The sequence below is a fragment of the Xiphias gladius genome, chromosome 18 (assembly GCF_016859285.1).
Source record: "Xiphias gladius isolate SHS-SW01 ecotype Sanya breed wild chromosome 18, ASM1685928v1, whole genome shotgun sequence".
Lineage (NCBI taxonomy): Eukaryota > Metazoa > Chordata > Actinopteri > Istiophoriformes > Xiphiidae > Xiphias > Xiphias gladius.
In genome coordinates, this window is record NC_053417.1 from 1,549,334 (window position 1) to 1,617,188 (window position 67,855).

Below are 67,855 nucleotides of genomic sequence, written 5' to 3' on the forward strand. Positions count from 1 at the left end.
GAGATTGATTTGAAGCGTATTCCTTATAAATATGAAGATAGGACAGAATACCCCCTCCTCCCCTGCATTCCTTGAGCCCCCTCAGTCAAAGAACACAGGCAGAAAGATGATTGGCCAAAGATGGTGATGTAGTCATTTATGAGTGAAAATGAACTTTGACAGTGTTGGAAAGCGGACATATTGGGAAGAAATAGCAAAAATACAGGAATAAAGACAGAAAAGATCTTCACTGAACTTTACCTAAAGTTTCATTTTGGGGAAGACCCTGTCTTGTTTCAACTTGAGAGCAAACCCATCCACAAAGCCAGGACCATAAAGAAATACTTTTCTCAGTTTGATATGGAAGATCTCAACCCCATCCAACACCTTTGGAATGAACTGGTATACCAACAGCAACTATGTTCTTTTAGCTGAATGGGAGCAAATCCCTGCAGTCAGATTCCAAAATCTGGTGGAAGGTGTAAAACAAGAGGAGTGGAGGGTGTTAGAACAGCATGGTTTTGGAATGTGATGTTCAGTAGAGACATAATGTAAGGGTGCAGCTAGAACAGCAATAGAACTCTCCACCCACATAGAATTTATCACATAGAATTTTAGGTAAAATGGTTGCTGTCTTTCCTTCTCTTGGTCCCTGCTCTCTGAGAGGAAACAGTGTTTTATACCTGTGAAAAAGAGGAATTTGTGCTCTCCTCATAAAGACCGTGCATTTGGAGTTTTGTGACCATTAAGGCTTTTATTAGCTCTTTGGTATAGTCAGAAGTCTCTTCAGGAATACCAGAAAAAGTTGTCTCTTTTTAGTCAGACAGTGCCTGGAATTCTTTGTAAATCTCCTCAACAAGAGATATTCTAGCATCTAGCGTAAAGGTTAGAATGTTTACATAATCCCTCTGAGTAGGAAGATGTAATTGATACGTTGTGTGGCCTTTTGCTGTCAGGTGTTGAAATTTTTTTTCTGAAGTTTATTGTTGACTTTAATGATGTTCGTGGTGCAGAACTGAACAAAGCACTCTTCTAGTTCATTAAGATAGGGACTTTGTAAAGTCTGGGTGTGACAAAAGAATGATTTTTGCAGGGATAAGTGGTGTTTTTTTGTTTTAATGAATAGCCACTAATTAAACTCTGCTACTATGAATGGATATTCTTAGTGTTTATCGTTACCGATATTCATACTACTAATCATATTATACATATAGGTACTCTTAATGAATACTCCTCTTTATATTTATGGGGATTAAAATCCATAATGTAACTAGGCTTACCAAAGTTCAATGTGTCCTTTTTTTTCTTTATTTATATATTATATTTATTGTTGTTCCCTGAGAAGGAGATAGTATTAGGTTGCTTTCATACCTAACCTGCTTGATTCAGTTAAAGTGAACTCTGGTGAGTTTTCCTAGTTAGCTCTGTTCGTTTGTTTTGGTTTGAACTGGACCAAGACGTCTTGGAAAGGAGGGTCTTCATCTACTTTTGATAGCAGATATGTGATTTTAGCACAAATTTAGCACAAAGTTCAACTACAAATAAATTAATCTGCTGATTGTGAACTGTTCAGGAAGCGATCTTATGATAGGCAATCTGTAAAAGAAATGTATTCAATTATGCAAATCATTTTGGTAACCATGGTAAAATGTATGCACGTCAGAGTGTGAGAATTTTCACCAGAGAATCTACAGTCCAGACCGTAAGTATATGGACAGTTAGAGATTTTTTTTTTTTTTTGTTCTTCAGGTTCTGTGCTTCAGCACATTCAATTTGAAATAAAATAATGGATGCTTCGTTAAAGTGCCAAGTCTCAGCTTTAATCTGAGTAGGTTTACAACTTTAAACACATAGTACCCAAAGTGTAGGGGTTAAAAAGTATTTAGACAGATACACATGAAGTCAAACAAAATCATAATATTTATTTTGCAGTCAATGGCTGCCTGAAGTCTTTGATGCATAGACATCAGCAGACACTTGGTATCTTCCCTGGTGATGCGCTTCCAGACCTTAACTTCAGCCACCTTCAGCACTTGCTTGCTGTGGAGTCTCTTTGCCTTTAGTCTGGGCTTCAGCAAGTGGAGTAATAATGACAGGGTACTACTGATTACTGAGTACTCATGGGTTGGAATGAGGGGACTTGCGGCTGGTGTGATCCCATCACAAGATGGTCTCTAGTTTTATTTGAAATTGAAATTGCTGAAGCACAGAGCCTGAAGAACAAAAAAACGTGTAACTGTCAAGTACGTAAAGTCTGGAGTCTAATTAAACACTAAAGTGCAGCATGACCTGCTGTCAGTGAGCAGAATTAGGTTTCCCAACATGGGTCTTGATGATGCGCCGATTATGCAGGATGATATAACCAAAACTGTCCAATCAACGACTTACCTGTCAGTTTTTTTCACTTTGGGGCAAAAAAATTGAACTACAGGTATGAAAGTATCCTTAGTGTGTGCAATGCAGACCGGTGACTTGCTATCTAGTTTACGCATGGTTGATACAGGATTAACTAGAGACCATCTTGCAATGGGATCACACCAGCTGTGACACCTGTCGACATATTGATGTTCCAACCCAGTAGTCAGTACTCAGGGGTCAGACCACACCCATCTTTATACTCGGCCTTCATTTTGATCTCAACTACACACCTGTAGAGTTTTGTGACTGTATATTGCAGGGTTGTGATGCTATCGTGGTGACAAAATCTGTCCACAGACAGACAGACAGACAGACATAAACACCTGCCAAAGTCCTCAAAACCGCCTCTGTGGTAGTTCCTGCTACAGTAGGTGACTCCAGGACCACATTTTGCCATGAACACACACCGACATACACACACATACACACACAAAAAAGGTGCAAACAGAATAATACCTGTTAGCTGTAACGGCTGGTAATAAGTAGCATTCTCTTCATCTAAATGGGGGCTCGTGTCGAGTTCAGTAGCTCAGTATACAGTATGTGCATATGTGCCTTCATATGACATATTGTCACAAACTCCTATAAACATACACATAGCATTAGTTATGTTTTTTATTTTATGTTTTTGCTCTGCTTAACCTTTCTGCTATACAGGGCATAAGGTTAAATTAACAGTAGGCATACTGAAAATGATGTATAAATGATGTTCAAATACCAACAGAAAAATTCAGGCTACTGGTGCTTCGCAGTATTACGGTCCAGGAACCTGTATCAATTTAAGATCTGTCCCATCTCTAGCTGCGATCACAGCATCATTCTTCCTTCAGCTTTCACATATGGCTGTAATGTTCGGGTCTCCACGCACTTCCTTCAGGGGTCCACATTTTGTCCATATAGTGTACAACTAATGCTATCACTGCGTGAGACAAACCTTATACTTTTTATCCCTGAATCTTTTAATTTTTCTCATTGTTATCATTGCTGCCACCATATCCTGTAGGTCAGGTTATAAACCTACTCTTAACATCACATAGTATCACAGTGAGTTTACTCATTTGCTCCTCCCTGTGAAAAACTTTTCTTCCTCTTCCTTTCTTAGGAGTTTGAGGGCCAGCACATTTTGTGTCTCTTTTATACACTATGGTGTAGATGATAAAGTCTCAATGATAGTGTGACATACATATAATTCAGTATGTTCTTGTCAGGTTAATTTTCTTACATTACATCTGTTGGCAGAACAAAGGAACTTATGCAAATCCGCAGCTGTGTTGCAACAGTTAAGAGGGTGTGTGTGCGTGTATGGGCATGTGCTACACAGTTTATACATTGCACATCTCAAACGGTCTGAAATATGTGCAAAATTGGATATGTTTACAGCATGTTCGGAGACAATGGAAAACACTGACCTTGCTCAAGTTGGACAGAACGTGTTGAGAAGCTTTCAGAAGAGTGTAGAGCTGTAGTCTGTGGCAGGAACAGTCAGTGATGTTGTTCCTCCTTAGCAGGTTTGACTATCAGTTGCGTTGTTTGATATCAGAGCTTTGCAAACTAGAGCAGAGATTATGCAGATTAAAGAAACAAACATATTTTTTTCCAAGAATTTCTAAATGTCATGAATTATATAATTAATTAAACCAATTTAGGCAATTATGTAGTTTTGCCAAATCACCGCTGTACATCTGTTTCTATTGATTCTGTCCAAGAAAGTCTAAATCACTGGCAAATTAGGCAACTGCATCAGAATCCCAGACCCCCATCCCCCACAGTGACTGGTAACACATTTTTGTTCATGTGATTAAAAGTAAATTGTACAGCAGCATATTACCTCCACCACCATAATGGTGCAGAATTCCTTTTTATAGTTGATCCTTCTCAGTGCTCACTCTCTTTTTAAAATTAGACAATATTCTTTTCACATTATACTAAACTGTACATTAGTCAGATAATGCAAATCTCTGTGTACAAGATGGAAGTAGAAAACGCTGTTCATCTAAAGTGATACTGATACTTTTGCAGTTAAGATGGTGATTTAATTTAAGTATCCTGGGTTAGGACCATGTTCACACTGTACTTCTTTGACACTGCGTCAGGATCTGTATTCATTTTCTTGGAATTTCCTGTTTTATTTTGAAGTCTTGGTTCTGTTGTGTTACTGTTTGTTTTACTTCCTGGTTTTTCCCGCCTGTTTTGATTACTGTCTCCACCTTAATGTCTTTCACCTGTGTCTTGTTTCCTGTGTATTTAAACCCCGCCTCATTTCTCATACCTTGCCAGATTGTCTTTGTTACCCTTGTGTTCAAGCTCTCTCGGATTAAAGAGTTGGATTCTGGACATTGCACTTGGATCCACACACACCTGCCCTTACAGTACAATCTGGCCATGTCGGACCCAGCGGAGGGAGAGAATTTTTGTCGTGCTCTGGGAGCTCAAGGGAAGCGTCTCACCGATTTGGAGTGGGCAGTTTCCAGCCTGGGACCGGGAGTTTAGTCATTGTCTGAGCAGCTACAAGCCCTGGCTGCCCAGATTCGCCAAGTGGTTACTCGTCTGGATTCCATGTCTTCTGCTACAACAGGCCCAGCTGTTCCTGCTCCACCTCCAATACCCAGGGATCCTCCAGTTCATTTTTCAGAACCCAGAGCACCCCCCATCGAAAGGTATGATGGCACTCCTGAAACGTGCCGCTCATTTTTGACTCTTTGCTCGCTAACTTTTGAACTGCAGCCTCTTACCTTTGCCACTGAGCGTTCTAAAGTAGCCTTTATGATCACTAATCTCACGGGGCGAGCACGTGAGTGGGCCACGGCTGAGTGGCAGAGACATTCATCTACCTGTGACTCTGTAGCTACTTTTTCTGCTGCTTTGGGTCGTGTTTTTGGTCAACCTGTCTCGGGCCGTGAGGCAGCCCGTGCACTTGGTAATCTCAAGCAAGGCAGAAGCCGTGTATTTGATCATGCCATCAGATTTCGCACTCTGGCAGCGGAGAGTCAGTGGAACGACGAAGCACTTGCAGACACTTTTTTTTCCTGAGTCTCTCTGAAGATATAAAGGACAGACTTACCATGGTTGATCTTCCTACAAGTTTTGAGGGTCTTGTGGAACTTGCTATTAAGATTGACAACCGGATGCAGGAACGAGAGCGGCTCAGAGGAGCTACAGGCCCTGGATCTGCGCCTTTTAGTCCCAAGGAGGAACATATGCAGCTTGATCGTACCCGTTTGAGCCAACAGGAACGCCAGCGCATCCAACGTGAAGGACTGTGCCTCTACTGTGGGGAAATGGGGCACTTCCTGGCTCAGTGCCCGGTAAAAGGCCTGGCTCACCAGTAACTGGAGGCCTACTGGTGAGCCACACCGTGACTGCCTCTACACCAGCACGCTCCTTGACCCCTGTTCAGGTCACCACTTCTCCCAAGAATTCCCTGGCCCGTACAGCCCTTCTACGCACCAATATTGGATACGAGAGGTCCGCTAATCGTCATCGCACACCGACTCCTCGCTACCACGTGGGCCAGAAAGTATGGCTCTCCATTCGAGACCTGCCAGTTCGGGCGGAGTGTCATAAGCTGGGTCCAAGGTTTGTGGGCCCTTTCTCGATCTTGGCGATCACCAACCCTGCTGCTGTCCGCCTTCGTCTTCCTTGGACCATGAGGGTCCATCCCACCTTCCATGTTTCCCGAATCAAGCCTGTCAAGACCAGTCCTTTGGTTCCTCCCTCTGACCCACCCCCTCCGCCCAGGTTCATTGATGGTGTTCCTGTCTATTCGGTAAAGAAACTGTTGGCTGTTCGTCGTAGGGGCCAGGGCCGTCAGTACCTCATTGATTGGGAGGGGTACGGTCTAGAGGAAAGGTCTTGGGTTCCTGCTCGGGACATTCTTGATAAAACAAGGGGGGGGGGGGGCTGTCAGGATCTGTATTTATTTTCTTGGCATTTCCTGTTTTTTATTTTGCACTTCTCACTCACTCACTCACTCACTCACTCACTCACTCACTCACTCACTCACTCACTCACACTTGGATCCACACACCTGCCCTTACAGTTTTGTGTTTATTAGCGACCGTATTGACCTTGTATGTTCGGCCAGTTAGCAGCTAAGCTAGGTTTACGCCTGCCACTGTTGTAGTCAGAGCGTGGGGTGGTAGCCCAGACAAAGAGCCCCCATGTGAGACAGCCCCCATCACTCATATTAGTATTTTGTATGAATTTTAATGAAGAAAAATCATGTTTTGATGAGCAAAGATTATTTCTATGTACATGAATGAGACACATTACTCTCTAAAGAGTTTGAGAGTTGTTTATTGTGAGCAAGTTGGATAATGAGAATCTCTGTGTACAAGATGGAAGCATAAAACACTTTTTAGCTATTAACCTAAACTGATATTCTTGCATTTTGCAGAAAAATAATTCATTAAAAAATAATTATCATAATAACATGATACACTGGTACTTTATTCCAGATGTTGCTGTAACAAGGAAAAAAATCATGCCAGTACCTGAAGCGAAGACAGCATGGCCTACATCAGCTAGAAACACTGACAATGATCTTATTTAATGAGGCATGGAAAAAGTATTATCTTCATTCAGAAAACAAAACTGTAAACAGACTAACTATATTCTGATAATATGGACACTGAACTATTGTTGTTTATTGCCCACAAAAACAGTTTTACAAGTAGTTTTTTAAATTAAACGTATGATTTAGGTCACAGCCCAAAGGATGGAGGGGCAATGACTGGAGGCACTATAATTAGCAGAATGGAAAGCACCCTATGGTGTTCCATCCAACATTTTCATATTATTGGTTGGAATGAAAATTTCAATCACTAGGAGTCTATCAGGGGATAAATTCATATTTTCTTCAAAATACCTCTGTTTGGGGAGACTGTATAGAATGTTAAAAATACTGAGGATATAAAAATAGAATAAGTTGTGAAAGAGAGCCATATGGTGATCGAAGAGTAAAAATCCAAATATAATTATGTAAGTGTCTTATCTCTTCAGATGGATGTGTTCTTGCCTGTCACTCATCCTGTGCTGTCAGATGTGATAATGGATATGCTGGATCAGGACGTCACTCAGAGCCACACAGTCTGGACATGTTAGAGAAATGGGTCACAGACAAGGACTAATCACAAAGTCCTTGTCCCACAAGTTAGTATTTCATCATGTCTCCAGTCCAAAAGCAAGACATTCAGCACATCTGAGATATATCTATTACATTATGCATGCTGAAGTTCAAACATCAGATCCCATCAGACATCAGAGTTTGACTCAAAAACAGCTCCTGTGTATGCAGTTTTGCTCTTTTGCTGCTCTGATATCTCTTTACATCACTGCAGATTGACTGAATTTTCTGTGTGTCATATAATAATCATAAGAATAATCATTTTAATAACTGTTTTCAGTAAAAGTCCTCCAAGTCAAACAACAAAGCATGTAGTTTGTAACAGAACTTTAGAATGACACCTAGAACTGATCTGTTTTCTGATCTGATGCCGCTATAAGCAGTTTGACATCATTTGTGCCTTCAAAACTGTTACAAATCACTGTTGGAAAATCAATCCGCTTTATGATGAGAAAAAACATTGGTTAAGGTTTGGTTAGGTTTAAGCACAAAAAAGACTTGGTTATGTTTGGGGAAAGATCATAGTCTGGGTTAAAAATAGGTATTTTGTCAAGGTTAGGGAAATATTTTGGTTTGGGTTAAAATTTCTTTGTTAAAGTAAGGAGACCATAGGTATCATAGTTACAATAATAATCCTGTTGTTAAGGTTATGGAATTATATTAGTCGTGGTTTCAATTAAACCATTTGTTAACATCTGATTTTTCTTTTTTTTTTTCTTTTTTTGTCGACCCATCCATCCACCTTGACCATTAATGTATCAATATATTCTCAACACTCACTTGCTGCCAATTTGTCCCAGTGTTCACTTGCAGAAAAACGGAAAATCCCCAATAGCCCAAAAAATACTTTCCCCATAGACCTCCATTTTAAAAGCAGCATCTGTTAAACTTGACAAGACACCTAAAAGTGCAAACAAGGTCAGTTATAAATTTTTTTTTTTTTTTTAATAGGTTTTACATTTGTAAAAGAGAGATTATAAAAGCGACTTATATATATTTGTGTGATGTCATCCCAGTGGGCCCAAGCGGAACGTGTGGGCAGAGCCAGCAGGACAGACTATTGCACATGTACATCAACATGAAAGTAAACCCGATGCTAGAAAATGTTTTGACTTGACACATGTTGAATTTTTATTCAAGTGAGTGGATGCAATTTTGGACTCTGGTATCTTGTTCCTCTAATACCTGAATGACCCTGACCTCCTTTCTGTAGTCTGTCTGGCTCTATAACTACACCACTTAAACTCCTCTTTTGTCCCCGACATAATTCCTTTACCACTTGAAACAGATGTTGTTTTTGGGACATTTGCGGAAACAACTGATTCTGTTGCTCCTCTGGAGGACAGTAGTTCAGTAAATAATGGCAAGCAACTATAAGGGTAGACCAAGAAGGTCTACAATTTGTCACACAGAGAGCGTTTCAGCAGTGTTTTTCAGTTGCTCCTATTTTAATCAGTCAAGCTGATTAACACAGGGCACGTTACAGCTTGTATTTCATCTATATGCCCATAAGAGCGGCCTGAATAGTATTATGCGCATCACTACATTGACTGTGAATTGGGTTCTGAGTACTTCTGAAATATGGGTGACCTACAACTCAATTTTGTGACGTGATTTGTGATGTGATTTTTGAGATTTAAAGATTTTTAACTTTTGTGTAAAATTAAGAATTTTAGTTACATTATATTTTACAGAAAAGTTATGAAAGCAACAGATAAAAACTGCTGACTAAAGAATGTTTAAAAATATGATCCACACTCTGCTGGTCACACTCGGTAATCTTCTGTGTTTGCATCCTTACTAATCTTAACAGTGTACCCAAACACTTGTCACAATCAACTGTAAACTTGCTTTATTGTCATATTCACTCCTACACTAAGCAAAACAACAAAAGGAGATCAGGAGATACCGAACAGCTTGATAAATAAAGCTTATTGGAGGTGCTTGCTTAACTGAATTTTACTAGGTTAACATGGCATTTACTGACATGGTGAGGTAAGCGTCTGTGTGACTGTTAGCGAGTTTTGCTGCTCCTCCACTACCCAGAACATTTTGCTATTTTCTTCATTACAGCAGCTAATTACCCGCTGTACATTTCAAGCTAGATTAGCACTCCCAGCTCTCTTTCTGTTAGCGATTTTCTCGCTACTTCACAGTTGGTTACACACTTTTCTGATCGGCCAGTTACCTTAGCTTAGCAGTTAGCGATGGCCTCTCTCTCTCTCTCTCTCCCTCTCACTCTCCTGCTCTCTCATGCTCAGTGTTTCTCATGTTTAGTTTACTCCTCTGCCTCCTTTAGCGATAATGTTACATGTAATGAATGTAGTTTATTTGCAGTGATGGAGGCGAGGCTCAGTCAATTGGAAACACAGCTCCACACCATGGAAACCAAATCATTAGCCGTGGGTAGTTACCCAGCCCCCAGTAGCCGATGCGAGCCGACCCAGCATTGCTCCCACTCTCTCCCTGGCAGCTCCCGAGAAGCCGGGAAGCCAGGGCAGCTGGGTGACTGTCTGTAACAAGAAGCGTAGCCCTAAGCAGAAGCCTATGGTTCACCACCGACCAGTTCATGTTTCAAACAAATAATCCCCACTCAGCAACACACCCGCTTAGAAACCAAGTCTGGTTATTGGCAGCTTCTATCCTGAGAAACGTGAAGTTAGCGACATTGGTGACCATGGTCAAATGTATTCCTGGGGCCCGAGCGGGTAACGTTGAGTCCTATTTAAACTACTGGCTAAGGATAAACGTAAATATAGTAAGATTGTTATTCACGCCAATCGGAGGTTACAAAAATTAATCTTGAGTCAGTGTGTACTTATGCAAAGACAATGTCGGACTCTGTAGTTTTCTCTGGGCCCCTGCCTCATCTGACCAGCGATGACATCTATAGCCGCATGTCATTATTCAACCACTGGCTGTCGAGGTGGTTTCCAGCAAACAACGTGGGCTTTGTAGATAACTGGCGGACTTTTTGGGGAAGATCTGGTCTGAGCAGGAGACACGGCATACATCCCGCTTTGGATTGAGCAGCTCTCATATCTAGAAATCTGACTGAGTTTATTAGTAGACCAAAACCATGCGTCCAGATTTGAGACCATGAGGCAGAGTTGTAGTCTTATATGCTTCTCTCTGCTTCCAGTACAGCAGTCACCCACCCAGACCCCCTTAGAGACTGTGTCTGCCCCCCGACCACCTAAATGAATTAACTCAAAAATAAGCAGAAGCGGGGTTGTACACAGAAACCTAATAAAAAATTAAGACCACCACTGCAGAAGTACAATAAAATAGGATTACATGAATTACATTAGATCGCTCCCATCCAAAGCCGTATTTGTAAATGATCTAATATCAGATCATCGTATTGATATAATTAGTCTCAATGAAACCTGGCTGTGTCATGATGAATATGTTAGCCTAAATGAATCCACTCCACGCAGTCATATTAACACTCACATTCCTTGAGGCACCAGCTGAGGAGGTGGAGTTGCAGCCATTTTTAACTCAACCCTAATACTCAACCCTAATCCTAAACTCAATTATAACTCATTCGAAAGCCTGGTTCTCCATCATGGAAAACTTTAAAGTCTATTCTATATGTTCCAGTGTACCGCGCTCCTGGCCCATACTCTGAATTTTTATCTGAATTCTCAGTGTTTTATCAAGTTTAGTCCTTAGTACAGACAAAGTAATTATAGTAGGTGTTTTCAATATTCATATGGGTGTTGATGATAATAGCTTTAGAACTGCGTTCATCTCATTATTAAACTCAATTGGCTTTGCTCAGGATGTAAATAAACCTACTCACTGTTTTAAGCGCACCCTGAACCTCATTCTGACTTATGGCACCGAAATTGAACATTTAATAATTTTACCACAGAATCCTCTTATGTCAGACCATTATTTAATAACTTTTGAATTCCTATTACTGGACTACACACTATTAGGGAAAAATATTTTTTCTAAATGTCTACCTGATACTGCTGTAGCTAATTTTAAGGAAGTAATTCCATCAGCACTAAATTCACTGCCATGTTTCAATATAACAGAGGACTCCTATGCTAACTTTAGTCTCTCTCAAATTGACCATCTTGTTGATAGTGCTGCAGGCTCAATGAGAATGACACTCGACTCTATTGCCCCTGTAAAAAAAGAAGATAATAAAACAAAGGAGGTTAGCTCCATGGTTTAACTCCCAAACCCGCATTTTAAAGCAGATTACATGAAAAATTGAAAGGATATGACGTTTTACCAAACTGGAAGAATCCCGCTTAGCCTGGCATGATAGTCTTAAAACATATAGGAAGGCCCTCTGTAATGCCAAAGCAGCCTATCACTCATCTCTAATAGAGGAAAATAAAAACGAGAGATTTCTTTTCAGTACTGTAGCCAGGTTGACAGAGAGTCATAGCTTTATTGATCCATGTATTCCTATAGCTCTAAGTAGTGATGATTTCACAAGCTTCTTTAATGATAAAATTTGAACTATTAGAGACAAAATTCATCACCTCCTGCCCTCAACTGGCACCGATTTATCTTCAAACACAGGCACCTTAGAAACAGCTGTGCAAACTTGGACAGTTTCTCTCCCATAAAACCTTCGCCAACTAACTTCTACAACGTCTTCATCTAAACCATCAACTTGTCTCTTAGACCTCATCCTAACTAGGCTGATTGTGGAAGTTTTACCCTTAGTTAGCACCTCTTTACTATATATAATCAACCTGTCTTTATTAACAGGCTATGTACCACAGTCCTTTAAAATAACCGTAATTAAACCTCTTTTACTCTTGAGCCATGTGTTTTAGCCCACTATAAACCCATATCTAACCTTCCCTTTCTCTCTAAGATCCTTGCGAAAGCTGTTGCCAACCAGTTGTGTGACGTTTTACATGATTCTAGTTTATTTGAGGATATTCAGTCAGGATTTAGAGTATATCGCAGCAGAGAGACATCACTGGTGAAAGTTACAAATAACCGTCTTACTGCACTGGACAAAGGACTTGTCTTTGTACTTGTCTTGTTAGATCTTAGTGCTGCATTTGATACCATTGACGATCATATCCTATTACAGAGACTGGAACATTTAATTGGCATTAAAGGAACCGCTCTAAGGTGCTTTAGGTCCTATTTATCAGAACGATTTCAGTTTGTGCACGTTAACGATAAATCCTCCATATACTCAAAAGTTACTCCCGGAGTTCAACAGGGTTCTGTGCTTGGACCTGTTCTATTCACCTTATATATATGCTTCCTTTAGGCAATATTATTAGGAAAAACTCCATAAATCACCATTGCTATGCTGATGATACCCAATTGTATTTGTCAATGAAGCCTGGTGAAACCAATCAGTTAGCTAAACCTCAAGCACGCCTTAAAGACGTAAAGACCTGGATAATCAGCAACTTTCTGCTATTAAACTTAGACAAAACTTAAGTTATTGTGCTTGGCCCCCAACACCTCAGAAACACATTATCTATTGATATAATTACTCTAGATGGCACTGCCCTGGCCTCCAGCACCACTGCTAGGAATCTCTGAGTTATCTTTGATCAGGAAATGTCCTTTAACTCTCACATTAAACAAACTTCAAGGACTGCCTTTTTTCGCCTACATAACATTGCAAAAATAAGGCACATCCTTTCTTAAAAAGATGCAGAAAAACTAGTCCATGCTTTTGTTACCTTCAGGCTGGATTATTGTAATTTGTTATTATCAGGCTGTCCCAACAAATCTTTAAATACTCTCCAGCTGATCCAGAATGCTGCAGCGTGAGTACTGACAGGAACAAGGAAAAGAGATCACATTTCTCCTGTGTTAGCTTCTCTGCATTGGCTCCCTGAAAAATTTAGAGGAGAATTTAAAATCCTCCTCCTCACCTACAAAGCCCAAAGGTTTTTGCTTTTCTTTCTCCTCTCTCTCCCTGTCGCTTTCTGTAGGTATTTTTGCCCCTGCTGCTAGAGAGTCTGGATCTGTGACAGCAAACCACCTACTGCCCCCATGATCCTGCTCAACATCCAATGCTTCAAATATTACGATTATTAACTATTATTATATTTAGTTTCATTAGTATTATTATTCCTGTTATTATAATTATTTGTTTTAATATTAGTCTCATTATTGTTACACATCTTTATGTTATACGTCTACTGTGCTATTTCCCCCCACCATGAGCCGGGTTCTGTTCAAAGTTTCTACCTGTTAAAACTGAGTTTTTCCTTGCCGTTGTCGCCAAGTGCTTGCTCATGGGGGAATGTTGGGTCTCTGTAAATATAGCTATAAAGAGAGATAACCTTTGTTATGAGTTGGCACTATATTAATAAAATGTAATTGAATTGAATTGAACTTTAAACAGAGGATAATGTGACAACTTGGTAGAGATTAGTCCCTGTGTCATGGGCCTATTAAAATGCTTCTATTTTAACAGGAAACCTATCTAAATGGATTCAGTCAGTGGATATGTATGCAAACAAGTGTGGGTCAGCTGTGGGAAGGGTTTCTCTTGATTTGTATTGATGTATCTATCATTCTAATGCCATTAGCTATATTCCCATCCAAGTATATTGGAAATGAGAGGAGGGTGCAACAAGATGACATAATTGTGTGTATCCTTGAAGTCTAAGAAACGCGTTGCGTGCATTTCCTTCCCATTAAAGCATTTACAAAGCCAATTTCTGAAGTATTATGAATCCTGCATTGTTTACATCCACGTTTGCTCGCATGCAGTCTGCAGCATATCTTGGTGTGTTATGCTGTGTTAATGTCATATTGTTTAAAAAGTAATTACAAGCAGCTGAGGGGGAAATCTGATACGCCCGCCTCCACCTTGTAATTTGAGTCGACTACAAAATAAGTATAGAAAAGTCAAGAAACTGTTGGCAGAATGGCTGCAAATCCACTACTGCTGGCAGTTACGTCCAAATCAAATCCAATCTTAACACTAATTTAATCCATACAGGTAATTTTATAGGAGCTTAACTCTGGTTGTATATGGTTTCAATTGGTACCAAAGTGTTTCAAATATCTAACATAACATAAGAAGCTAATTTAGGCTGTTTATCTGGTGAGTCTACGAGGTTAGCACGACAGCTAACCGCCTTGGTATAATGTATGAACACTTCCAAGTAAAATTTGAGTTTTTTCCCCCCGTTCTTCCTATCCTGCCGACATTGTGTGAATGCAGTATTTCCATCACCTGTTGATCAGTGGAAGAGTGTGACACCATTGATAGGAAGGTGTATTTCATCACCTACACGTGCATGTGTGTCCTCATGCACAAGATTAACAAAACTGGAACACACACACAGAAAAACCTCTATGCCTCTGAACTCTGCAACTCTACAGCGAAGAGTTGCAGACTTTCGGAAAGTGTGCTCAAAGTCTTCGACAGAGCCCTCAAGCACTTTGCTGATTTCACAGTGGGACAGCACTGAGCCCCCATGGACTTAGTGGGAGTGCGCGCCAAAGTCTGTGAGTGCTTAAGGGGGTACATTGGAACTGGATCCAAGACTTCAGGGCATAATGAGAAACACCTGGCTGTCCCTTAATCTAAAAGCTGATTAGCTTTTAGAACAGGATATGAACATATGTTTGACGTAAAATGTCACGTTTTGTAGAATGTCCTCATTTTCCATTAAGCTGTAAAGATTTCAATTTTATTAGTCTTGTTTTGTGCAATTACATTTCATATTGTTAAATAAATATTGTGTTTGATGACAACTTTTGTAAACCAGAGAAGTATAGTATTTTTATTTCAAAAAATTCTAGATAAAATAACAGAACCTTAAATTCTTGTAACTATTAAGTAACAAGAGCAATGTGAGGATTATGAGAACATCTTATCATCTGAGTCTAATTATGTCTGATATGTCAATTAATGAAACTTCTGTCTCAAATTTTTTATAGACTTGTAGACTTAGTCAGTAAATATGAGGTTTAAAGAATAGAGGCTGATTATTACAAAATGTGATGACAAATGGCAATTTAATACCCTCTGGCCTTTAGTATCACACATCATATACCAACAATAACTGGTGACTGAGGAAAAGTTGGATAAATTACTTACTTATCTCATTTAACATCACGCAATAATGTCAATAATCTTTTATGCTAGATAATAATAACGCATGTATGTGAAACTTTCATGGACCCCAAGAGCAATCTCTTCTCATCACCTTAATTATAACTGTGACATCTTTAAACAAATAAAGTTATGAAAGTCAAAACAAAGGTATGTAAAAAGTAATTAAAAGCAAGAAAAAGTGAGTAAAAGTAAGAAAACCTAATTACTTATGACATTACTATACAGTATTTCCAGATGACAAGTTTGCAGTATAGATACTAGGGCAAGTGAGAGCTGTTGGACACAGTTAATGAGCTCTCTCTTTTTATTATGCCAAATATTATGTATAAAGACCCCTTTTGCCATTTCTGGCCTTCTTGGTGACCTCTGCAGTGAATCCAAAAATGACAAATGGCAGTACAGCAGGCCTTCACCCCATATCTCAGTGTTGTCACCCAGCTTCCTGTCCTACCCACTTCTTAACCTGCCACACTCATTTTCTAAGCTTCACATCCATTCCCCAGTCAGTAACCACACTCTGAAAAGCATCTCATCTTAGACAGATTGGTTTCTTCATTTCCATCCCACCAGCCAGAGCATCCAGTGACAGATCTCCAACTTGAGTTGGCCAGCACACATGTCACGACAGCCTTAGTTATGCTCATTTTGCCCATTCTGCCTCGGTCTTCAGCCACAGTAGGTATGTTTCCATCTGTGTTATGCACATTTTCAATATCTGGAAACACTGAAAATTTGAAAACTATCAAAATATTGCAAAAAAGTTTTTACACTTGGCAGAGGTGGAAAAGTTGGTGTATCGATTAAAAACAAAATCTGACAGTGAAATGAAAACAGACTTAGAGAATAAGTCAATATATACATGAAGCAAGTCGAAAACATCAGGGGCCAGATGCATAAAACTCTGTGTAGATTAACAACTAAAATTGTGTGTACAGATAAAGACAGACATATGTGTTCTTTTTGTCAGATTTAGGAAGGAGTGTTTAACCTTGGTTGTGTTTTATAAATCTCAGTCATTGTGGAGGTGCACACATTCTCAGCAGTTTAAATACCAGTTTATGTGTGGGGAAATGGTGTAAGCATGGTTTTTGTGCAAACGCATTGATTATGCATCTAGCCCCAGATCTGTGTGGAGCAAAAAGGACACTGAAACATGAAACAAACATAAATGCCATATTTCTGTCATGTTCTCTACATTGTTTTTCACCTTTTGAGCTTTGACTGGAGCTCATTTAACTACGTCATCTTGTTGTTGTGCCATCCCCTTCACAATGGTTTAATTACATATGACTGCTTTTTATGTTGAAGAACCAACTCGATATATTCACATAATGGTAGTGGATGGAAATGCACATTAATTAATATTTTGTTTTGATGATTTTCTCAATTCAGATTCAAAATCTGCACTACATTTGGATAGACACCCGGCTATTCTCACTTCCCCAGGCCCCTGCATTTTTCTGGAACCTTCCAGTTCCTGTTATTCATCATCTGACCACCAGATGCCCTCAAACTTTACAACTGGCCCTAATATCCAGACCCCCACAACCACCTGCTCACCTGTTCCTCATTCCCCACAGCATTTATACTAGCCATGTCCACCTACTCCCAGTCAGATTTTTTTATGTTGCCTAAACTCTATGTAACCAGCCATTTGTACCTGTTCCTGTGTTTTGAACTGTTCTCTGTGCCGGACCTGGTCAGTAGTTGTGCCCTTTTGGATTTATTTACTTGTTGGGAAATTCCTTCCTGGTGTGGAATTGCAAGCCTGGTTATCAGTAACAATTTAATTAAAATCTTTTATTCAACCTGCCCTGCCTCACTGTCTGTATTTGGCTCCTCTATCCTGTTTCCCATACACACATCCATGACACATAAACACCTCTATAATAAAATGGCCCTCTAAAAATATTTAAGTAAGCTTCCACAACCAAAGGATAGCTGCAGGTAAAGACAAATGTCAGGCAACAGGAGAGGGCAAAATTACTTGGGAATATTAGAAATCTTCTCTCTGTAATGAGCCATGTCTTGGTTGCTGGCCTAAATAAATGCTGGGGATAATGTAACATGTTGGGACTGTTGCACTGATATTTTTTATGTCTCTGATGTTCAGACACTTGAGTCTTCTGAGCTTGGATTTCAGGACGTGCCTTTCCTGGTGGTTAGGTGCCCATTAGCTGTCACAAGGGTAAGGGCAAGCTGAATTGTCTATTCCGTTCTGGTCTAGGGCCGGGAGATCTTCTAGCCGTGCGACATTTAGTTAAGTCAGCCTTTGAAAGAACTCATAAGGCTTGGAGGCAGATGTAGCTGAAATTATTATATTTTAATATCGTGGCTGACAAATGAAAATGATGAATCTTCAAAATGTCAGATTAATATGAATTATTAATAATATAACCTTGTTTTAAGTTTAGTGAAAATATATTTTTTAAGATTACATACGTTGTTTTTGGCCTATGATGGAAAATGAGAAGTGTCTGAACCAATTAAGTTTACTTGAAAACCATTAAATATGGAGATACATGGTTTTTACTGGACAGCGACAATACAGTTTATTGTCAGCTTTTGGCTTTCCCCTCCATCTCTTTTGTTCACACAATCTGTGGAACAGTAGTCCTCATCTTCACCCTCTTTGTAGCCCTTTTAAGAGCTCCCTCTTTTCTTGTTCGCTTTGACTGAATACTGCTTTCCTCCCATCTCAGACTAGTCTCCAAGGTGGCCCAACTATAAGCACATCTTGTTTTTAGCTACAAAGAGCTCCCTCCTACAGTCATTGCTCCCTCACTCCTGCTGTATTTTTTAAATATGGTGGGAAAGAGGCTTCTGGCAGAGTTTTGGGATGTAGTTTCCGTTTAACAGCGGACTTAACTCTTCCCCTGGCTTGCTCTTGTGCACTTTCCAGGAAAAGTGCAGTTTTTCTTGAAAAAGTCTAGTGTTTGATAGAATGTGAGGGTCTGTTCCAATACTTATGCTTGCAGCAAGATGCAGGACACTTACAGGCCGTGAAAACCTGCCTAGCCCACAACTTTACTGTACTGATTTTGACTCACTGCTCTCATAACATTGTTTTCAGCTGCAGCAGGCAGCCGTTTACTGATAAAAAGTAGTTTTTCCGCTGCTCCCACTTGGCCAAAAACAAAAATCAGTTATTGCAGGCTTAATGTTTAACAATGATTAAATTATACTCAGTCATAATAGGACACATTATAAAATTATAGCAGAAATTCCACAGATGGTATCTCTTAATATCAAAAATCTGTTCTTCTTTGGTTCTCCTTCTGGCTTGCCACCTTGTTTTGTTTCACCCTGACACAGAAGTGGAAGTGTAGTGTAGTCACTTCCAGTCTGTGAACATAGTGTGAGCAAAGATGCCCTCTAGGGAGTTGAACTTTGGCGTTTGGACATCCTCGGAAATGTCTATTCCTTTGGACAGTAACTCCTCCTGAACTAGTGACTACTATCGATACACAGTGTGTGTCTGGCAGCCTGCATCAGAGGTCCAGTGTCAGCAGCCAGACAGACACTGGCCCGTGTTGACGGCAGCAACGCTGAGCAGGGGGTTGGTGATTGGAAGCCAGTTTGTCCTACTGGCTGAATCAAACATGAACACTGCAGATAGGGAATTTCAGTCCACTACAGACAGGAGAGAGGGGGGTGACAAACACTGTCGGCTCACTGTGTGGAACAAAAAGTGAAACCAGTTTAAGAAGGCTTAAGCGCCTTCTCGGCCACTGCATTCCTCCAAGGAATGTTGTCTGGCATTGCCATCCCAACAACAGGGGCACTTGTGCTTGTGCACAGGACAGGGCAAAGAAGAAGAGAAGAGGGTAGATGGGGGAAAGGTGGCAGTGGGAGCGAGAGACAGTAAATCTGGGCCATGCAGATAGTGCCAATTTAGGGATTACCAGGTGATTGAGAAAGAGCACTCTACCCTTCTGTTGCCACCATACCGTGTGAAGTCTTGAATGGGATTGATTGGGACCAGCGGCGACCTGAAGGCCATTGCAGGGAAGAAAAGTACCAGCAGCAGCGGCGTATACGCCACAGTATAATTGCAAGAAGGAGAGATGGCTGAGTTAAAGCCAAAGAGGGGAAGGTCACAAGAACAAACAACTGAAAAAGAAGTCCTATGATAAGGCAAGAGCTGTGTTAACATATGTGAGGTTTTCCTACCAAGAGTTGAAAGGTATGAAAACAGATGTGGAGGTTGCTCTGTTTCTGCTTGAAAGGTTTTCTAAAATATTAGTTTTCCTATTTTTCACAGAGCCAAAAGGTTAGGATTGTTTGTCCCATTTGCTAATGTTTATGATAGCTGATCCCAACTGGTTAGTTAACTAGCAGGTACCTGTGTCATATTTGTGTGTCTGGTAGTGATAAATTACTTGCCCACGGACTCTCTGCTTACTTTCTAGTTTGTAAAGATATGCTGTTGGTTTAATGTTAGCTATAGTAACAGGGGAGTTGTGAGTATCACTCTCTGCAGCTTGTGTGCTGGCTGTGGGAAACTGTCTCATCCTCTCTGCATGTTAGCTAGCAGCAGCAACTGTAGCCAAAGTTTACTCTCTCGTTGTTTGCTCTATATCATGGTATTTGTCACTAAACGTGCAAAGGGTTTTATAGGCACAAAGACCTAAAAACAGAAGTTTGTTAGCACAGTGGGGTTATTTGGATTGATGCATAATTCGAAATGCTATGCCAGGTAACACAAACCTAATCTTTCAAAACCCTTTTTAATTAGACTTCAACACAGAGTTTCAATCTTTTGAAGCTATTTCTTCTGTTTCAAAATATGACTTTACATTCATCCCATAGTCTAAGCTCTTCTACAAAACCCGATTATATTTTCTTTGGCTATAATTAGTATTACAGTATTATTATTTAATGAAATACTTCTCACTAGTTGAACATTATTCACTGGTGATGATATCATTTGAATTATGGTAGTAATGAAATCTATGCAATCCCATGCATGTGTGTGTTACTATGGCTACATGTTCTGTGTCCTTTTCAGGTAATACATAAAACAATGACAAACAACATGATAATGGCTTACAATCCAAACACAGAAAGGAGAAGTTAAAATGATGAAAAAGATAAGTTATGAAATTTGTGTTACACAAAAATTGTCAGCTGGTTCAGCTGTTCAGGCACAGTGAGGTAGTTTATCTGGAGCTCAGGGAGAAGAGCTGAAAAATCTCAACTCTGTTAATCATAAACCTTATGTGTAGGTCCTGGACAGTTCAGGTGCCAGTTTTGCACTCTACAGGATCAGGTCTTACTTGGTGGCAGAAGCTGTCAGCCCTTTTATTGATGCATTCACGAGATGTGGTATTGGTCCAGATTGAGTATTGGCTCGTAGCTGGGCAGCTCGTCATTGTGTTTGCAGCAGCTCTGCTGTAGATGCGACCCCGCTGATACAGCAGCAGGAAAAGGAGCCTCCAGACCCTTCAGCAGCCTTGACAGAGAGATAGGACAGCCTCACTTTACTCCTGTAGTCAGACGCAGGTGGACTTGTTGACAGTCTATGGAAATGTTTTCTCCACGAAAAAAGCCGCCTGGTATTTTGTGCCCATTTTGTGCATGCACTGCAATAGGTGTCACTGAAATATCAATTTTACATTTCTAAAGGTTACTTACATTGGTAAGTAACATCAAAATACAACGTGGTGCTAGTGCTGAACTAAGTATGACAAGAGACCTTGGGTTTAGCCCCTATTGACCCCCACCCTACCACCTACCTACAGCACTCTGTGCATTCTGTACCTGTCACCCCCAAGTTCCCAGGAACTGCATAAAATGAGCACACAGCCACAAAATAAGAAAATAAGGCAGGACAGGGATTAGCCCAAATTGTAAATTTTTTATCTACCAAATTTGAAATTAAACAAATAAAAATACCACCTGACTTGCAGAGAACCTGTCTGCTTTGCCCAGTTGGAAATCCAACCTTGATTGTGAGGTATGAGCCAAAGTGGTTACCATATTAAAATAGCCTTTTCCCATTGGAACTCTTTTTACTTGCTAGCTAGTTAGCCAGCTAAATATTTAGATAAGTTATCAGATTTCTGATGCCCCCCATACATTATGACATTTATACATCATTCACAATATGGGGGGAAACAAAGTTAGTGACAAAATTGAGTATTTTACTGAAACATTAACTAGTTTCCCATCACTTCTTTATAAATTTCTGTTGTGCAAATGAGAAATATGTGTATAAAAAGATAAAAAAAATAAAAGGCTATATTGACAGTGAATGTTAGTTTCTGTTAACAATGACCGCAATTTTTTGTTCATCCTAACAAAGTACTTTTAGCTGCCTTAAACTAACCATACCTTAACGCACACATTAAATTCGAAGGCTTGGATGTAGGTATGTCATGTCACATGACCAACCAGTGAGTATGTCAGACCAGTCTGCATCATGCTCTCAATTTCCTTCATAGTATTCTTGCTATTTTGGTTATGATGCTAGACTTTGCTGACTTTGCTGCTGAATGACAATTGTCTAGGATGATGATAACTTGAAGTGCAGTCCCAGGTTTTATGTAGATGTGCACTAAGTTGAAGGTTAGCTACAATGCTGATAATGTTACTGATGGTTTACTATAATGGAGACAACTCTTCATGTCTTTCTACTCTCTTATGTTGCATCTCTGATGTTTGAATTTTTTTTAATTCAAGACAATTAATAACATCTCTAAATATGAACACTTAGGAGTTAATTGCAGAACGTTTAAGTTGGTACTACACCATATGATTTTAACTACAGTAGCATTCATGATCATTTAATATGACATAATCATATTAATACATCATGTCACAACACTCCTTGTCGTAGTGTTTTCTTAACCATAGGCCTTTCAGTCTGATCAGCCATGGGAATCCTGTGCTGCATCTCTCTGTAGTTATAACTCTTTCTCTTTATTGGCTCTAAAATGAGTGTTTCTGACAGTAAACATAAAGATAGAAATGTAATGCTTTATCTGTCACTATCCTTTGATCCAAATGATTAGAGTAATTAAAATGTAGTGAAATATGTACATACACTTTCTATAGTGGTGACCTATTATAAATTATTATAGCATTGTAAATACGACTGTTCTACTGTGTATTGCACAATGTGAATAAATTATTCTTGCTTTCTATTGCTATAACTCTAAAATCCACATACAGGCAGCCCATATAGATAAAATAGGTAGAATCATAGAAGAGGACAACAGAAACCAGGTAAAGGAGGTATTCCTCTAGAATCAGGTGTAGCTGGTTTACATGTGCAAAATAATTTCAGAGCCCAGACAGTCAGTGGCAGCTATGTAACATTACTAGGATGATTTTTCTGGAGGTGAGTAAAGTCTAACAACATAACTGAAAGAGGAAGAACACTGCAAAACAAGGTCAATCACGAGCGTAAAATGAACTGGCTATGCGGTCATGACGTACACACTGGTTGGTCACGTGACATGATGTCACAACTCCCTTAGAATCGCGCTTCTACCCACACCTTCACCATAGAGGTAAAGCCCACTACTAGTAATAGTGTGGACATTAGCTATAAAACAAGCCAAACTTAATTAATATAATATTATTATAATATTCATGAATAAATCAGTTCAAAAGGAGCTCACAGCTCATTTTTGCCCAATGCCCACTGTATAGAGTTGGCAGATCAGAAAACACTCATATAAATTTTTATTATAAGTAATTTTAAATAGTTGCAGTCTGGCTAGGAACACTCCTGTCATTTACTATAGACTTAAAACCTCGACATCTGCATGAACTGTATATCCTTACTTTTCTATATTGGACTTGCTGGAAATAATTGCAACAGAAAACCGAAAAGAGCAAGGGCTGCTGATAACAGAAGATGGAAATTTTGCTAACATATTGTAAATAAATTGCTCCTGACTGAGGATGCCACAGTAGAAAGTTACAACATTCATTCATCACAAATTTTGTTGAGCTTTTGAAAAATATAATCAAAAATGTTACCCAACTTTACCCTTTTGGTCTGACAAAGATTGCTCACTCATGGCCATGAGAATCAAATGTGAGTGGGGGCTTTAATAGAACAGCACCGCATGGGAAGAGATGGGAGTGAATAACACTATCTGGCTGTGACGCAAGCAGCCACAAGGAGAAAACTCTCCCCTACTGCCTTATCAAGGTGACTGTGAACAGCTGTTACTATGTTTTGGGTCAAAAGGCCAGAAACACCTTCCTGCCTGAAAATTTTTTTCAAAGATCTTGACTCGTTTGAACCAGATTATACCCAAAAATGGAAATTGGATTAAATGGGGGAACAAAGTAAAGTCAGGGGTTTTGACTGGTAGCAAATGAAATCCTGTAATTCTATCTACCTATTTAATACATTATTATGACATTTGTCATGATTTGCTTAGTCATCCTAGAATTAAAAATATTAGAATTTGTTATCAATGTATTTCCTCTACTGAACATCACAGTTACTTTCACGTATAGAGGCATGAGACTTAAAGACAGAGCACGTTGTAATCTGTGTTGGTCAGTAACGCATTACTATATGTGATTACTTTTTCCATCAACTAGTATTGTAGGGAACCACATTTAGTCATTACATTATGGTTACAAAGCTCAGTAACACTCCATTACTTTGACATTTGGAGGTCAGCTTGTTCAATGAGTTTGATGGGGGATTAATATCAGTTTGGTCCCTTTGTTCAGTGGTTAGCTTGGTGCAGGGGCTTGAGGTAGGGGGAGAAGGATAGCCTCGACTAAAAGAGGAGAGATACAACTCCAGGTAATTCCAAAGTTGTCTTATTTACCTGTTGTGTACTCCTAGTTAGTTTGCTAACATTAGCCACAGCTTCACCTACATTTGGGAGTCACCTTTGTTTTGTTTGAAATTGGTGGGTGTGTGAAGATGACTTTGGGTCTTCTGGAGAGCTGTGTGGAGTCACTGAGGCTAAAAATAAATAAGCTTTTGATGGTCATTCTCCAAATCTTAGGGCTGCCTGCTTGTTAAAACCACACTGTCTCATTTTCTGTTTCTACATGTGTTAGATTTGACGTGTTGGTGTGGAGGATTTGATCTTGTTTAAAGGCTCTTTGATGGAGCTGGGCTGTGTAATACCTAATGTGTAAAGAGTAAGTGATTTTTGTTTTCACGTTACTTGCTGAACACTGGTTGTAATGGCAACTTCAATTGCAAAAATACAGCACAGAGCAGGAGTCAGGATGTGATAAACCTAGCTTAGCATAAAGACTGGAATCAAGGGGAAACAGCTAGCCTGTCCCAACTTAAAAAATACACTAAGGTCAGTGATTTACACAAGTCTTTTTTGTTTAAAATGTGTAGTTTTAGGGGGAATTATGATGGAATATGGCCAGGACTACTTCTTGACAAACAAAAGTTTATCATTTGCCCAGCACTTCTGTGCAGTGTCTCTGGCTTTAACTTCAGTTGCCAGATACACTTCGTAAGTTCAGGTTTTGTTTTTGATCTCTGTACAGGCACAATGGTACCAAACCTGACAAACTCACCTAGACAACAAGACTTCAAGAAGCTGCACAAAGTCACTGAACCCAGCTGCTGTTTGTTTAGAAATAGATCCAGCACCTCAGTCCCCTTAAAACCACTGTTCATAAATTTCTCTATGTGTACGGACTAAGCGAACAAGATAGAACATGTCCCCTTTAGCAGTGAGCTTTAGAGGCGTAGATGTATGCAGATGTATCTAAGACATCCATGTCAACATCTCACCCTTGGAAAGAAAGCAAACAAATGTATTAACCAAAATGTTAAACTATTCCTTTAAGCCACTCTCACAAGATTAGTAAGATATTTTTGCACAATTAAAGGCTGCAAATCAATCTATGTGCCCCACCCTCATTAGCATTGGGTAAGACAGGAGTAGGCCTTCTTAAAACTTAGTTTAATATACAAAATTAGCTAGTATAGAGACTGGTGGTATATTTTTTCAGATCAGTGCCTTAGAGAGTATAAACCAGATAAAAACAGACAATTGGAACTACTTATCATCTGTGTTCTTTCATGGTGTAGTCTGAAGAATCAGCTGTACCACCACTGCCCTGCAGTGTCTCCTAAAATCCAACCAATATCCTGTCTCAAATCTGCTCTGCACCAGCACAGCTGTGGCCAAGCTTTAGTCAGCGGGTTGACTTGCATAACTTCAAAATGATGCTGGTGCTTCAGTCATACAGAGCGTTCTTCATCAGACTGTTGAAGGAGTGCTAGAATTGGAGATTGTATTGGACCTCTTCTCCAATACAAAGTAATTATTCAGGATGTTTGAAGTTGAATCTAAAGGAAAAATCCTCTCTGAAAAACTTTAAATCAGAGGGTGCAAATACAATGAGACTGCTCTGAAGTGTATATGAAGTCATCCAAGAGATACAAACAGAGATGCATACTCTAACGAAGAAACAAAAAGTTATATCGTAATGTGGAGAGTAGCTGTCAAAGGTTTCTGTGACCCAGACTCATGGAACAGCCTGGCAGCAGCACCAGTTCCCTCTAAAGTTTCTAAGCCTTGCCCTTCTAACCAATCAGAGAAGGCCAAAGTCAGGGGAGGGATCTCACAGCTCATGCTAGTGTGCTAACTTGATTTCCAGAACTTGAATATTGCATATAACCATAAAGAATACGGTCTAGACCTGCTCTACATGAAAAGTGCCCTGAGATAACCTTTGTTATGATTTGGCGCTATATAAATAAAACAGAATTGAATAATAATTGAATTGAATATTGTAGCTACAAGAACTCTTCCAATTCTCTTGAAGGAATAGTTCTACAATCTGGGAAATACACATTAATTTGCTCTCTTACTGAGAAGACTGATACCACTCTTTCAAGCTTAGCCAAATATCTTCTGTGATTGTGACATGTTTTCTTTTCAATTCACTGTGGACTGAATTTCCCACTTCTCCGTGTTCTACTTACTTGTATTTATTTTACTTGTTTTTGTTTCCCACACTGTGTCTTGTGTTGATGTCTACTCCTGTGACCCTGAAGTGATGTAGCGGTTTTTCTGCAGTATAAAAATCATTAAATCAATGAATAAAATCAATAAAAACTTTACTGGCAAAAAAATAAAAATGATAACATAACCTGTAGTTGAAAGCTCCAGAAACAACTAGATACAATTCTTTCTTATAAGATCTATCTGTGTTCACTGCCTGCAAGATAAATTTTTATGCAGTTTTCTACACAGTGCCCGAAAAGGATGATGTGTCATGGTTTCAATACATGGTTATTGATTGATAAAAGTGATAACAAACAGTAAATATTATGTGAAAGTGATGCTGCAGTTTGTAGTCCGGCAGTGTAATATTGTACTGAAAAGGTTGATGACACACTGAAACACAGCACATCAGTGTTTTAATTGGCGGGCCAAGCAAATCTGCATGGTAAGAGATGAACAAAAGTGAACTCTGACCCACTGCCAGGAAATTGCACAATGACAGGAAACACATTTTGAATCCATCAGGTGTAGATGCTTCAGTAAGAGAATACTTCTCCAAAATGTGTTGGCACAAAGAAATCAAGTTACCATTCTTAAATTCTTATTTTCACATTTAGTTTTTCTGTACAACACCGTTTTATTTTCCTTCAAAATATTATTTCTAACTGATAAGGCTATAAGGCTATATTTTCAACTCATCCAGCTGCATAAGTGAAGATGTCAAAATACTGTGTCTGGCCACAAATAAAGGCAAGTACTTCCACTAGAACCCCTAAACTAAAACTGAGATTTTGAATTTACTCACTAATCTCACCATAATGCTTATTATGCATAGGAGACGGGACATTTGTTTTATCAAGCTGCTCTACACAGAGGGCTGAGATGGCCTTCAGAACTCCTGAAAAGGTCTTGGAAAGAGATGATAACTTCTGCCATCTCAAAGTAAAATTACTCAGCTGTTTATGATCGGACTGAAGCTGAACGTCAAAACAAAAGGTAAAGGTCTCTTAAATATTATATTGTTATAAAATGTTTCAAAATTCAAAACAACTCTGTGTGCAAGGTGCCAAGGGAGAAACACCAGAGAAAGAATGGTCGAAACTCAAATGACTTTCTCAGTTTGTTTTAGTTTTCTCCTGTGGTGGCTTCAAATCAAACCATAACAACATCAACCTCATTGAATCCATCAAAAAGAATTATAAAGTTTTAATATTTATTATAGTCATGGTGAAATAAATAATGAATGCATTCAAAGTCTTTCACATAAATCATGGTCAGACACAAAATTTGAAACAATAAACAACATACTAGATCATCTCAGACAGAAGGAACATAAAAATCAGTACAACTGAAGTAGTAATAAGTTCAATCCAACCCATTCAATAAGTACACAAACTTCTTCTGTACATTCTGCCTTGCTAATGTCTGTATCCAAAACACATACTAAAGGTACATAAAGCTACATACTATCATTCAGTCAAAGTGCTATAAAGGAGTATCAATGCATTTGAAAAGATGTAGTGTACTGTATTCAACAGACTTTGCACAAGTATCAAAAACTTTAAATATTTTATGTTTAAAATCTATGTGTAAAACAGAGTAATACTGCTAGCTACAGTGGCTAACAAGCTAACCCAGTGACATCATGATTAGCTGTCTGTCAAAAATAGCACCAAAATGAAGCATATCTAAGATGATCTGACCTATATACTGTAGCTCTTTTTCACTGCAATAACCTAACATAACATGTAAAAACCCATTGTACACTATCTGCTCAGAAAAAAAAGCAGACATACACAGTTAGAGACTAGCCAGTGAACATAATTGAGCATTTAGAAGCTAAAGATACATATTTATCTTCAGAGCTGGTGGAGACCAAACCAGAGCTAAATGGAGAGTGAATACTGGAGCAAAATTTTGTCAAGTGGATTGCTAATATTGCCACATATCTGTTAAATATGCAAATAAATCACTGATTGCTAACACGTTTATGACACATAGATGATATTGTGTTAAAAAAATGTAAATCAATTGTTTCTGCTTTAAATACACTGGAAACACAAAGAAGAACCTGGTACCAAAACCTCACTGGGCTCTAAAATGTTCAGGTTGTTGGAAGCCTCAGGGCACTAAGTTGCTGCATTGGAAAAGGGCTGATAGGAAACAGAATGAAACCAAAACTACAAGGAAATCCTTGTGCACAATCACACTGGCATTTCAAACGGAAATTAAAAAAAGTCAATAGTCTCTATGTTGTACACTCCATTTGTCTAGACAGGAATGGTTAACTATGCATTGTTGTTTGTTTAACATTTAACAGCTTTTAATTTCTCACAAGCCCAAGACCATCATGGGTTAAACATCATCAGGTTGATAGATAAAGGCCAGTCAATTAGTGAGCTATCAGAATATACTTGTCAACCTTTCTAGTCCAGACATGGCTGTTACAGTAGTATACACCTTTAAAGCTAAAACACTATAGAGATGACATTAGAAAAGAGTGTGGGTGACTATCATGTATAAGGGAGAGCTACTTCAGTTGTATTTGTTCCTGGAGCTGAAGATGTCCAGTGGGTATGTTAAATCACCCAGCAACTTTTTGTTTCCCTCCAAATCTGTTGATAATCTGGTGCTTTGGGGTTATTTTCAACCACTGTGATCCCTACTAAGCAGAGAATTTCTTTAAATTCATATTACAACAGTCAGCATCAGTCTTTCAAGCAGCTGGGTCCAATCCAGTCACTATAAATATGCAGCATTTCACGAGGTCAGAGGTCATGATTCAAATCTCATCAGTCTTTGAAGGGGACTCCCGGAGGCTGAAGGTGGCCTGCTGGATGTGTTCTCTGTGTTAATCCTCCTGTTTGATGATGAAGCTTTGCTTTTCCGTTGGACTGAATGCTGTGTTTTCTTTCTATAAACTTCCCTTTTTGGACTGTTGGGAGTCCCCAGGTGCTCTAAAAGTCTCTTGTGAAATACTGCTTGGAACTGCTGTGCCTGCGAGACAAGGATAGGCAAAAAAGTTGATTCAAGGACATGTGGCTTGGATGTAGCAGGTAACCTTGGCCCTGTGTGGGGCCTGCACTGATCAGCTAGGATTTAACATTGGTATCAACTTTGTTATGATGTATTTTTGGTTTTGGCTCTGGTATTGAAGTCATTATTCTCACATTTAATTTGTTTCAACCTTACACTTTATTTGTCTGTCATAATGTATGCAGGCCAATTTCTCTTAAAGAATGGATAAAAATCTGCAGTCAATTAATATTTTAGTGGAACTTTTCCCAAATGTTTGGTTCTTGTGGTGGTTGTTGCCTTACGCTAACTGAAGGGCAAAGTATTATAATTTTAATTTAGACAGAAGTAGAGCTTAACAACATAGTCTTAACTCTCCTTTAGCTGACATTACATTGAGATCTGGTCATGTGATAACAGGTAGTGGTAATTTAGGGGAGATTGTAACCCTGGACTTTGTTAAAGGATGGTCTTGGGCTGTGGATGTGAATGGCCTGATTGTAGAGAAAAGAAGAAAAACCAAATCCAGTCACTGCTGAGGACTGTGTTTTACGGTCGTGGAAAAAGCTTGTAAGTGAAATTGAGTTAAGATTATTTTGTCAAATTACTTTTTACAGAAGAGCTCTTACCATGTCTAGCTGGGTAGTGGTATGTGCTGCTGTGGTGGTGGCTGGGTAAGCTGTGATGTGCTGCTGGCTCTTTGGTTTGGCACAATACATCTCCAGATGCTGAAGTTCACAGCCAGCTGGCTGGCAACACTGATCTACTATCCCCTTCCCTCTTGGCCGAGAACCGTAACCAGACCACGTACCTTTTCCTGCAGAGGTAAACAAGCACCTAATTTCAAACAAGTTTCTTTTTTTCTTTTAAGCTGCAGTATCTTCCTTACTTTAGAAAGAAAAACATGCCACCTTGATTGTCCTCATGAGGTCAATTAAGCCAAAACATGCATGGTAACAACAGATAGTCAAACCTTTTGTACTCTGTATGCAGTGTTTCTGACAAAGCCTATCTCCTCTATGATTCATCACACCCTGTAATACCAATTTACAGGACAAAACAACAATACTAATTTTTTAGCTGTTCTTAGAGCTTTCCAGTAAGGGAACTAAAAATTAAATCCTGAAGGTGGCACTGGAGGAAAGAAAATTGGGTCATAAAAACGGTTCATACTCTGCAGAGCATGAATGTGGTCAGCAAATTTCATGAAAATCCAGCCATTAAATTTCAAGACATTATATTGTCATAGTCCAGGGGAGACTGTTGTTCTGATGGTGGCAGTAAAGGAAGGACATCAAGGTCATTAGGATCCATCCTGTGGGGACCATGAAAGTCCATAGACAATTGTCAAGATATCTTCTTCATCTTCCTCTGTACATTGCCATTGTTAGGTTCTACTAGTGAAAAATTTGTGTTGATGTGTCGTATATAATTATGACCACTTTTAATCAAGAATATCCTTATACCATATATTCTTCACATAGTACTTTGGTATTGCTTGTGTTTATAGCTACACTAGCTGCAAGGCTATAGGAATAACAACATCTGAATGAAACCCTATTGAGTTTGATGATCCCTGACTTTTCATTTAGTGCCACCAGCAGGTCAAACATCTTGGCATCTCCTGGATAGATTGAAACAAAAACTTGTAAAGACTTTCAAGAATAATCTTTTTTAAAATCTGTATGAAATGGGCCATAATCATGCGGGACAACACAACACCATCATATGCAAAGTATATACTTTGAATTGTCTATTGTTCTACTATTTGAGAGGCTTTCTGCTTCTCCACTGCTGTCTCTCCCTATTTGCACCTTTCTTTGTTATTAGTGTGAAAGCTGAACCGGTCTCAGATAACAAGTGTTTTAACAATAAAGCTATCACACACTGAGGCACAGTGTTCTGGTTAGTACACAACCATTTTGGTGGATCGCCACCCCTCTGATAGCAGATGGAGAAGGTGGCCTTGGTCAGAACAGGGGAAAGGTAATCAGGTGAAAGGGCCTCTGGGTAATTCTATGTTTACAGGGGGAGAAATTATATTCTAATAATAATAAACTTTTCACATTAAATGTGCAAGATGCCTTACAGTGTAAGGTATACTGTGAAGTGTTTTGCCCCTGTCACTCTAACCCATTGAAGCAGTAAGCTCATTTACATGCCATATATTCATATTCACATTTCTCCAAATTATAAACCATTGTTGTATAAAACAGTCAATCATAAGATATTATTTTGAATTAAAAGTTGAGTTTGTCCAACTTCCTGAGACTTATAGTAAAGTAGAGTAGTGTTGTGGCTAGTTCTCATGCAAATACATGAACAGGACTTGTTTTGCTGTTGTGGAGCTGATAACTTGCTCACAATAAGTGCAGCGTTTTCATGTGGATATGAAAACCATGACCATATCTGTGTTATACACCTCTGCTAGAGAAAGTGTTAACACACAGGGTAGAATAGCCTTGATAACATTTGATCCCAAGTTTTTTTGGATTTATTAAAACCTACAGTAATAACAATTTAATTCATCTGCATTTCTGTTGTAACAAGATAGAACCTACCAATTTATATTTCAATTTACAACTAATGTTTTTATCTTTAAACACTTTGTTCAAAAATACATGCCACAATAGCTACATTTCTTATTTGGCCATAATGTACTATTAAAAAAAAAGGGAGGTTGTACATACAACTCTATTTCTTCAAATGCTCAGAACAGTGGAAATGAAAATGTCTACATTTCAATGAAAAGTGGGCACATCTATCTGCTGAAAAAGATCATGTAATATGATTGATAGAACTCCAGAACACATACTAAATTGACTTGCCGGTGACGTTATTCGGTCTAATGCAATTGTTATAGTAATTAAGTGGTGTGGATTTCTGGACAAATTTGCAATCGAGCAAATTACAGAAAATCATCAAAACAGTAAACGTGGGGCCCAGCCACATGTTGGCCTGTTTTCATATATACAGCATGGTTTTAGGCACTTTACATGTTTAGATTCTTATCCATCATGCAATACCATCAGGGAGGCATCAGATCAGTCCCTAATTCATTCTGCAGCAGGACAAAAATAAATAAATGGACGTTGGACGTTCTGCACCTGTGCCTAAAAATGGCCCTTCCCGTTTTAGGCACAGGTGAGTTAAGTGACTGACAGCTGGAGGGGTACCAAAGAGGAGGGATAAACATTTTGATCTTAATTTCAGAAGCCATTTTTTTTTTTAACTTTAAACAGTATGTCTGCTGTCTAATGTGTACATTGCAATTTTAAAAAACACTACCTACTCTGCACTAAAAACCTGATGCTGAGAGAAGTCTAAAGACAGACTTTTTAGCGGTGTATGTTACTGGGTGCTGACACCCCTTGTCATATCATTAAGTAATTTCTGGCTACAGCTTATTTTATGATCCACCAGTTAGTTTGTTCACATTGTTGTGTAAGAATCCTGTACAAGCAAGCAGTTTACTTATGTTCCATGCAAACATCATAATAAGTTTCCACACAGCCAATAAGACTCATAACTGAGATACAGATATATGCGCAGGCACGTCATCAACTAACATAGTCAGGTAGTCAGTAGGTTTAACAAAAGATAACCTTCATTATAAATGATTAATTTACACTCTGAAGTTAGATTGCTTTGTTAGATGGCTTTCCTGAGCTAATCCACTGGATCAAGATTGGAACCAAAAAATTCCAGGCATTTTGTTTATTCTGTATCTCCTACAAATCCAGACATTCCTGAAATGACAGCTGTCAAAAAAAGCCACACTGTGCTCTGTTAACACTGACTGCACAGCTTTGTGAGCTGCTGAGCCTCAAAATATATAAAAACAGCAGTCAGTATCTTCAGTCAGTGATACGACAGCAAGCAACAGCTTCAGCGAATTTTTCAGGTGAACTACATCTCTACAGATCTCTACAGTTGGTTGAAAACCTTTTTTGATGCTGAGATTAACAAGTGTCCTTCTAAATCCTGTCCAGACCAGCCTGCAACAGACCCACACTGACATCCTCTCTGTATGGATAGCATAGAAATAATATACACCAGTATTTAAATATTATAGGAAACGGCATGTTATATTTTTTTTAATCCAGATCTCTTAAACTGTAAAACATACTGAAATTGCTTTGCCAGTATCAATGCAGGCTTCAATTTTGCATTGTGAGTTGTATAATTAAGGGAAAAAGTCTAAATTAGAATTAAAATAAATGCTGGATCTGAAACGTGACCAGGACATTCATGAGTGAAAGTCTGATACTGATTATATCTGCACTTCACTACAGAAGGGACAGGGAAAATCTCTGATATGGATGAGTCAAAGACAATCCTTGCACTGATCATCAGAAACAGGGATATGAATAACAAGGTTTCTTATGTTCCATATCATATCCTGAATATGATCATGATTTAGAGATGTTGAACACATGACATGACTAGAAGCTGAATGAAGTTAAATAAAGTGAAGTATATTTTTTTAAAATTTAGAAAATTATCATAATTGTCATAAAATCTAATAACAAAAAGATCAATCCCCCAGGGGGTGCCGGTGGAGGTCTGGCCTACAGCACCAAAGTTGCAGGAAATGGCTTTGTGTGCATGCAACAGGAGGAGGGCCAGCTAAAATAAAGTTGGTTTGAAGTGTACACAATGAAAAATGTATTGACAAAAATTTGAGAAGCTTTCGTAGCCATTTTGCTTGCACTTTTAAGACGGTCCCTAACTTCAGCTTGTTTTTGTGCAAGGTGTCAGCTTCAACATGGGATCATGTCCAAGTTTGTCCAGAGCACATTCTGTATTATTTTGTATTCACTTGCATCGTAGTTTCTGGAGGATGAATCCTTAAGATGTTGGTGACCTCCGAACCTCTCCATTACTGCCACAATAAGGCAACAAAGTCAAACCGTATTCAGGAAAAGTCTAAATCTCATCAGCAGCTTTTTAGGTGACATTAGATAGCTACAAAAAAAAGTTTATAACGTGAAGATAGACTTACCCAAATAGATTCCCCGATCCCCACACACAAATATGAGGTCACTGAGGAGATCAGAACCACAGCGGAGTCTGGCTGCCTCTGAGGAGAGTGGCCAGCCTGCCAGACACATGGCGGAGTAGAAAATGCACATCTGAACACACAACACCTGAAGAGGAAAAGAAAAACTCTGAATACGCAACTTTAATACAAAACCTTCAATATGCAAAAGGGGTGATGGCATACAAAGCCAAAAAAATGCCACTAAAAATGAATGTGCTCATAATGAGTGTCCAATAGTTATTTCTTAACCTGTCAGTTGAAGGAAGAGAAAATGTGTCTGAGCCTGTAATGCACAAGTCTAAAAACGTCACTGATTTTATTAATGTCAACTTAATGTATACTAGCCAAGGTTTTATTCAGGGGCTATTGTTTAGCATGGGCCTCGCTACCATTGAGAACACCTAGGTTATATCCTTTGAATTGTTTCAGGGATTTGGGGGGTTTTAGTGACCTGAGAAGGAAACATAAATTACAGTTTTTTTTAATCACAATTGTGAGATCATTTTTTTTTGTCATTTTAATAAGTCAACTAAAATTATTTAAAAACTAACTAACAAATTACATTTATACATAACAAAAACATAATTCTGAGACACAAGTCAAAAATTTTAAAACTGATTGTTTTAGGCACACATAAATTAAAATAAGAGATCTTGGCCATAAATATATTCCTTGTTTGCTTTGAAACAGCATTTAGACAGTGGTGGGGAGAGATAATGTTTGCAGAAAATATATTTAAACAGAGTATGGAAAAATAAAATTGTACTGTACAGAAAAAGTGGTGGGTCAAAAATGACTTTAGGGAGGTAAGGTTGCCTGGGGAACTTTGACCTCAGTATTTCTAAAATCCATGACCTGCTCTTTATGGAATCATTTTAAATTTTGTTCAAGATTCAGAATGTGAAGTAGTGTTGTTGCAACTAAAGAAATGGGTACACTGTGAACATGTATTCTTTGATTTCTTTGATTAGATTGTATCAGAGTAGACATACAGTATATATACATCAGTGGCACTTGAAAAACTGCGCTGCAACATACAACTTTTTTTTTTTTGCCGTGAATGCAGCAGGCGTTTTAGCCTTTTCTACCCCTTTTTTGCCCATAACCCTGTTTTAGATGCAAAAATTGTCATGACCCCACCCAGCTATTAGACTGCTGTCAAGTTGTAAGTTTTTTTTATTTTTAAGAGTGTGGAGGGAGCTCTCAGTGGGCTGAATAAAGACCTTTTTTTGATGTGAAATATGACAAGTGAGCAACTCATCACAACTCCATTCACTGAGAGGGACAATGAGATGTAGTTCAAAGCTAAATTGGTTATAATTTGGTTATAAAATAATAGAGTCCATCACCAGTTCCCAAACCTAAAGTCATGTCCTTCAAGTGCTTGTTTTACATGATACACAGTTCAAAATCCAAACTGTTTACAAAAAAATTTGGTAATGCTTTATTTTATGGCTCCATATTTTCGTATTAATTTCTGAGGAAGTTTCCTGGAAATAACTATTCTTTGGTATTAATTATAGGCAAAATAATCAATAATCAAATATCCTGTGCACTGCAGGGAGGTAGTCAGCACATAATTTTTTCATTAAACTGGAAGGCTCTGCTTCTAATGCATACGGCGTTTTATTTATTGTTGAAAACTGATCCTCCATATATGTTGAACTGCATGTTTGTCTATAGACAAATTTCACAAATATGCATGTTCAGTTGACCTGTTGTCCTTAGAAGTAATTAATAATTAAAGTATACCAATTTTAAAAATTCTCAATTTTCCCTAAAATGAGAACGAAATGACAACTAATGAATTTAAAGTTACAAATTAGTTCCTTTCTACTGAATTATAGGAAACTACTGGACCAATAAAATAAAGTATCATCAGTGAGGACACAGAGAAGAGCAGGAAATCTTCTGCAGAAACCAACTGCTTCAATTACTATTGAATTATTTCAACTCTACAGAGAAGAAATAGCAGTCTGCACTACAGCACTCCACCAGCAAAGTCTTGTCAGGCCCAGTTCAGGGAAATTAATGGAATGAAACCAAGTCTTACCTTTAGTGTCCGTGGTCTGGCAGAGGAGCAGCATGAGGAGTGCATCCTGTCTGTGTAGACTGACTTCAGCAGACCTGCAGTCTTATACTCAGGCAGCAGGAGGGGAGGACCACAGTACCAAGGTTCCTCCCTCTGCTCATCACACAGTTTCACACACTATCTATTCCAGAACTCATATCAGACGATTTAACATACTGTCACTGAGGCTGCACGATTTCTGCTGGGTTCCCACTATGTTTGTAACAGGGTATTCATATAGTCAAAAACATGATTATTGGACACCAGTGAGATGATTAGGGTGGCTCTAAGAGCACAAAACACTGCAAATAGACAATATCAAATGAAGACAAGATCTTCATTTTGATAACATACACAGCATTTGAAAAAAAAAATCCAAAAGTTTAATTCACATAGAAATTAGCTAATGAGTTGTTTTTTTTAACATTCTCATTGCATCATTCAGATATTGTGTACCATTATTTGAATTGGTATGTTTGTAATCAGCAAAAGGGTAATGCTAGGTTAACAGCAAATATCTTCGATAATGTCTGAATCATGCAGTCACGATATTAAAACACATAAACTACGGATAGTCACCTTCAGGAACTTCATGAGCAACAAACCAACAGCATGTCCTAGGTGAGTACTTGTTCTTATAAAATATGTTTCCTTGAGTACAGCTTTTGGCTACTCTACCCATCTCTGCAGGTTTTGGAAAATTGATCAGCGACACCCAAAAACGGAAGGAACGTTGACACTGGAGTCCATCACACTGCACAATGCAAAAACCACAAGCAAATGAACACAAAACACAATCAAATGAAGAAAACATCTTCGCTTATATGAGAGCACACGTGCAGAATTTGATAAAAATAGAAAATACAACCAAAAACAGAAAACATAACCAAATATAGAAAACACTGCATGTATCTGCAATAATAAATAACAAAAAAACCCCACAAAAAAACCCTTACATTTGAGGTTATTTCCAACACCTCTGACAGGTTTATGAGTCACTGTGGCAACATCAATCGTTTTCCAAGCATTCACAACTTTTTAGGGTTCCCTAAACTACTCGTAGCATTCCTGTATTTGGTTGTTTTGTCTGTATTTGTTGTTTTCTCACTTTGCAGCATTTTTTCTAAATGCTGTAGTGTTTTCAAATTGGTTTGCTTGGCTCTCAGGTTCACCATAGAAACAGGCCAACCAATTTCCTCCCCCAACCCCCCTTCCATACAAAAAAGGATACTGTGCCGGATAAGGAAGTTTTACCTTTTTTTGGAAGTTTAAACTTTGTCAGCTGTGGATAAATGTCTGAGGAGGAGGAGATCATAATTGAAGTTGCTTTCCCCTTACTTCCAAGAGTTCAGATACAAAAAGAAAAAAGAGCTGCTCAGCATAAAGTCACATAAATTGATGGAGGAAATTTCTTCTTTTTCAAAGGGTCTTCACTATAAAGTTCTGTTCAGACTGAAGGCAAAGTGAATTTTAGTGGTGATGTAAACTGTATCGTCCAAAAGTTTTAGGCACGTTAGATGTTTAGATTCTAATCGATCAAGTAGGCGTCTAATCAGTCCCAGATTCATTCTGCAGCAGGACAATGAGCCCAAACATACCGTGCGAGTTATAAAGAACTATCTCCAGAGACAAAAAGAACAAGGAGTCCTGCAACAGATGGTCTGGCCCCCACAGAGCCCTGATCTCAACATCATGGAGTCAGTCTGGGATTACATAAAGAAACAGAAGACAATGAGACAGCCTAAATCCACAAAAGAACTGTGGCAAGATGTTTGTAACAACCTACCTGACAAGTACCTGGAAAACCGTGTGCAAGTGTACTGAGGAGAATTGGTGCTGTTTAAAAGGTAAAAGGGGGCTACAGCAAACACTGATTTGATTTAGGTTTTTTGTCTGTTTACCACACTTTGTATGAGGTTATTGTTAAATAAAAACTATTCATGGCATTATTTTTGAAAGTAGCCTCACTTTACTTTCAGTGCCTAAAACGTTTGCACAGTACTGTATTTTTATGCAAAGATGCGAGATGATGCATATTTACCAAGGGCATGTATCTGTGTGAGTTGAAAAGGTTTCAACTGCAGTGTAAAAAAAAAAATCGTGCTTTTCCCGAGGCATTATGAATCTGTAAATATACAGCAACGGGAAGCAAAAACTGAGAGGCTGATAGAAAATAACACACACACAAACACACACGCAAGGTCAGTGTCTTTTTGCTAGCAAGCTTAACACTGCAGTGTTTACTGTGTGGGAACCAGGTAGGGCTTAGACAACTCAAAAGAGACCTGAGCTTCCCTGGAAGCAACATCATTTCGAGTTTCGGGGGGGGGGTCTCAAACACAGATAAATAACCATTAGCATTTCAAATGCTAAAATGAATGACATAAATAAGTTATACATAAAATCAAATTAACATCTAATGTGTTGTCATTTGTCACTTTAAATGTATTTGCATACTCTGCCCTGGTCAGTACGCCTGACTTTTGTCATCTGTGACATGATCTTTGATGATTAAATAAGAACAGTCATGGTCCTGTGCACACTCATTTCTTTATTGAAAACATAGATATCTGCAGTGACAAAAGTATATCGTATGAGATCTCATTTGAAAACTCGGCCTAAAGTGATTGTGTCAACAACAGGTTGGATATATAAGAGTGAAGGAAGAGGCTATTTCAAGCACTCAAAAGTAAGATTCAATTTTATGCACATGTCAGAAGAGAAGCAATTCTAAGGCTCGGCTGGACGTGAAAGTCAACAGATGAGCAACCGTTTTCAGGCTCTTTGATAAAAAGTTAGTAACGTACAAAACTCATACATAAAAACTTGAGGAGAATAGTAGTAATGGGAAGAAATCGAGTTGAGAGAAAGAAACATCCCAGAACAAAAAGAGAGTAAAAATGACAAAGGAATAGATACTTAAATCACACAACGTTCCCATAATGACCACTATATAAACCATTCTTCTCAAGGTAATCAGACAATAGTAATGATTCCAAAATAATGATTGATCTGAGTCTTGCAAGGCAAAAGTCACCACAATAACTCAATCAGTAATCTGAAGATGCTAACAATACTCTCAGGTACATCTGCAGTCTGGGCCTGAATATAGAATATTACCATGGAAAATCTAATGTCAAATGTGACATGATGGTCAGTGTTAGTAATTTCTTATCCTTATCCCTACACTCCACATAAAATCCTTTTGGAATTTTCAACCTTTTAAGACTAGCCTCATCTTGAATGTGTGATTATGACTGTGGGTTGGAAAACTGTCAACTGCAAGACAAAAGTTCCACTAGTGACCCCTGGAGGTGGTAATGTTTTTTACACCTTACACAAACAAAAACGAGAAAGATGTGACTAAAGGTGAACTTGACCGATTTTACATATCAGTGTGTTTCCAGGTGTTGGGGAGTACTACTGTGTCTGTGGAAAAAATTGTGTAAAGCCTTTAATGTCTCCAGAGGGAGCTGTGTGAAGTCTGATAAGTATCCTCAAGTGATGTCACTTGAGTCAGCGTTGGTTGGGTCTGAAGACTAGAAGTTTGAAAAGTTAAAAATCTGGTGGTGTGTAGTTAAAAACAAGTGAGCTTACCAGGCATCTGTAGCCTGCTTATCTCTGCTGCAGGTTAAAGGTTCCTAGATAAATTAGCTGCTACTAGCATAACACACCCAAATCTCTAACAGAAGAATGCATGGAATTAAAAACAAGAACAAAAAAACATCTCTTGTTCTGCTGCATCAACTTTGATCTTTTTTAAAAAAAACTATCCACTTGAGTGCAATGCTAAACTTGTGGAGTATTCTTTTTTTTAAACATTTTGCTATTCGTAGAAACTCAACAGCAGTAGAGTCATGTAACCTTGGCGGCACTAGAGGATAAGTCAGCTTTCAGAAAAAAATATAAATAATACCCTGGAAAAAATAAATGTGATCATATTCTGGATATCACTTTTATATTGGACATGAGTTACCTGGTTATTCCTTCCCCATACTTGGTTCTTCAGTATACTTGAAACCAACTACGTACTTGAAACCATCTAATTCATATAACTGTGTCCAGATTTCTAATTTTTGGGGAAAGAGCAGGCAAGATTTTGTCCTTCAAAACCAGTCAGTGTGTCATTTCTGTACTGACCTCAGCCTGCATGGATACGTCTGGATTTAGCTTTTGTCCTTTAAAAGTGCTATATGTAAGTTTCTCTTCTCTCTCTGTGGGTGGTGGTAATGGCTGCTTGCCCAGAGCTTCAGCCATCTTTGCATTTACAGGAGCTTAGAAAATGCCATCTGAGCAGTGCTACTTCTTCATCCTCTCATGTTATACTGAGGGCAAGCTGCACACAACGGTAGCTCGCTATCAGAAAGTGGCAAGACAGGCTGGGGCTAGCTGGCTAGCATGCTAACTTCAGTAGAAGAGAAGAAGTGACAGAAATAGAAGAAGAACAAGAATTAACATTGCTGTTGCTTTTCACCGCTGGAAACAGCTCTTGACAAGTAGAGGAATGAAGTTTGATGCTGAACTTGCAACGTTTCTTCTAGACTGGTAAGTAAACAGCTGTTAATGCTAATGTTTGCTATGTATCAATAGCAAAAACTTGCATGTAGAACCATAGATATACGTATGAGGTTTATGTGTAACCTCATAAATGAGTGGGATACTAATTTCCTGTGAACACATTCATTGAACAATGCGTTCAAGGATAACTATCTCTAGATTATCTGTCATATCTCTGGACTAAAGTGCTTAATGGACAGACAGATGGGGAATCAATCAGTCAATGTTGTGACTAATTGCCATCCTTTGGCCTCCCAAACATTTTAAATGCTTTCTAATAAACTTAACCTGAGTTTAATTTTTGGTGGAACTAATGCATCATTACGGTTGTTCAGTCTGACTGAGCTGTCATTACAAAGAAGGAAAGTTGTTGAGGGCAGCTTCATTCTGTCTGAGTCTGGCCTTCATTTGAGCAATCATCTCCTCTTGTGCCAGCTCCTTAAAGTCAAACTCCTTCACCAGTGATGTGGCGCCACATGTTGCACCCAGAGGCTCTCTCCTGGTGCAGCTTTGGTTGCTACTTTGGTTAACTTCACTTCTGTCGATTTGCATATCAGTGTCCATGGCATTGTTTTGACTGGTTATCTCAGCTTCTTCACCGCCCAGGTCCAGCATCTCACATTCACCACTGTCCTTGTTGGCCACCACCTCCTCTCCCCCCTCAGGCTGAAACCAAGCTGGCTCTAGGGCTGCTGCTTCCTCTGTCGCCCGCTCTCCTCTAGCATTCTTGTGACAGTGGCTGTCCACTTTGTGCAAACTACCAGTGGACTGAGGGACAGAAATAGCAGTCTTGGATGAGGATACATCCCTTACCTTGAGTGTAGCATCTTTCTTGTTTTCACTGTGTGATACTTTACATGTGGTGTGTTTTTTCTCAGGCATGTTGTCATTTAGCAGCTCCTGAAGGACATACAAAGTAGTATAACATAAGGCTAATGCTCGTTTGTTTGGATTCATGCTACTGGTACATGATAAGCAAAAAATCTACAGACCACAGCAGAGACTTACAACAAAATGTATGCCCTACTTTTTTTTTGTTTTTGCTTTACATGTATAGTTGAATGTATTTTATAGCAGTAGAATATATCAGTTTGCTGACTACACTTTCACTTTTTAACTCAAATACCGTTTTCTTTCGCTTATTTTTTCCAAGTGCTTCCATTTAGCAGTTTTTCCAGCATGGTCAAAATGAAACTTTAAACCCTTTTAACACCTTGAACTCTCCCCCTTCACAAATTCATTAAGTGCATTTGAATCCTGACACATCCTTCTAACTTAATGTTAGCTTAGTGAGGCTTTAGTAGATGCAACAGAGGTGGAATGTGACAGAACAAAGGATGTCAATGAGTGGCAGGCAGGGTTTAAATTTGTCCCAAACACTATGATTCTGATCAACATTGTAAATGACTAGCTTACTAGTAGTAGTACTTCTACAACTGCCATATCTCTACAATTGCTACTTTCAATTGCACACTCATCTTTCTATAGCTATTCCTTACTATCCACAGTGCTGACAGTAAATTGCTGTATTTATACAGTGGGGTCCAAAGTCTTAGACCACTTGAGTGGGAAAGTGGCCTCAGACTTTTGAACCCCACTGTATGTCAAGGGGACTAGAGGTGAAACAGCTAGTTGATTAATCAATTAATCAATCCATAGGAAATTAATCTGCAGCTATTTTGATAATTAAATAATCTTTTAATCAATATTCAAGCAAACATTTCAAACATTAAATTTTCCTTTTGGGCGGTTTGTCATATAAAACAAGCAATTTGAAGATATCGCCTTGGGCTGTGGAAAAATTATAGCAGGCACCTTTCACTATTTTCTGACATTTTATGATTCATTAAGAACATAACTTGCAATTAATCAATAATGAAAGTTAACTGTTAGTTGCAACCTTATGTGGGATCAATTACTGCTAAATTAGAAGTCAGGGATTCACCACAAATATTAGGATTTCACTCTCTGAGGACCATGAATAACCACAGCTGATTTGGTGCTGTGCTGTCTGCCAAGTTTTGATTCCAATACAAGGAGTTACCAAAGTCTAGGGCTTTAACCAGGTGCTCTAATACTCACCCTAGTTATGTAGCTATAGTGATGGCAATGTCAACTGACCCACTACTTTAGTCCAGACTGCAATATCTCAAAAACTAGTGAATAGAATTCCATGAAATTTTGTACAGGCATTCATGGTCCCCAGAGGATTAATACTACTAACTTCAGTTATCCCCTGATATTTCCTCTCGTACCACAAGCAGGTTAATTCACCTGTTCATTGAAATTACTCCAAAATTACTGCTTTGATAGACATCTAATTTTTTACAGAGATTCATGCTTCGCAGATGGCGAATTCTATCTAACCTACCCTATCTATCCTATAATGCCACCGTGAGGTTGACATTTTTGATGTTGAGTGAAGGTACACACACTAATTTCCAACTCATGATGAATTATAATAACTTTGGAACAGACTTTTCATCCAGCGATTCCCTTGGTTCAAATTTTAAAATTGTCAAATATTTTCGTTTATGATCAAATACCTGAGAAACTCATGACAGTCCCATCAGTCCATCATCAGCTAAACATTATCTGCTAAAAACAATATGTTAATGTTGTCATTGTTAGCATGTTAGGAAGCTAACTGAGCCCCACTGTGGATAAGTGCAGCCTCACAGAGCCCTTGACCTGGCTGTAGACCACTGCAGAGTCTTGTTTCATTTCCAAGGCTAAATTTATACATATCAAATGACCTGTCATGTTTTTCCCAGTTTTACTTTTTTAAACTGGTTTGTTGCTGTGACTTGATTGTAATCACCAACTGAAATGTCACATTACCTTCTTCCAGCTTTTTGATGACGATGTGGAAGGAAGGGAAGACCAGGCAGCTGGCTGTGGTTCACGTGTAACTTGTTGACTCTGGCTTCGATTGGGCTTCCTGATGGACAGGTAAATGCATCCGTGGTAGATGACAATAGCAGTTTGGTAGATCTGTGGTGCCAAACCCTGAGGCAACAGGGAGGTGTGAGATCTGTGTGCATAGTCCTTGTTCCCAGGAGTGATATCCTCCAGCACCTTGTAAGCAGCGTGGTTGCAGGAGACAACAGACATTTGGAAGGCCCCCTGTCTGGCCCGAAACTCTCTGCCAAGCAGTGAGGACATATTTTCTACCCCACTGTAGCCTGTTTGGGAGGCCGGTTTCTGACCTTTCATTCGTATGTTTGCTGGACAAATCCATATGCCTTCTGGAGAGCCTGCAAGCTTCCTGGAACCTTTAGACTCAGACAGGGTGAAGCCCATTCTTCTCAGCACCGAGTCTGGTAAGCTCCACAGAGGGATGTTTTTCACCTCAGCATCCACAGGGATGTATATTTCCAGTATGTCAAGGGAATCCATGCTCTGTGTATTTCCCTGTGCACACATAAAGTATTTGTCGGTTTGAGTGCAGGCTCCACAATGGGTAGCCTTAAATGCATACAGCCCAATAACACCACAAGTTCCCAGTTCCTTCCTGCTAAATATTGATGTTTTGAAATGAAATTTGGGGATGGGACTTCCATCATTTCTTATACTCTTAATCTACATTAGCTGGCTAAACTTGAACGTGAAATTCAGATTCTGTTAAGTTGTAGTGAACAATAGTAACTTTTTTGTGCATTTTAATTGATTAACCTTAAAAAATACTTGGTAGATAAATCAATATTAACAAAGCAGAGGTATAGTTGTATAGTTGTTTATCGTCTTATGGTTTTAACAGGCATTGACTCAGTGGTCCCTTATTAACTGAAGACAACTACTAGATTACCCTGGTATACTATATTACATTAATTTAAAATTGGTTTAAGTTTTTGCTTCCGTAAAATTTCAAATATTTCTTGAAGTTGAAATCCTTGCTAATCAGCAGGGCCATAGTTTCCACTGAGGACACTGCAATCATGTCCTTGGTATTTTGAGGATTGTGGAAGTTTTTGTAAGCTGTGATATTCAATTTTGATGGAAATTGGATATTTAAATAATCTGCCAGGCTACGGATCATTGACTACAATTTTTGTTTTGAAATGTATCTCCTGAAATCTCTCCTACCTGAATGAGACAGAGCTACCCAAGACACTTAAGTTCTCATCCTAATTTAAATGGCTTTGGGTTTTAAATAAAGAGACACTATATCAAGTTTCTCGCGTCTCTTCAGGTTTAAGACCAAAAGACCAAACAATTTGTAGAAAAGTATTCTACATGCCTCAAAACATACGGAAAATGGCCAACGAAATAGAAAACTGTGGTTTCGGTTTCCGTGGTACAAAATGTATCTTTGATACTGAACTAAATGATTTCAAACGTTTCTTACAATACCAGACGCACTAAAATAAAGACCCCGTATTGTTACTCATACCTTGACGAAACAATCGTATGCAGATGTTAAGACGCCTACTTCTGTTTTGTTGCATTTCACTTTGTCGTAATACAGCCGGACTTCCGGGCCGAGTTCTCCAGAATAAAAGCGGCATCTGAACAAATCTAGGTCCTATTGACTACTACTTTATCCAAACCAAGCAAAGTCTGTAGTACAAACTCAAATCACGAGCATGGTTTTAAAGCACAAATTATAAGCTAAAATACTCATCTTGCCCTGTACTTGATCCACGTTAGTCTTAAAATGTAACCATTGTACAGAGGATGGCTGACTTTTAGAGCATCCAATTTTTCTTAAACCACTGCACATCGTTAATTATTGATATGATAGACACAGGGACAAGAGGTTTTAATGACATGTAGTCTGGTCATTGACAAAGAGGAATTATACAATAGCTAATTTAGACCAGGTTTGACTACCTTATTGTGTGCAGCCACTACAGATAACAAAGGAAGAATAGTATAACACTTTCATCCTTTTCTGGGGCCACTTATTAATAACTGTGTTACTCTAGTAGATATAGCAATTTAATACCAAATCACATCCCCGCCCTGTTACATCACTTCCACTATTTTTAAAAATTAGAATGCCCCACTTTAATTTTGAAGGCCACGAGCGCCTACAGGAGGTCTGCACTTGCTTTACATCTTTACCTCTGATTTGGAACTGTCTTTATATTAATGGCAATCAAAAATACTGTAAGTGTATGCAAAACTAAGTTTTATTTTCTCTTAATTTTCAATTGAAGAACTTTGCACTAAATTTTGATACAACGTCTATTTTTATGTCTCAATATTTAAAAAAACATTAGGAGGTGTCATGCTGTGTTTTTATTTCGAAAAAAGGAAGCTGTGTTTTATGGCGGCTTGTCGCCACCATCTGGACTGGAGCCGGATAGGGCAGTATGTGCATCTGTAGTGAACATTTTCGTAAGAGAATGTCTCATTTATTAAGAAAAAGTCTTTCATGAAGAAATAGGGGTGGAGGTCAAGACAAACTGAAATCTCTGGTAGAACAGTTCATAGGGCGATGAGATAAAACCAAAGCAAAACCAGATCACTGCAACTGTCTGTCCGTCAGTGGTGGTCTACAGTGAATCCACATCAGTCCACAGCATTCAATTAACGTGAAAAAACAGGAAAAGAATTTAACCAAAAAACACCATGCCAACTCTTTAGGAGTTTTTTAGGAAATTTTATTTTGAGGGGAAAGTTCCGGAGACAACTAATATGCACTATATACATTTTAAGAATGTGTTTAGTGATGGACAGACTTACTGACCCAACAATATCGCCATTCTTAGTCTGCGTTGCTTAAAACATGACAAATAATAATGTAACTCTATCCAACACGTGTACAATCGTTTCTGCTCTCTACGACTCACAAGAGAGTAATTTCAACCACTGAATTCATTTGCAGAAGTGACCTATTAAAATCTAAACATTGCATTAGGATTTCATGACACAATTGATCATGACCCCACTTTCATTAACCTGATGTGTTAAGCGAAATATCATAAACAATTCATGTTAAAAAAAAAAAAAGAATCTGTTAGCGTATAGAAACGGCTTTTGTTAAAGACCACCAGTTGAGCACATAAAGCATGTCAGTGAGAGGGAAACAACTTATTTTGTATACTTCTCTTGTAGCATACCGAAAATTCGTAGGTCATTCATTGTTGACTTCAGGATCAGTATGTGTGACATAACAATGTTAACTAAAGGTCCACTTCTCTTTTTTTTTGTTGAGCTTTTAACTGCATAGCATAAGACAAGGCATAAGACAGTGGCTTCGTCATCATATATGTTCTGAATCCTTGTATACATATTAAAGGAATATGTTACGGGGCATGAAATGATAAACTAAGTGAAATAGTGCTTTGATTTTTTTTAAACATTTGTTTAAGCACTTGTTGATACTGTTTTCATATTTCATGCAGTCCTACTGAATAACATAACACATCCCTGGCTGCCTTTGTGACATGTAGACATAATCAATAATACATTTGATTTGTGTGCATTTTTAATATATATATTTTTAAACTATTTGAATGAAATGAGATACTAATATTTTATAGAAGACGTTTTTTCCTTACTCTGAGACGATAGAGATTTCTGAGGTTACTTGAAAAAGCATTTTCTGAAGAAAATGCATGAGTTCCATGTGGACTAGACACGCAGCAAAGTTTCATGCTATAACAAACGAAACGGCTGAACAGGAGAACAAAGTGTGGGTGCTGGAAATGCTGGAAACATTAGTTAAACATCTGGGTGCTGATGGATCTCAGTGGAAAAGTGAAATTTGATAGATAAGCTTCTGTTAAACTGTGTTGAAGTTCATGATATCAGTAGCCCTAATACTGGTAGGAGGACAACCCAGTATGTAATTTTTAGTCATACCACGACCACTAAGAATTCTTGATTCTGACTGGCTGGCAAGTGTGAAATAACTTTTAGTAACCGAACAGTATGACCTGACAACTATAACGCAGATGTTTGTTTGCAGTTATAATTCAATGTGTCAGTATTAAACATTGGACAAAGACAGTATCAGTAAGGCTTAGCTAAAGAGCTTGGAGTGATTTAGTGTTATTAGTGTGTTAGTGTGTAAAAATGTGGTAGATAAATAGCGGTTTAGTAAGAGACATACAATCTGCAGGTCTGTGGAAAGCTGTAGAGTAAAAGAATGTGTTTGTGTGTGGGGGCTTCACTTTTTCACTTCATTACTGCTAGCTTTGTGGCCTTCAAACTAGAGGCCACCCCATTGTGACTTATGGTACTTGTGTTAGTCCTTGTTAGACCAACAAAAACAAACAGAAGTAATAACAAATTATATACTAAAGATAACAAATTTTATCTTTATAACAAAACTTATATGTGAGGATATTCGTTAGAATATCAGAGTTTGAGATGTTGGATTTCTTGTCTCAGCTGACACTGTTTCTCATCAGTTCTAAAGTTGCCTCTTTCTCTTTCAGAAGCTCTTTTGAGTGTTTTGATCTGTTTGTGTCTTTTTAGTTCTTTAGAGTCCATGGATATTGTGGTTAAACTATCACTGGCTGGAACCTCATAAGTCTTACATTTCTGCTTGTTCTTGGCTGTTAGCTGATTCCAGATGTTTTCCCATGTTTTCTAGGAACCCTTGTTCGTCCCCCTTTTTTACGCATCTGCTCTGTCAACCATGCCCAGTTCTCTGGCTCTTCTAACCTTGCGCTGGATTTCACTGCAGTCTCCAGAGTCACAGGGATGCAACATGGGCACATAGTGCGTTTCCTTGTCCTTCCTATTCTCCTTGTGTTTGCGTTCATATCCAAACAAGGGACAGACCCAGCTGAGGCTTCATCAATCCTCGGCAGGCAAATTTTCACATCAGCTGTAATCCCAAATACCTGCCTCAGCAACTGGTCTGCCATTTGACAGGGTTTTGGTGCCAGTGAAGATGTCCAACATGGTGCAGGGTTTGGAATGGTCTGCAAGTATGAAAACATAAAACATAGAAAAATGCACTGATACAGTGTTTCTTCAAGGCTGAATTAAGATGACAAACGCATATTTGGCTTACGCAGATTAAATCACCTCCCCAGCTATCAGTTTCTATCTTTTTCTGACATCACATATAGGGCTGCAACCTAAAGAGATTATTTTCATTATCAACTACTCTGAAGATTATTTTACTATGACATGTCAATAAATGCCCAGCATAACTTCACAGAGACATCTTCAAATGTCTTGTTTTGTTTAGTCAGAACTCCAAGTACCTGAAAATATTTAGTTTGTATGTGTGCAGTTGTATGCTGAAGTACGGCCTAGTAGGTCAGTACTTCGTCACACCTCCCACCCCTACCCCCTTTGGTAGATATCACAGCTTGCAAACACTTTTTGTAGCAGCTAAGAGTCTTTATATTCTTGATTCAGGAATTTTCTCTTCCTTGCAGATTACTTCAAATTCTGAGATATTTTTAGGCTGTCCTTCACACAGAGCATGTTTAAGATATACCCACAGATTTTCAGTGATGTTCAGGCCAGTTTTGGTAGCAGCTAAGAGTCTTTATATTCTTGATTTAGGAATTTTCTCTTCCTTGCAGATTACTTTAAATTCTGAGATATTTTTAGGCTGTCCTTCACACAGAGCATGTTTAAGATATACCCACAGATTTTCAGTGATGTTCAGGCCAGGGGAATGCAAGGGGCGTTCCAAAAGCTTCAGCCTGTGTTTCTTGAAGTAGTTTGTAGTGGATTTTAAGGCTTTGGATCATTGTCCTGTTGTAGAAGCCACCCTCATTTCACTTTGACACTTCGCATGACATCTGCATCCAGAATTTGCTGCCACACAACCCCAAAGCAGAATATTTCCACTCCCATGCTGTGCTCCTTTTGTTTTTTTCTCCAAACACACCTTTGGTGATTGTGGCCAGAGAGCTCAGTTTGAACTTCATCTGTCACTGCACTTATTTCCAAAACCACTCTGGCTTATCCAGATGTTGCTTTGCAGACTTCAGATGTTGACTTTTGTGATGAGGTTGCAGGTAAGGTTTCCCTCTGATGACTCTTCCATGTCAACATTGTTTCTGAATCAACACCTCACATAAACTGCCATTTCTTAAAGACATGTCAGACAATGGAAATTTCAAGGTGTAAGCACTTTGATATTTTTTTGCATCCTCTCTTGCTTTGTAGGCATCAGTTAGCTTCATTTTCAGATCCTCAGTCTGTTGCTTAGATGAGCCCATGGTTTTTGAGTGTTTCTACAAGGTTTAAAGAGTCAGAGAATTTATCAGCTCAGGAAATGTCATCAGCTGACAATTCCTATTGACAATTCTAGACCTGACTTACACGTCCCAATGAGTCAAATAAACCCTCAAGAGTGAATGAAGTTCTCACTTTTTTTACAACGTAAAAGTGCCCAAACATTTCTACATGCCACGATTACTGTTGAATTTTTTTTCTATTTTTTAAGTTCCAGAAATAACACGTAACAGTGCATTAGCTTTTGAAGAAAGGAATATTTTAATTATGTAAAATGCCACTGTAAAATGAATATCTTTGGGTTTTTGACTGTTACTCAGATAACACAAACCATTTGAAGATGTCACCTTGAAATCTGAGAAACTTGGATGGACATTTTTCACTATTTTGTAATGTTTTATAAATTAAATAATTGAGTTACAGCCCTAATTAAAGTACAGTAATATCCTATTGTTACATAAATCCCTGCTTGAAAACATTTACATTAAAAACACACAAGTATTCCAAAGCAATGAAACAATAAAGTGCCTTCACCTCCATTCTGTGGGTGTCCTGTTTCTGAGAGTATGTTCCACTGCTGCTGTCAGAGGTGCTGGGATATGCTGGACTTTCTGTTTCTACATCCATTTCCATTCTCTCCACCTGTTGGCTGGAGGTGCTCTGCTGAGTCTTCATGTTTAAGCCCTCATTATTATGCATGTTCACTACTGCTGAACCACAAACATCTGTGACATTTTTGAGTGTTCTAACTAAAATGCTCTGGCCAGGTCTTCTTCCTCTAAGATTGGAGTCTTTATCCCTACCATCACTGCCAGTTCTACCTTCCAGGCTCTTTTCTTCTGTCACACTGTTTGAGCTTCTTGTGCCTGTCTGGTCTGTTTCCTTCTCAAGTGCCATTTGTGTTTTTAGTATCCAATCGTGTGGTGACCCAGCCTCAGATTTGGGTGGAATATATGCCACAAATATTACATTGTCGTCATCGTGAGGAGAGACTGCTGACATATTAACTGACGCTGCTTGTTGGGACGAGTCATCCTGAGCATCATCGTCACAAAGATCAATCACTTCATCTGATTCATCTGGAATAATAATTCTGAGGTCCTGCCCTGTTTGAGCTGCTACTGACTCGAGAGATTGTTGGGTTGAAAGTCCAATGGTTTTATTGAATTTGTAACTTTGTGTTGCTGCTGTGAGCAAGTTGCTTTTTCCCATTTTAAATGGTAGGCTGCATTTTTCGGCTACGAAAAAAACTTTCCCGTTGCACATGACCAAGGCGTTTTCCAGTCCTTGTCCACTTTTGCTCTCACTCAACTGAGAAACTTTTTTTTTAATGACGTCACAGTGCTTGCTAGTATTTTCTCTTTCTGCCACAGCTCGAAGAATTTCTGAAGTAACAAAAGGAGAATTAGGAGGATTCAGAGTTGAAGCCATTGAGCTGTCCTCTTCTTCGATCACCCACTTTATAGGGCTATTGAGCCTTTGTGAAACCTTAGGAATCAATTTTAAAAGTGGTTTTGATCCTTTTGCTGGGGGTCTAGATGAAGTTTTATTTGATGTCTTAGAAAGCAGCTTGACTGAGTGAAGTGCAGAATCACATGGTGGGGTAACGCCTTGATTTACGGTTGTGACCGGTGACACATAGACCACATTGGGTAAGCCTGAACCTGGAGAGGAGTTGGCTGATGAAGTAAAAATCTGTCTCTTGATACCAGGAGGAAGTTCAGATGCTGGGACTGTTTGGACTTGTGCATTAGGGGGAATCTGAAGGTACTGTCCTCCGGGGAGTGCTGGAGATTTCACTGTCACTGGGAGCTGACATGGAAGTCTTACTGACTTCCAACAATTTGTTGCAGGTGTTGCAATTGGAGGTACTTTAGCCATTAAATTTACAGTCTGTTGTTGTGGTGAATGCTTGTTCAGTGAATTACCAAGGTCCAATTCTACTTGATTAGGCAAGGCATTCACGAAGGAAACATTTTTTCTGACAATTTGCTGAGTGGCAGAAGGATTCAAAGCTGCCTTTTTTACCATCTGAATAGGAGCTGAGGAAATATTTATGGTTACAACTTTCTGTGGTGTAGAATCCATTCCGGGTTTACTTATTTGATTTTGGACAAATTTTCCATTGACCATTTGTACAGGAATTAATTTCATGATATTCTTTCCATCGGCTCCAACAGCAGGCATTGCCTGGTAGAAGACACCGGTCCCACTGAGAGAAAAAACAACAGAACACAGAAACGTGTTAGTTAAGAACTGTAAAGATTAGAGGGTAGAAATATTTAAATTTTACATTTACATTTATTCATTGGCAGGCGCTTTTGTCTAAAGCAATGAAATTTTGTCTGTTATATGTCAAATGGCAAGACTCCCAAACAATACAGGTCTACATAATTTACAATGCTGTGGTAGTACAGTCCTTAAGGAATAGTTCAACATTTTGCAAAACACACTAATTTTAAGAGGCAGAAGACATTTTGACTTGGAGGAGTACCAGTGTAAATAATGAAATCAATGTGGCTGACTTCAATTGTTTCAGGATCAGGGTCCTGCTGTTGTTCATTCAGGCTCATAGTCACACTGCCATGACTTACTGGGACACTTTAACAGAAGAGACATTGTTAATGTTGTTAGTAACACTTGTCATTTTCCTACTATAAGAAGTCAAAATGTCTGCTGTGGAAAAAGGTCTAACTCGTGTGTCTGTGCATGGAAGTATGGAGCTGGACTCAGGATGTGGTTAGCCTATCTTAGCATAAAGACTGGGAACAGGGAAAAAGATAGCCTGCTAAACTAGGTTAACAACCACTTGACTCCTAATAGAATAAGTGTATTTCCCAAATGTTGGACGACTATGTTAAGTTTATTAATTATAATCATTAGTATTATGGTAACTATGGGTATTATACTCGTTACCATGATATTAGCATTGTTTTGATTATAATCCTCAATGCTAACTATAGTTATCAAGGACAGATTAAAAATTGACCCCTGCTTCACTGTGAAGTCCACACAGTATCAGCTGACATAATAAGAGCCTTAAAGTGGGACCCACTTACCTGGTCTTCAGGCCCTGTCTTAGCTTTTAAGATCTTGATTTTTCAGTTAAGTTCTTATATGTTTTGTTTATTTGTGTATCGAGGAATACTATGAATTATGTGAAAGGGGGGTTTTGCCCAAGGCATTCTAGCAGCTTAATCCAGCCATGATGGCTGTTACTCTGAATCATGTTTCTACCACAGATTTAGTTTCATGACTAGCATAATAATTATGATTATTATAAATTTTTATTGATAATGCTTCCCTGACTTTAGTTTTAGAACCATAGAGTAACGGAATAACGGAATCTGGACCAGGAAAAACACTACTAAATCTAACAATAAAGGGATTGCACAAGTTCTACCAATCCACGGTTTATTATTTTTCTTAATTTAGTTTTTGTATATTGTAAATTGTATGGCATTTGTCCAGGGCCGTTTTTAGGCAAATGCAAACCAAGCAGTCATCCCAGTTGGGGGGTCATCAAAGAAGAAAAAGAAATTTTATGTAATTAATTTCAGACACCTGATCTACTTTTATAAGTATGTCTCTTCCATCCAGTTTGCACATTAAATTAAACTGATGCTGAGAGGACACTACAGACAGACTCTGTAGAAGGTTACTCTATTGGGGGCTGATAGTCATGGTCACCCCACAGTTCATTTGCTCACATGGCTGTAAAGGAATCATATAACCCTTAAATTCATGTTCTATGCAAACTTTGTAATGTGATCCACACTGGGGAGAAGCATAAATGGAATAGAAATAATAGGCTATGTAACTAACTCAAGTTGTTCTTGACTGATTGTAGGGCATCTGCATCCAGAATTTGCTGATATTTAGTGGAATCCATTCTTCCCTCTATCTGTGTAATTTTCCTGTGCCACTGGCTGTCACACAACCCCAAAGCAGACTATTTCCACTCTCATTCAGAACAGTAGGCAAAAGTGTTCTATTCATCAAATGCTGCTCCTTTTTTTGTTACCACACACACCTTTGGTCATTGTGGCCAGGTGAAGGTGTGACTGGTGAAGTCTGAAGCTTCAGACATCCTGGCTTCAGAAAGAGCTTCATTAGTTTGACAGTTTGGAAAGTTTTTCAGGTAAACTATGTGATTTAATGTGATGGAAATTAGTGGGATAAGAAGAGAAGAGAATAACTGAGAAATATGGTGATGCTCACAAGAATGACATAAGTATGAGAACATTTCGAACATTTGATACCAACTAACAATTGAATAAAACTAATCAGCTACTTTAATGAATATCATTCTCCAATCACAACACAAACCCAGAGTGACACTGAGGCTCCACTATAACAATATGTGCATTAATAATTTGTGTCAGCAAATTTATTTTATATCTAAGCTTTTGGGACAATGCATTTATTAATTATTTTACCGTAACATATTGCACAATAACATTTATTCCAGCACTTCTAAACCAAAATATTACAGATTTAATAATAACATGTAGGCTTCTTGGACTGCAAACATATGAGACTAAAACTACTGAAATCTGAGAGGTGCTGTAGTGCTTCAAGCCAGTATTGAAGGGTTCCTATTGTTTTGCAAGCCACCGGATGTCACTGTATTCACTTTGCCCCGCAGCCCTGAAGCTACGAATCTTTTTTGGCACACATAGAAAGACAGCCCCAAAGCTTCACAAGGCTTCGTCCACCTATTATTTCAAATCAATAAAATATGTAATTTGCCCAAAACTCATATATTGAACAAACTTTTGCATAAACTGTATTTCAGATGTTTGCTCCTTGACTGACAGCTGTCAAAACCACCACATTGTGCTCTGTGCTCAACACTGACAGCACAATATTGTTAACATGTGACCTGCTGAACTTCAAAATATAAAAACACGGGTCAGTTTCAGTTGATCATAAAACAGTGAGCAACAGCGAACAATGTGAGCAAAGTGGACTTTTGGTAGTTCTGTGCCTGTTTCAGTAACATGTTGCAGGTCTAATTCACCTCTTAAGCCGGTCGAAGCACACGGCCGCCCACCATGAGCCGGGTTCTATTCAAGGTTTCTACCTGTTAAAAAGGAGTTTTTCCTTGCTGCTGTTGCCAAGTGCTTGCTCATAAGGCAATGTTGGGTCTCTGTAAATATAACTATTAAGAGAACGGTCAAGACACAGTCTATATGAAAAGAGCCCTGGCATAAAACGTTATATAATTAAAATTGAATTGAATTGAAAGTGTTTTTTATTGCTGAGACTGAAGAGAGTCTGTTTAAATTCTGTCCAGACCATCCTGCAACAGGTCCACACTGACATTCTGTCTGTATGGATAATACAGAAAATACAATAGGACACTATATAAAAGTATTACGGCAAACATTAAAGCACAGCATTTTAGCATGTTATATTTTCTTAATGCAGAACTAATCAACTGCAAAATATATAAAAACTACTTTACTAACTTCAAAGTGAGCCTAAGATGTGCAGTGTAAGTTGCATATTCTAATGAAGGATAAAAAAGGTCAAAAATAGATTTGAAAGAATATTTGGATCATAAAAATGGCCAGGATATACATAACTTAAAGTTTCATACAGAGAACGCATGCACCTGTCTGGGATGTTAAAGGGTCATTCCGTGTCAAATCACATAAGGTTGTTACAGCACTGTCTCAGATTTTGTTCAAGCTTTGTCTATATAATTTTTGGGTCTCGAAACTACGGTCTATAAAATATTTTTACTCAAATCCAATGTTTATATATTTTTTGGCCCTTGATATTTTTTTTTCACATTCCCAAAAATGCCTTATCTTGAAAGCCATGTTTGGGCATAAATGTCTTGAGAAGTATTATTCATAGTCTCACCAAACTTTGTAGGATGGAAGACAAGCACGTTGTCAGTATGACTGAACCATTAAAAGTTTTTACTGCACGTTTATTGATTTTCTATAAGGTATTAGATTCGGGGGGGGGGGTGCAAAATTCCTAAATAAGAGTGATACTGAGGATATTATAAATCCACATTTTTGCACCAATATGGTATCAATTATTATTCTTTCTGCATATACAATCTTAATTTTGCGCCAATATTTGAGGTCTCTGCCACCAGTGGACATGAAGATATTATGAATAAAACAAGGCATAATAGCATATTTTGGTCATTTTCACAGGACAAAAATTGTATGTGGGGTAGCTAGTGGGAACATAAAATGGACATGGAAATTGCTTTAAGTATGGTTATTAAAGGTACAAAGTGCCAATGTCCTTCCTTTTCTCCGTCATACAAAAATAGACACAGATTTAAACAATACTTTACCTATGGCAGAAAAACATCCATTTCAGGATGACATTTTTTTGCCTGTGTATCTCCATGATTATTGAATTCCCGTGTCATAGGCATTATAAGAAATAAAAGGATAAACATGTTTTCAGTATGTTCGTTTGAACAGAGGGCATGTGAGATGGGAATTGTGTCGGAGAATATTGAAAATAAGTGAAATATTTTGATAAAACCTCTGGTATAAGGAGTAATAAGTGATATCCTAAATGACCCTCTCTAGCTCCAATGGGAGTATCTAAATGTGTTTCCACATGAAAGGTTGGGTGTGTTTTACTCCAATCAGTATTTCAGAGGCTGGGACACACATAATTAAGGATAATACTTGAAAAGGGGTCTTCACCTTCCTTCTTCATTTTGGACATTTTTATCTTAGAGGTAAAACAATGCCTTAAACGTGTGTGTGTTCATCTATGACGCGAACATGGAAGGTGTTCTATGTTCTAGCTACCCCACATAACATTTTGGTCCTATGAAAATGACAGAAAATGTTACAACACCCTGTTTTATTCTCAATGTCTCCGTGTCCATTAGTGGCAGAGACCTCGAAAATTGGCACAAAATCAATAAAAGATTGTATTTGAAAAAACATAATGATTGATATCATATGGGTGCAACAATGGGTTTATAATATCCTCAATATCACTCTCATTTAAGAGAGAGTGATATTTCTTCCCCAAATCTAGGACCTTATAGAAAATCAATAGGCATGAATTCCAACTTTCAGTGGTTCAGTCATACTGAGAACGGGCTCGTCTTCCATCCTACAAAGTTTGATGAGGTTAGGAATAAAACTTTAAGATATCAATGCCCAAACATGGGTCCCCAGAAAAGCATTACTGAGTGTAAAAATAAACAAATTTTCAAGGGCCAAAAAATATAAACATATTGGAATTGAACAAAAATATTTTAAAGGCCTTAGTTTTGGGACCCGAACATTATATAGACAACGTCTGAACAAAATTTGAAACAGTGCAGCAACCCATTTCCTGGATTCTGTCTGATTTGACAAGGACTGACCCGGAGGTGTAAAAGACACTCTTGCACAGACGATCAGAACCTTGATAATGTTAAAATCATACAGAGATATAAGCAAACCGATTGTATTTTATATTATGTGAATATGATTAAAACCAGACTAAGTCCTGAGAAGGACAAGTGTGCATGTAAAAGTAGCCTGCTAATTTATAGGTGATGCTGATGACGTGTTACAGAGCTTAAGTTGAGAAGTTGAATAGAGTTAAATCTAAAAACATTAAATATCAAAATATTATATATTATAGCGAAAAGATCAGCGGCGCCAGTTGACGTGTCTCTACGGCCCCGAATTGTTCAGAAACGGCTGCTGTTTTAAACTTCCTTATAACTGTACCTGTGAAGTGCATCCATTTCTTTACTTGTGGGATACATGACTCCTTAAAACCCGTTCAACATGGCTCGTAATGTTTCCAGACGGTCTTTAGACGTAACGAAGCCAGCAGCCTTATTGAACTGGAGACTGCTACGCGCTAATGTTAAAAGGGGTTTACATTAACGCTATGGCCATTAAGGGTTAACACATGGTAACGTCAAAGTACACTACTTATGTTCCTCGTTATTTCCATTTTCAAAGTGTAAGATGATGCCGTCTGTGGCCTCGCCATGGTCGTTTCTTCGACTACATAAACCATTGTTTTCTTCGCAGTTACAGAATGTTTCAGTCTAAAGTACCGCATTTGTTACATCAAACTTCCGGTCTGTTACAGGGGTAGTATTCAATGTTGCAAACCATTTACACTTTTCTTTCAATGTTAAATTCGTCAAGCGGTGTTTTTAACCACGCACTCTTTGTTCAGGCTAAAAATAGTTCTCTTGTGTCTCTGCCAAAGTTTTTTTTTCCATCTACTGACGCCATACAAAACGCGTAAATTAGTGTTACCAAACCCTGGAAGCTTTTGAACCTTCCTTTCTGCCAACATCCGCTCAAACATTACATGTTCCGGTTCCGCTCTGTGAAGTGTGTTTTGGTTTATTTATTTTTATTATTATTATTATATTTAACTTTGTTAGAACAGTTCAGTACAACACAATTTCTAGTGGGAATATTGATTTGGCATTCATCAAAACTATACAAACAGATTCAAAACAGCAAGGCTATATTGACAATAAATGAAAACGGATACATAAATACAAATAAAATAAAAATAATGTTATAAGTGCATGATAAAAATAAATATACTTAAGGCAAGGCATCTTCACATTACAGTAGTCAGTGTAACAGTCCTCCACTAGATTTCTGTAAACAGCTAAACATACCATTGTACCACAAATCATTTATATTTTGAGACCCTATCAGCGAATCACATTGACCCATGTGGTGGCAGAGAAAATTACATGAGTAAGTAATGAAAAACAGTAACATTCCAACTTGGTCAAAACACCAAAATATGTGACATAGCATAACTTTTATTTTATTGACTGGTGTGTATCAGCTAACATTTGTAAAGAAGAAAAATAATTACTTAATTCATTTCTAAGTGGGGGTTTCAGATTTATTCATTTACACGAATGAATGTGACAATTACCCATAATTATGATATTGACCATACCAGATATTTCTTTGGAAGGTTATCTTTGTATATTAGGAGTTGATGTTCGTCAAATGGTATGATATTTTTCATTTTAATACATACCCAATTATTCAGGTTCTGCCAAAACTGTATCATGACTGGACATAAACAGAAGAGATGTTCAATCGTTTCGGGTTCTTCAAGACAGAAACAATAGGGGTCAACCTCAAATCCAGATCATCTTTTTAGTGTTTCTGCTACTGGATAATATCTATTAATAATGGAGAATTTGGCCATTTTAATTATTTTGATTATTTATCTGTGATTATTCAATTATTGTCACTGTTTGTGTCTCTTGTATAATAATGGAAAAATTTACATTTGAGAGTTTTCCTGATAGTTTTGTTATTACACTTCCTATAACTGATAAGCATTTGACCAATTTGTAAATCTGGCATGACCGTACATTTGAGTGTAAAGGTATTTAATTTAAGAAATAGGCACGATCATCCATCAGGTCAGTCCATCCATCCATCCATCCATCCATTTTCTGCTTCTTATCTGAGGACAGGTTGCAGTGGCAGCAGGTTAAGCAAGGCAGCCATGTCCCTCTCCCCAGCAACATTTTCCTGCTCCTGCTGGGGTATCCCGAGGCAATCCCAGGCCAGACGAGATATATAATCTCTTCAGAGTGTTCTGGGTCTACCCTGGGGTCTGATACCAGCTGGACAAGCCTGGAAGACCTTCAGTGGAAGGTCCTAATCAGATGCCTCAACCACCTGAACTGTGGTTCCTTTCGATGTGAAGGAGCAGTGGATCAACTCTGAGCTCCCCCCAGATGTCAGAGCTCCTTACCATATGTTTAAGGCTGAGCCCAGCCGCCCCATGGAGGAAACTCATTTCAGCCGCTTGTATCCACAATGTCATTCTTTCAGATACTACCAAAAGCTCATGACCACACGTGAAGGATCCGCATTGCTCCTCCTGAATCTGGGGTTCAACACTTGGTCGGAGGGTCCTTTCCAGCACCCTGGCATAAGCTTCCCCACTGAGACTGAGCAGTGTGGTACCCCTAAAATTTGAGCACATCCTCTGGTCTGCCTTTTCAAAAATGGAAACCACCACCCCAGTCTGCCAGTCCACATGCACTGTCCCCAACCTCCAGGTGACAGCCCAACAATGTCCAGAGCCTTCAGTATCTCAGGGCAAATCTCATCCCCTTAAACTCCTTGCCACTGAGGAGCTTCTTAACTACCTCTTCTTAACTACCTTTTGATTTACCCTCAGTTTTGGACAATAAGTTACAACTGAAAAGGGCAAGCTCTCTCATAAGCCAGGGATTTAGGGATTTTTTTCATCTTCTCTATATTTTAATGAATACTTTTTTTCAATGCTTTTATTTACATCTTGTGTTAAGTTTATGTATAAATATTTCACTTCAACAGGAATTGACTTTATATGAACATCTGTACGAGGATACAGTGGTAGTAGTTTGCATTTTTTCAAATTAAAACTTAAACCAGATGCCCTCGAGAAAATAGAACTTAGAACTTATGTTCAAGGATTTGCCAATTACTGATTTGTCCTATAAGAAAAACAGTATCATCCACAGTTAAAAATATGAATCCCTATAAATTCCAGGTGATTTACAATTAACTTTGATTAAAAGCGTGTAAATTTCTATTTTGTTACATTTTATTGTGTTACATTTGTCAATTTGTAAATCTTTTACATATCCTATTGAATCCATATACCCCTCTGTCAACTGACTTGAACGGAAGACACAGGTGAATATTTGCAAGTGAGGAATTGCACTCTTCACTTTACTTCTCTTCTTCAAGGTAAAATACCCAGCACCTAGCTTACATATGGTATTTCTGTCTTGGAACCCGAAGGATCATCTGGGTACATTTTGAACAACATGTGTGAGGAAAACTGAGAACCATCACACTAAACACATATTGTCATCAGTGCTCTTCTTATTCTGAAGAAAGAGGTCCTGCATTTCTTCATGTTGGAATAGAGACTTGAAAGTTTCAGTGACTTATAAGTACTGACATGTATCTGCTGCCAACACCTGTTTCATTTTAACATTACATCTTGCAGTATCAAACATGTGACCCAGGGAAATTTCTTGTCGTTTAACATGGGAAAACTTCTCAGTGAAGTATCTGTTTAGTTTATATTGTATGCCCAAGTCTTCAAATATGTGTGTTTAGCACTTTCAGACTCCTTCATTAATGCTTGAATAGCCTCACTGTCATGTGGTACATCCAAACTACTCAACAAAGAAGCATTTGACTACTGAAAACAGTCAACGGTTCTCCTAAGCAACTCATGTTTGATGATGCATACATCAGTGCCACAAAAGAGGCTGCACAGTCACCAAGATCAGCGTGTTTTCTTGACTCTGATGCTACATCTACAGCATCACTGGACATCTCCAAGACATCAGAAATGGGATCATCAGTTTCAACTAAATTGTTTGATTACCCTCTCTGGTAAATGGGTTGAACTGAGACAGTGTTCATTATGATGGTGAATGATGGGCTCTATGAAGATACTTTGAAAATGAATTTAAGTTACAGTATGATAAGTTCTTGGGCAGCCATCTTGCTTGCATATAATTTTCAATGTATTTCACTGAAGTTACCAAATAAGGTTTCTCACCTCTGTGAACACAGACTCTCCACATTTTGGACAGGTGAACATTTTGCTTTACTTTCATGTTTTAAGCTGTGAAATCAATACTTTGGTTCTTCTTTGTGTGGAAAACGGCAGGTCGTATTCAAAGAAGGTGAAGACGGAGCCGGGTGGTGTTGGATAGGAAAAGTTAACCACCCAGTACAGTTTGAAAAGCTTGTGCACAGAACACCTCTGCCAATCATCCAGAGGAATGATACTCTGCCTTTCTTAGCAACAATGACGTACTACCTGGTTGTACTCTTCAGATCACCGATGCATATCAGCTGGGGATGGTGACTTGTAGATGATGCTGCAGGATCATTTCAAAGCGATGCAATACTAGTTCCAGGTTTAAAGACAGGCGAGAAAAAGATACATTTTAGTAAAGTGATCAGCAGCATTTAGAAAAATGCTTTCATTGAGCAAATGCAATCTGGACTTGACTGAATACATATTGGTGGAAAATCAACCAGGTGTGTTATTGCAGATCTCAGACTGCAACAACTAGCAGTCTCCTCTAACAATGAAAAACAATGTTTAACATTCATCAAAATATAGAAATGTGTCATACAATAAATTATATCCAGTGGCACACTGGAATGAATTTTACTGTCTCTACTTTTGTCATTTTCAGAATTGTTGAATGCCCTCTCTGGTGGAGTTTGAAATCAGAAATGTAGAGAGTAAGGTCACCTCATTTGGCTTTTATGGGAAAAATAATTCATTATCAGACAAAGCTGGACCAACTTGAAATATACTATATGCAGCCAAGATGGCTGCCCAACGACATATGTCTCCATAGATCTCATTTTACACCATCATCAATTAACACAGTGACATTTCTACACATTTACCACAGATGGGCATCTAACAGTTTTCAACAAGATAGGCAAACATATTTGTTAAAAGAAGAAAGAAAGTAAAAATTTCCAGTTTGGTTTCCACCAAATCCTGAGAAAAATATCTGGCTCTTCAGCTGGTAGATGTTCAACTTTCCAGCAGCTAGTTTCTAACTTTGGCTGTCTGCTGTTTGCTGCTGGGCATGTTATGTACAATGGGTTTATCAAAGCTTGTTAGCTAAAAGCAGAAGATGTTGGAAACGGTTGCTGCAAGCAGAGTTTCCTACAGATTTGGGTGATTTTTTCTGTGGGTTTGTCACTATGTGCAAACAAAGGCATTTGCATGAAATTACTATGTCCAAAGTGAAAAGTGATGCTCACGTTAATAAAACCACAGTAAATAATGACCCAACTCTGAAACTACATTTCAAAACATTTGTCAGGTGATCACAAACACTCCTCCAAAGAATAATAATGTTGCTCTGTATATGCTGGATGTGGAAGTACTGTTTGCTGACATGTTTCATTCACCATAAAACTTTACAAGAAAAACACATTTGAGCAGGACTAAATAAGCCACTACAAGGGAACCAAGCAACCTACCAGACTTGTGTCCAAAAACTGTGTGTATTTCAGTAACAGTGGGGGAGTCCTTGGTAATCCAGGCTCTGCAATGCATGTGTTTTCTCCAAACTTGATAGCTGAAAAGTTCTCAGCTGAGTGCTGCAGCTTTTTGATCAGGGTGACCCCCTCATTTGTGCTACTGGCATGCCCATTGTATCAGGCCTCTCAGCTCCACCGCAGTCATTGGTCACTTTTCACTTCCTGTATCACTTCTGCCCTTGTTTGAGATTCTGTCTAAGGTTGCGCAGTTTAGTCTCTAGAACTCAACAATAAGAGACTGGATCATAGTAATGCTCCTTAGGAAGAAAGGAGATGTCAGTGAATAACTTTCCATTTCTCCTTAGTGGATTGTGGGTTGCAGGCAACTGGATCAGACATTTGCTAAGCAATTTTAAATCGAAACAGAATAAAGGTTGTGAAAAAATAGAAATGAAGGTGATGAAAATGCATGTGAATTAAAAAATGGATTGGTAAAAATGGATGTGAAATAAAAAATTGAGTGATTTTGAACTGAAAATAGTGATAAATTCTCAATTGACTTGATAAACATGATTCACGTTTTATTTGACGCAGTGCTGCTCTGATAATCAACTGGGCTTATCATTTACAGGAAGCAATTTTTATTACTTCCACCCGAAGTCTACAGTGCCCCATGCCTTCGCCATCTTAGTAAAAAAAAATATTGCCTACAGTGTCAGTCAGCGTGGTTTTTGATTGACAATTTGGGTGGAACCATTCGCAGACCATTCGCACTGTTACCAGAGTATTTTTTCACAAGTCTCTTTCTCATCTTTAAACCTGGTTACAAGAACTTTGATAGATTCCAGGCTGTCATATGTGTGCTGAAAAAAGGAATACATAGCTAAATAAGCAAGGAAATTTGCATGGTCAAGACATACAAATCTGCAGTGTTTGCCGCATAGGTATTTTAATAGCACTCTGACTATAGCTTGCCCATAACGTCTGCATAAAAAAGAAATGCAATATGTGAGCTTGTAGCAGCAATAAGCCTTAATAAAGGAGATTTTTCCCAACAATACTTTTACTTTATGTAAAATCTACTTTTACTTCTCAAAATTAGTTTTTTCCTGTCTGTTTCATGATGTAATAGGCAGGACTGAGAGGTATATTTCATATTAGCTGCCGTCAATTAACTAACTGCTGCCAGAGCAGTACAGCCTTGTCCTGCGAGATGCTCCCCTCGTCCTCGAGTCTTTGAGTTGCGCAAGCCACTGTTTGAGGTTTTCTCATGTGCAGCAATCCTGCTGAAATCATCCCCACCAGCATGAGACTCCCCGCCATTACCGTTGCAGCGGTTTCCACCCAGTGAGCCAGCCACAACAGCATTGTTATGTGTTCCTCTGACAGATGTGCATACACGGTCTGAGCATCCAGGCAGAGCATTCTTTCCAAAATTGACAGCACAGCCCATATGCGGATAACCACCTCTGTGTGGCCCCTGGCTTCCTGCTATTAGCAGGCGAGGATAAGCCAGTAGTCTACGTAAGTCAGAATCCTTACACCCCTCTCTCTGAGCGGACTAAACACCCTCTCCACACACTTGGAGTGCATGGCGCCAGCGAGCAACTGAACGGGATGCAACAGTACTGATAAATACCCTGCCCTACTGCGAAGCGTAGATACTTCCTGTGTGTCCTTAAAATCTATGAATGTCATCCAGTCTCCCGGTTGGATGCATCGCAGCAACTGTCTGACCGTCAGCATGTGAAATAGATGCTGTGCAATGTGTCTGTTCAGCATGAGCAGATCGCGTATGGGCCTCATGCCCCCCGGTTTCTTGGGAGCTCTCTTCAGCACTAGGGAGAGCAGTGTGCATAACACTGTCGAAAGGAGGAGGCTGAAGGCAAAACTGTAATGCATAACCCTTCCTCTGCATCCTGTCTAGCCAAAAAGGAGAGGGCCGCATAGACGTACCCACTCTGAGTGGTGATCTGTCAGTGGAAGTGTTGCGAGGCTGACACTTGGAGAGAGTATGGGCCCACCAACCTCATCCCTCTTGTAGCACAGAGGGAGATATATGGAGCCCTGGCAGCAAGGGCCGTGAAGCAGCTAGCGCAAGCAGCAAGGCAGCTGCTTCGTCCCTCTCAGCTTCAGATAGCCTTCCTCCCGAGCTTGAGTGTGAGATAACCAAGTCCAATCTGGGGCCCCACTACTGCCACTGTTGGGTCGTGCCGTCGGTATTACATGAGAGAACAGACTTGCCTTTCCAGCTTGGTAACGTAGTTATCTCGGCTAGCCATGTCGGCGCATCCTTGTCAACACCGCTTTGGGAGAGGCTCAGAGAGTTGTGCGCACATGCTCTGAGGGCAAGTCAACATGGCAGTGACAGTTACCAAGATAAAGGCAGAAATTCACATTGATCTTAGGATTTTGCAGTGCTGAAGCAGCCAAGAATGGGATCAAAACCTGGGCGCTACGTTGAGGTTGAAGTGTAGATCCCCTCTATGGCTTCATCACTGAAAAAGATGTGTTATTCTCTGTGTGCACAGCAAAGCACAGCTGAGCATCACCTGGCGTTGCATCATCTCTGACGTCACCAGTAAACATGGAAGCAGCTATGCAGTCAGAGCGGTGACTGTCCTTAAGTTGAGATGAGAAAAACATCTCCATGACTGGAAGCTGGACGCTAGGCCTGGTGCAGGCGTATGTTCATTATCGTATTTCTCCCCAAAATACCCAGGTGCCAAGCTCAGGATGTGTGTGGAACGTGAAGCTGGTGCCTGCTACGCCAATGGGACATAAACAGGGCATTAGCTGAGACAGCAGTCGTCATGCAGGGGGGAGAATGAGTGAGGGTGGAGCTTCTTCACTGTTGTGCTGCCTGCAAACACAGCCTGCGTAAGAAGCTGAGTGAGCACAAATGCTGTGTGATGGGTGAGGCAGGTGAGGGGGAACACGCGACGTTCACCATTCCTGCCCCAGCTCATCCGCCCCGCCACCGTGCGGGGTGCGTGAGGAGGAGCTGGCGGGTGTGGGAAGAGAGAGAGGCGTCCTTTCTCTGAGAGGGTGCCTCTCTTTCCTAATGACATCTGACATCTGATACCTGCGCATTGCATATGTTATAGGAATGTAGTTTGGGCCAACACCCTTTATTGACAGTGAAAAACTTCTGGAAGTCTGGGCCAAAGAAGACGGGACTCAGTATGTAGCAGCATTTTCAGCAGCTGGTGGCATTCATTCTCTTTCAGGGTGGAGAGGCTCAGCCATAGGTGCCTCCAACCCACCTGAGTTACACACATGGAAGGGGTACTGTGTATGGTGAAGGTCTGGGTCATGCAAAGGAACATTGCCGCTGTTGTTTGTTTCTCCAGAACCTCCCCCCCGACAGCTCGGTGCATTGGTGGGGGAGTCTGTACAGAGAGCCTACCAGGAAAGCCATATTGCTAACCAGCATCACCACCTGGTGATCAAGCATGGTAGACGTCACTGTCCCTCTCCGAGTGATGGCCAGGCTGCTGGGCCACAAAGGGGTGGAGAGAAGGCAGACCCTGACTGTATCCTCTAAGATGGGGATGTCCTTGTCCCATGGCAAAATGTCAATAGTGCAGTACAACCCATATGCCATTACCGTCGGCTTGGCTGACAGAGGAGTGTCCCACTCTCGCTTGGCATACCCAAAAATGGGCTCCATGTGAGAGCATGACACCCTCGGTCTCTCCCTGGTGCACTGCTGGGCGGCAAGGTCAGCGGTGAAGAGTCCAGCTTTCGGCAGCGGGGCTGGAGGGAGAGTGGTGTCCATCCACGGGGAAGCGGAGCCATAGAAAAAAAAAACAACAGATATCATGGCTGTCCGAGGCTGTTGGCAGTGAAGCGCAGCTCCGGCAGGTCTTTAGGGTAGATATCCTTTGACACAAGAGGTTTGCAGAATCTTTGTAGGAGAAAAAAAATCCATCTTCAGAGTGGCTGAGTGAAAAAGGTAGATGAGCAGCATATGCGCTGGGGTTTTATAGGGGACCATAGTGTGCAGTCACTACCCCCTGACTGGGCATTAAGTGTAAAGATCTGTCTAAGGGTGCTGAAGCAGAGCCTTGAAGGGGTTAACCAATAGTGAAGCCTGTTAGAGGGTGGAGAACGTATGAAATAAAACCTGCTTTTTTAATTTTCATGGATATGATAAATCTGTGACTATAACATTGGGAGTTTGTTCCAATAGGCTAAACTGAACAAAAAGCACTGAACAACATGACCACCAGTTGCACTGATATTAACCTGGTAAAAATTCCAGTTACTATGTCCCTTGTATCTTAATTTTCTTTTTCAGGCAAGCCCAGTAACCCCTGATCCTATCTCCTCTTGTATCTGGCATTGACCTGGCGTAATTCTTTCAGAGAGCTGTTTTCCTTTGTCAGAGACTCAATTTGTCTCTGCATTTTTCC

At 39.1% G+C, this 67,855-nt stretch overlaps 3 protein-coding genes across 7 annotated transcripts; all 3 read right to left on the bottom strand.

Annotated features, from left to right (window-relative positions):
* Positions 1-21,006: 21,006 nt before the first annotated feature.
* igf3 (insulin-like growth factor 3) lies at positions 21,007-36,785 on the bottom strand. 4 transcript variants are annotated; one of them, XR_005709453.1, is made up of 5 exons: positions 36,682-36,784; positions 34,590-34,734; positions 30,214-30,401; positions 26,548-26,635; positions 21,007-21,060 (listed from the first exon to the last, which is right to left on the bottom strand). XR_005709453.1 is itself a non-coding variant. In XM_040154072.1 (4 exons), the coding sequence occupies exons 1-4, from the start codon at positions 36,724-36,726 to the stop codon at positions 28,699-28,701; spliced, it is 402 nt and encodes a 133-aa protein (XP_040010006.1). In that variant the 5' UTR covers positions 36,727-36,782; the 3' UTR covers positions 27,523-28,698. The 4 variants fall into 4 exon arrangements, 3 of the variants coding, with proteins under 3 accessions (XP_040010006.1, XP_040010004.1, XP_040010005.1); XM_040154072.1 differs by lacking the exons at positions 21,007-21,060; positions 26,548-26,635 and adding an exon at positions 27,523-28,722 and having other exon boundaries at positions 36,682-36,782; XM_040154070.1 differs by lacking the exons at positions 21,007-21,060; positions 26,548-26,635 and adding an exon at positions 27,527-29,566 and having other exon boundaries at positions 36,682-36,748.
* A 2,367-nt stretch (positions 36,786-39,152) lies between these two features.
* si:dkeyp-110g5.4 (uncharacterized protein LOC561637 homolog) lies at positions 39,153-45,754 on the bottom strand. The gene is made up of 3 exons (XM_040153967.1): positions 45,650-45,754; positions 44,098-44,670; positions 39,153-42,156 (listed from the first exon to the last, which is right to left on the bottom strand). Exons 2-3 carry the CDS (start codon positions 44,653-44,655, stop codon positions 41,608-41,610), a joined length of 1,107 nt encoding a protein of 368 aa, XP_040009901.1. The 5' UTR covers positions 44,656-44,670; positions 45,650-45,754; the 3' UTR covers positions 39,153-41,607.
* Positions 45,755-46,881: 1,127 nt separating this feature from the next.
* Positions 46,882-58,668, bottom strand: lrif1 (ligand dependent nuclear receptor interacting factor 1). 2 transcript variants are annotated; one of them, XM_040151693.1, is made up of 3 exons: positions 58,134-58,668; positions 50,950-52,627; positions 46,882-49,139 (listed from the first exon to the last, which is right to left on the bottom strand). In XM_040151693.1, the coding sequence occupies exons 1-3, from the start codon at positions 58,169-58,171 to the stop codon at positions 48,771-48,773; spliced, it is 2,085 nt and encodes a 694-aa protein (XP_040007627.1). In that variant the 5' UTR covers positions 58,172-58,668; the 3' UTR covers positions 46,882-48,770. The 2 variants fall into 2 exon arrangements, with proteins under 2 accessions (XP_040007627.1, XP_040007628.1); XM_040151694.1 differs by lacking the exon at positions 58,134-58,668 and adding an exon at positions 52,910-52,988.
* Between the last annotated feature and the right edge of the window lie 9,187 nt (positions 58,669-67,855).

Excerpts from the sequence above, each read along its gene's own strand:
- igf3 (XM_040154070.1), bottom strand. The coding sequence starts at position 36,726 with ATGCACTCCTCATGCTGCTCCTCTGCCAGACCACGGACACTAAAG. Across the intron at positions 34,735-36,681 it reads CCAGACCACGGACACTAAAG|GTGTTGTGTGTTCAGATGTG; the intron begins GTAAGACTTGGT and ends TTTCCTCTTCAG. Across the intron at positions 29,567-30,213 it reads CCACTACCCAGCTAGACATG|GCACAGCAGTTCCAAGCAGT; the intron begins GTAAGAGCTCTT and ends CTTGTCTCGCAG.
- si:dkeyp-110g5.4 (XM_040153967.1), bottom strand. The coding sequence starts at position 44,655 with ATGGATTCCCTTGACATACTGGAAATATACATCCCTGTGGATGCTGAG. Across the intron at positions 42,157-44,097 it reads CATCAAAAAGCTGGAAGAAG|GAGCTGCTAAATGACAACAT; the intron begins GTAATGTGACAT and ends TATGTCCTTCAG.
- lrif1 (XM_040151693.1), bottom strand. The coding sequence starts at position 58,171 with ATGTATCCCACAAGTAAAGAAATGGATGCACTTCACAG. Across the intron at positions 52,628-58,133 it reads GAAATGGATGCACTTCACAG|TGGGACCGGTGTCTTCTACC; the intron begins GTACAGTTATAA and ends TTTTTCTCTCAG. Across the intron at positions 49,140-50,949 it reads AGGACACCCACAGAATGGAG|ACCATTCCAAACCCTGCACC; the intron begins GTGAAGGCACTT and ends TCATACTTGCAG.